General features: G+C 37.3%; 5 protein-coding genes across 10 annotated transcripts; 3 read left to right on the plus strand and 2 right to left on the minus strand.

The window, feature by feature from the left end:
• Window positions 1–15,142: 15,142 nt before the first annotated feature.
• LOC112282819 (E3 ubiquitin-protein ligase UPL3) lies at window positions 15,143–25,784 on the plus strand. Its single transcript, XM_090250530.1, has 17 exons — window positions 15,143–17,049; window positions 17,466–17,576; window positions 17,879–17,995; window positions 18,124–18,303; window positions 18,430–18,594; window positions 18,775–19,050; window positions 19,176–19,297; window positions 19,410–20,838; window positions 21,280–21,384; window positions 21,515–23,140; window positions 23,318–23,545; window positions 23,656–23,760; window positions 24,014–24,094; window positions 24,221–24,289; window positions 24,419–24,547; window positions 24,753–24,896; window positions 25,060–25,784. Exons 1-17 carry the CDS (start codon window positions 16,096–16,098, stop codon window positions 25,123–25,125), a joined length of 5,907 nt encoding a protein of 1,968 aa, XP_090106656.1. The 5' UTR covers window positions 15,143–16,095; the 3' UTR covers window positions 25,126–25,784.
• Window positions 25,785–28,712: 2,928 nt separating this feature from the next.
• Window positions 28,713–32,185, minus strand: LOC112282412 (uncharacterized). The gene is made up of 3 exons (XM_024519958.3): window positions 30,810–32,185; window positions 30,474–30,568; window positions 28,713–30,296 (listed from the first exon to the last, which is right to left on the minus strand). Exons 1-3 carry the CDS (start codon window positions 30,951–30,953, stop codon window positions 29,300–29,302), a joined length of 1,236 nt encoding a protein of 411 aa, XP_024375726.1. The 5' UTR covers window positions 30,954–32,185; the 3' UTR covers window positions 28,713–29,299.
• A 7,013-nt stretch (window positions 32,186–39,198) lies between these two features.
• LOC112282413 (serine/threonine-protein kinase SRK2A-like) lies at window positions 39,199–42,011 on the plus strand. Its single transcript, XM_024519959.3, has 9 exons — window positions 39,199–39,408; window positions 39,624–39,698; window positions 39,853–39,954; window positions 40,043–40,096; window positions 40,208–40,300; window positions 40,444–40,536; window positions 40,684–40,788; window positions 40,899–40,997; window positions 41,173–42,011. The coding sequence occupies exons 1-9, from the start codon at window positions 39,256–39,258 to the stop codon at window positions 41,443–41,445; spliced, it is 1,047 nt and encodes a 348-aa protein (XP_024375727.1). The 5' UTR covers window positions 39,199–39,255; the 3' UTR covers window positions 41,446–42,011.
• A 5,040-nt stretch (window positions 42,012–47,051) lies between these two features.
• Window positions 47,052–49,333, plus strand: LOC112282477 (uncharacterized). Of its 2 annotated transcripts, none has more exons than XM_024520090.3 (4): window positions 47,052–47,790; window positions 48,280–48,403; window positions 48,607–48,816; window positions 48,957–49,333. In XM_024520090.3, exons 1-4 carry the CDS (start codon window positions 47,373–47,375, stop codon window positions 49,180–49,182), a joined length of 978 nt encoding a protein of 325 aa, XP_024375858.1. In that variant the 5' UTR covers window positions 47,052–47,372; the 3' UTR covers window positions 49,183–49,333. The 2 variants fall into 2 exon arrangements, with proteins under 2 accessions (XP_024375858.1, XP_024375859.1); XM_024520091.3 differs by having other exon boundaries at window positions 47,059–47,790; window positions 48,938–49,121.
• On the minus strand, window positions 49,210–53,901 carry LOC112282476 (uncharacterized). Of its 5 annotated transcripts, none has more exons than XM_024520087.3 (4): window positions 50,781–53,901; window positions 50,229–50,390; window positions 49,931–50,036; window positions 49,210–49,816 (listed from the first exon to the last, which is right to left on the minus strand). In XM_024520087.3, the coding sequence occupies exon 1, from the start codon at window positions 53,405–53,407 to the stop codon at window positions 51,104–51,106; it is 2,304 nt and encodes a 767-aa protein (XP_024375855.1). In that variant the 5' UTR covers window positions 53,408–53,901; the 3' UTR covers window positions 49,210–49,816; window positions 49,931–50,036; window positions 50,229–50,390; window positions 50,781–51,103. The 5 variants fall into 5 exon arrangements, with proteins under 5 accessions (XP_024375855.1, XP_024375854.1, XP_024375849.1 ...); XM_024520086.3 differs by having other exon boundaries at window positions 49,621–49,833; XM_024520081.3 differs by having other exon boundaries at window positions 49,621–50,036.
• Between the last annotated feature and the right edge of the window lie 17,779 nt (window positions 53,902–71,680).

Raw genomic sequence — 71,680 nt, forward strand, 5'->3', positions numbered from 1 at the left:
CTAATGTCTAATAATTTTTGTATCTTGTTCTTCATAATATCTTGTTATTTGAGAGTCACTTAATAGCCAACTTGCCAAATAGGTGTAGTTGTGATAATGTCATATTTAAGCAAACAAATTTAATCAATATTAGTTGGGCCAATATTAAAGATATCCAGATTCTTATAAAGTAATTATGTAACTTAATGACATTGTTTGAGGTAAAATTGACATTAAGTTGCACATCTTGCATGATTATAATAAATCATTGGTATTTTGCTAACAAGATATATATGGGATTCTACAAGATTATGGTCGACATCAAAATGATTTCAAAACATAGTTTATTATTGTGACTAATGTTTATATGAGTAGTGAGAAAGAATTGGTTAACATTGTTGAATGGAAGTATGGCTAGTCGAGCCAACACTTTATTGACTTATGTGTGAATTGGAACCGCAAAAGAATTGGTTATTAGCGCAATAATTTTACCACAATAGTGGTGATCATGTATGCCATGCATGACCATAATTCAACATTATTTGGACAATTATTGTTAGGACTAGACTTTAACAAAAAGATTTTAGGACATATCAAAGTTGTATTAGTACAATGGATGTGCTACGAGAATATAACCACATTAGAAGCTTGTATTGTATGGACTAGAATATAATATTATGATACTAATATTAGAGGTAATATTTTTATATATGATTGAAATATATCTATAAATAGATATAATTATTGAAAAAAAAATATTAAAAATAAATCAAATTAGTATGTATAATTAGTCAAAAGAATAAGAGATGATGGCATCATAGTAACTGCTTCATGTACTAAACTTATAATTGCTAGTGAGATAATTTGTAATACAGTATCATGTGGTGACACAACTATATAGTAAAAAATAAAAATATGGATTTCATTATTGAAGAGCTTAATAGAAAGATGTAGTAGAAAAATAAAGATAAATAAAAGAAAGGTAGTAAAAGATTTAATCTTATTACTACTTTTTGTAAAAAAAACTTCTATTTATTTTATAGAGGCATAAATAAGCCAAATCAAAATAAACAAAAAAAGAAATTTATATAAGCATATTTAAGAAAAAATTAATAGTAGGTTAAAGTAAAACTTATCTCAAATTACCAAAAATTGATACTTGAAGAAGACCACTTATCAATTAAGGCTAATATCAAATCTTGAGGCACAAATTGAGTCTTTATAATGATTTCTAGATTCTTTTGTAGATTAAAAAATGGAATTTGAGAGAAAACTTAAGAAAAGATTTTTAAGCATTGATTTTATATCATTTGAATAAATATTGAGATTTTGAGGGATTTTCAAAGTTAGTGATGTTCTTGGTAGAATTAGGAGTTGAAAAATAAAAATATGTTTACAAATTTGAGGGTTTTTTGAATTATGTGGTATCTATACATGTAAAATTTGAATAATGTATTGGTATACTAGTTATAAATGAGTATGCAAATTTTGAGATCAATCAAACAATTAGATTGAAGTATATGAGGATTTTTATAAGTTAGAATTTGGAGTTTGAAGGTTAGTGAGTATTTATAAGATTTTCAATAATCTATTAATTGAATTGAAGTGAATTTTTTTATATGGATACTAGACTTAATTTTCAATGTTTGGATGAAATTTAAAAGTAATTTAATGATTCAAGAAGGAGATATTGGCTCTAGAAGTTTTGCATTTACGTTAGAGTAGGAGGCCACCCAACACCCGATTAGATTATCTTATATTTCTCTCAATTAGTAAATGCAATCATTTTCATCTTTCTTATGCTTATTTTTAACTAAGATATTAAGAAGTGTACAAATTTTGAGTTGATATCAAAAAATATATCAATGATTTGATCATTAGTTGTTAAGGTTTCAATTTGCTGTAGGATTTGTTAAGAATTTATTTAAGATGTAGAATTTGATTAGGATTTGCTTAGGATTTGATTTAAGATTTATCTAAGATTTAAGATTCATCAAGATTTTATTAGGGTTTGACCTAGGATTTAATTAAGGTTCAATTTGGCTTTTAAATAGGATTTGACTTAAGAATTGATTAAGATTTGTTAAGATTTTAGTTACAATTAAATTAAAGTTTGATTAGGATTTATTTAAGATTTTTATTTTTATTATATATTTAAGATTATTTAATATTTTTTAAAAAAAAATATTTCTAATATTTTTAAAAAATTATTGTTATTTCTTTATAGGTTTACTTTTATATTTTTTTAAAATTTCTTCTTGTTTTTCTTTGAGATTAGTTTGGGACTTCTTTATATTTCTTTTATAATTTCTTTTAAATTTACATTGAATGGGTCAAAATTTGATTAGGATTATTAAGATTTACTTAAATTTTATTTGAAATTCTATTAGACTTGGTAGGATTGTTGTTACATTTCTATTTATCTTATAAAACTAGGTGCCTAGTGCATTCTCAAGCAAGAAAACATATAATATGTTAATGGCATTAGGTGGTAGAACATCATGTGGTAGGGAGCAATATCCAATATGTAAGCAATTTAGATCATCTAATCAAGACTTAAGAAAATTTTATCTCTAAAATTTAGAATGGTATTTATAGTAGTACTAATTTCAACAATATTAATAATGAGTAATATTATACCAAGAAGGTAATAGAAGCTAATATTGGTGATGGCTACTTGAAGATTGGAAGATGTGATATATAGATTGAATAGTTTGATGATGGCAAGAAGAACCATTATTATATTTTAACTTGTGTTGATTATTAGATGTTGGTCGACACCTTATATTTGTCTTAATACAATTCAAGATCAAATTAAAATATATTTTTTGAAAGAAAAATCATAATTTAGTTGGAAAAAAGTAATAGATGTAATTATGGATGGACTTACAAATGCCTTTACATTCTTACCACTTAAAAATGTGACATTTTATTTAAATGAATTTATGATGTTTGAACCTCCAATATCCTTCTCATCTCTTCTTATCTTTTGAGCATGAACGGTTTCAATAAGTAATTCATCATATTATGCCGTAGTACTCAAAAAATGTTGCAAGGATATATTTTACATGTCAAACCTCTTAAGCCAACAATGTCTTGGGAGGTATCAAGTTTGTTCCATTGGTCTCATTACATATTAGAGTATTTCAAATAGCTCTATAATGTAAGTTATTGATTATCATTTGTGCAGCCATATACATATTGCTCATCTTGACAACAGGCATTGCTGGTATTTAGATTAGTGGCGACAACCAAAATAAGGATAATGTCGTTAGATTTTAGTTGTTTTGAAGTAGAAAATTCTAAATATTGAAGACAAATGTTTTGATATCAAAGTATGATTTTATTGGATGTAAACATGTTAACATCGACTTCTTGTATAAAAATAAGCAAAAAGGTGCCTATAAAATATTGTGACAAAATCTTATCACATAAAATCTTCTTTCTTATTAGTGGCTAGTTTGGCATAATGTGTAAATTGAGAGAAGTGTAGATCTAAATTCTCTTTATAATAGTATTTTGTATTGTTGAAATAATTCCAAGCTAAATTTTGTTGGTCTACAAAAATGAATAAGATTTTGTCTAGGTATTGCACTTGTAAATAAATAGAGTTACATTATTTAAGCAAGATTTAAAATGATTACGTGTCAAGGACATTAATCTTGAAGAAAGAGAATCCTCAATACACTCTTCTATTACTGAAGAAAATTAGAAAGTCTCTCAAAAGGTAATGTAATATTAACTAAAATGGCTATTGCCAAAAATAAAAAGACTAAAAAATCTTGAAACAAGACTAAGACTAGAAAGGCATTGACAAGAGTGAAGAAGGCTTCACTCTTGCCTCCATATATACTATCTAACTAAGAGCTACGTGGTAATATCCTATAAGACCTCCAACATGTATTGACTTTACTAGCTACATGTCTTAACTTACAAGGCAAGTTATCTATGTATATGCCATGTAATTGCCTTGTTCCACAAGCTACTACATGGAGATAACTTGTTCCATAAACTACCAATACATGGTTAACTTTTTGGCCAAGTTTCTAACCTACAAACACATCTAAAGTCAAAACTGTGTCTATAAAGCTTCTTGAAATCTTTTCTAGAAGACTTTATGAAATTATTCTATATTTATCTACTTCTACTTAATCATATAAGTAACTATTGAGGTTAATATATATGTTTGTGACATTACCCCCCCCTTCTAGGAACAAGTTCCATAAAGAGCAGTCTTCATATGTTGAGAAAGTCCAAGATGCGGCGACTTGTATTTGCTACATACTCCAATCTTTGCTATCTTTGAAGATGGTTGATATGTCCTCTCAACCATCTATAGTGTCACATACTAAGACAAGAAGACCATCCTATTATTTGGTCATTATTGAGGCCTTCATAACTTCTTTCAAATAAAACATTTGGAACATCGTCAAGAGTTGTTCCTACCTCTAATAAAATCACTAAACATCGAGAGTCTCTTCCAAGGTTGTGATACCACACACGTTGTATCTTGCCATCTATTCGAGGAAAGACATGTCATTCCTAAGGATCTTCATCTCCATTCCGTCATCTTGAAGGTTGTGACAATCACAATGTCTCATTTGATAAGTCCGCAAATGAAAGCTCTTGAGTTGAATCTGCTGGTTGTTGGTGCTCCATCTCATCACAATTACACAAAAGCTACAATGAAAGATAGAAGGTAGAATTTTATTATCCTTTGATCTTATTTTTATAACAAAGGTTTGATATTCTTCATCTTGATTTTGATGGATGTCATTGATAAAAGACTTCAACTTTTTTTGCTTCATTTACAAGATTCTTTGATGGCTCTCATGTGTGTTCACTAATATCATATCTGTGCCAATGAATAAGATATTCCAACCAATTTTGGTGCCACCTTGAGTCTAAGACCTCTTCTACCTCAAATTCTTGGTTATTATCCAATTCTATAGGAAGAGGTGGTATTTGTCTTCTTTCCAAGATATTCACTGTCTTATACGGCTTCAAAAAAGAGACACATGAAATATAGAGTGGATATTTATAGACTCCAGTGTCATGTTGTGGTTCGACTACTATATGAAAATAATATAATTATGTACTTAATATATAATTTACTAAATAATATGGTGAAAGCCATATTAATAGATTTTAGTTGGTTGAAGAATATAATTTGATTATTACCTTGAGAAGAGGTTATTTAAAAAGATTACTATAGAATTTTTATAATTTTAATTTCTTTTTGATAGTGGCTTTTAAGATTGATTTTGGTTGATAGTAACTTCTAAATATTTAGAGTCACCTTTGTTAAACATTGGTGAGATTTGAAAACTTATTTTGATTCTTTTATTTGGTATTTAGAGTATAAATTATATAAATCTTATAAGAAAAAGGATTGAAGAAGAATTTTGGTAGCAAAGGGAATAATTAGAGCATCAATATAGATGAATGGAGATAGATGATAAAAATCTCCATTCCTATTGGTCAAAAATCATGACCAATGGACTTTGAGGAGGCTGCCCAAGGCCATATTCGGGATTAGGGTTAGTTTTTCGGAGCCATTCAAGCTTTAAAGGCTAAAATCAAGAAGTTTAGGTTTTTGGCTATGGTTTTGGTGTAAATCTTGTATGATTTGGAGTTTATATAAAGAAGATATAGGTGCTCAAAGTTAAGGTATTGATTTAGGAGCTACTGTCACTCTTTTTGATAAAACATACGCATACGGATAGCAACTGAGGATAGGAGACCTTAACTAAAGAAAGCACTTTTGTGGCTACACTTTTTATGTACTGCTTGCTAGATTTCAAGTTGGAATGAAGGAGTTATTGAATTTTGAAGTCAGCGCATGCAATCTAAGAGTAGTAAGTGACCCGATTTACTAGTGGTTGTGACTTGAGCTGTATCTTGAGCAATTTGACAAGGTTTTGGCTCAAAATTTTAGAAAATGTATAATTTTATGTTAGTAAACTTTGTACATAAGTTTGACATTTGAATATTGGATTCTTGAAATACTAAGAAAATAGTGCTCATATGCTTGTAATTTAGGATTTAGAGTAACTTCTAGAATTTCTTAGATACCAAAAGATCGAGAGTGAATTTGTGGTTGATTGTTTTTGTGGTAAAAATTAAGAATGAATTCTACCTATCCTATAAATTTGAAACAAATTGAACAATTAGATCAAGAGTTATGAATTTCTAAAGTTTGAGACAAGAAAATCCTTCGCGGAAAAAATATGTTTTGAAGGAATTTTGTTATATTTTGAGTTTTTAGCAAATCCAAGGAGTTTTGCAAGCTAAGACAAGATTCATATAAAGGTTTAAGCTAAACTCTCTATAGCTAGATACCCAGTGTATTTACAGATAGCAAATCATGCCATACGACACTAGTAGATGTAATCAATAGGCAGAAGATTGATTTGTTCACAAATAGGAAAAAGTCGAAACCTACAATAATATAATTTATCAGAAGGATAATTAGTCTTGATATTATGACAAAGTAACCATACCTTGTCATCCATATTATATTGTGGTTACTCCTTACGATTGGCATCCGAGTTGATCTTTTGTCGTTCTTGAGCTTCTTTTAATTGTATCTTTATTGTTGTATATAGCTCTAACAAGCGATTTATTAAATCTTATGCCGCATGATTATCAACTTTTGAAAAGTATCAAGACGTGGATGATAACCATAATTGATAAAGAAAGGTATTTGTTGAGTGAGAGAATGTATTGAATTATTATATGCAAACTCTGCAATTGGTAAAAGAGTTGTCCAATCATCTTAATGATAGTTGATGGTACATCTCAAATACTGCTCCAAAACTTGATTTATCCATTTTGTTTGTCTATCAATTTGAGGATAAAAAGCTAAAGAAAGCTTTATATCCACCTTTAGAATCTTGAATAGAATTCTCCAAAATCTTGATACAAATTCAGTTCCCCTATCCAATATAATATCCTTTGGCAATCTATGATAGCGATAGATATTGTCAATAAAAAGCTTAATTATTTCTTTACATGTGATGGATTTTGTACATGGTACAAACTATGTCATCTTGATAAAATGATCTACTATCACGAATATAGAATTATAAGAACTTGAGATTGGAAGATCCATAATGAAATCCATAGAAATAAAAGACCATGGTTGTTCTGGAATGGGTAATGGCTGAAGAAGTCTGTAATGTCGATGACAAGGAGTTTTTGATCTTGAGCAAATATCATAAGATTATACAAAATCTTTGACTGCTTTCCACAATTGTGGTGACCAAAATCCTTCAATATTAGTTCCAAAGTTTTATTGTACCCAAAATATCTTGTTGCTAAAAAATCATGATGAGCTTAAAGAACATGTAATCGAGCTTCACCTTTTGGAACATATAGGTATTTTTAAAAATATAATAGATTATTCTTGAATTCAAACTTGGAAGTATCATGAGACTTAGAAGAAGTATCCTTGATATCTTGAACAAGAGGATCAGAAGACATACTTGATTGAATTTGCTTCACAAATATTGAATCAATAGTCAATATTGATTTTATAGCTTGAAGATGAAAATGCTCGAGCTTAAAGAGAATTGATCTTTGTTGATCAAAAGATGCATCTCTTTTTTTTGGTGCAAGATAAAAATGTCTAGAAAGAACATCCAATAGACCTTGTTGTTTTTCGGGTTGATAAGTGATCTTGAAATTGAATCTAAATAAAGACATGCTCCAACGAGCTTGACGATGATTCAAGACACTTGCTGGCATAAAGTACTCGAGGTTTTTATGGTCTGTATATATGGTAACTAGACTTAAGGTGTCTTCTAGATAATGATGCCATTTTTTAAATAAATCCACAATTGCAAGGAGCTCTTTGTCATGGATCTTGTAATTAATTTTGGCTGCTGAAAATTTTCTCGAATGGAAAGCTATTGGATGGAATTTATCATCTGTTCCCATTTGTGACAACACGGCACCTATGACAAAATCTGACGCGTTTGTTTCTATAAAAAATACCTTAGAAAAGTCAATGCAATATAAGTTTGGTGCAGAAATAAATTCCTTCTTTAAAGCATCAAATGATGCTTGTACTTCTTTATTCCAATGAAGTTTGTCTTTATAAGTCAAATGTGTAAGTGGAGCTACAATTTGAGAAAAATTCATGATGAAGATTCGATAGTAATTATCAAAGTCCAAAAAGTATTGTATATCTTGTACTGTTCTTGGAATCTTTCAAACTATCATAGTTTGAATCTTCTTGGGATCCATCATAAGGCCTTTGTTAGAAATATTGTACTCTAAAAAGTCAACTTGAATAGTGTGGAATATACTCTTTTCCAACTTGACATATAATCTTGTATCTTTAAGTTTCTGTAATATACGACGAACATGAAGTTCATCTTCTTCTATGTTCTTAGAGTAGATTAGAGTGTCATCTAAATAATAAACAATAAAATCATCTTAAAATTCACGAAAAACATCATTTATAAGATGTTGAAAAGCGGTCGGTGCATTCGTGAGTCCAAAAGGCATGAAATTATATTCAAAATGTCCATACCTAGTTTGAAAAGTAATCTTCCATTCATCTCGTTCTTTAATACAAACTAAGTTGTATGCTCCTTGTAGATCTATTTTAGTATAGATCTTTACTTGATTGAGTTGGTCAAAAAGTCTTGAAATTAAAGGAAAATGATATCTATTTTTTATGGTAATCTTATTGAGTTCTTGATAATCTACACACATCCATAGGAATCCGTCTATCTTCTTCACAAATAAGATAGGAGCTTTAATTGGAGATTTAGAATGGCGTATGAAGTACTTTGCTAAATTCTCATCAATGTACTCTTTTAATGTAGCCAACTCATTCTGCGATAAGCTATAGATTGGTCCAAATGGTAGTTGAGCTCCTTCTTGCAAATCAATTGAACAATCATAAGGTCGATGTTTGGAGAGAATATCTATATTTTTCTTTTCAAAAACATCTTTGAATTCTTGATATTGCTTAAGAAGACCACTCAACATTGTTTCACTATTAGAAATAGGTGTAGCATATATAGCAAATGATGATCCTTTTTTTGGAGCATCCATGAAAGCTTTTGTATCTACTAGTAAAGGTTTGAAAGTACTGGACTTATGTACTTCTACTTTGCTAATATGATCTTGGATTATACTATCAAAAAAGTTAAGATTACGAGAAATCTAATCTATTTGAGGATTATATTTTTTTAGCCATGATAATCCTAAAATAATCGGATTAGAGGGAGATTTTATTACATTAAATACTACTACACTATTATGATCTTTAATTGCTATATCTAAAGGAATAGTTTCATGGGTAACATTTTTCGAAGACAACAAACGACCATCTATGACTTCTACATGTACGGATTTAATTTTCTTCACTAAAGGTATTTTTTGATTTTTGGTAAAAACTTTGTCTATAAAACATGCTGAGGCTCTTGAATCTAACAAGACAAAGATTTTATAATTATTAGGTCCTAAATATACTTCTATTATAAAACAAGGTGAGGGATTTGAGGAGAGGATAGGACTTGTATTAGGTATTGTACATGATTCCAACCGCATGGTCCGTATTGTAGCTGGAGAAACTTATTTTTCAACATATTATCTTCTTTGGTAATTGTGCTCTTCATTTTGTAATTATGTTACTTCTTTGGACAATATTGAGCACTGTACTTAGCTTCTCCACAATATAAACACAATCCTTCTTGGTGACGTCGAGTCTTTTTCTGCTTTGTAAGAAGTTAAAAATGTATCATATCAATTTGCATTGGTTCTGATTTTGACAAATACGTTTCAGAAAACTTGAAAGCTGTCGCCATTACTTGACTTATTCTTCTTTAACCAAATCTTTGTTCTTGACGCCTTTCAAATAAATAATTATCGTATGCAATGGCTTGAGTAATAAATTGTTCCAAAGATTCTACTTTTGGCATTGTTAATAAGAAATCTTTGACGCTATCCTTCAATCCATATCAAAATTGGTTGATAAGTGCTTTGTCGTTCCAGTCCACGTTACAAGCAAGATTTTGGAATTTGGTAGCATATATAATGGCTGATCGTGATCCTTGCCATAAAGATAAAAGCTTGGTCTCTATTACTCATTCTCGATCATTTTCTCCGAATGTGGCCATAAACACTTCTAGGAATGAATTCAAATCATAAAGGAGTCGTGAATCTTTTTCCATTAAAGATGCAAACCAAGAGGGAGCACTTCTTGATAATAGTGCGCTTATAAATCCGACTTGGATAAATCTATCAAGATATTAGAAAGGGTGCAGCCTTAGATAGAGCTTGATTTGTTGCAAAAATCCTCAAGATTTTGATCTTGTTCCATCAAACTTCTCAGGAATACTAATCCTTGTCCCTGTCATACTTGTAGAAGCAAAACTGTCTGGGTTTGGTTGTGACGTTGATCTACTTGCTTCTTTCAATTGCATAACTTCTTATTGCAGACTCTGAACTTCTTTCATAGGCATAGGCATAGTACTTCCATAATTCACATTGAAAATACGTGAGATTTCCACTCTTAGAGTATTGACAAGCTCATGAAGATTTGCCATAGTTACAAATCTATTCTCACTTCCGTTGAGAGAAGCATCCATAATCTTTCCTTCTATTGACAACTCAAATGAATTCAAAAGTTAAATTAGAGGAGGGTAATCCACAACGTCTAAAAATAAATCTTACAAAGAGAGGTAATCCACTCTCTTTAAGGAAAAGATCAGTGTTAAAAAATAAGATTTTTTGTTTAAAGGTGGATAGTCCGCAACCTTCAAAATACAACAATTGAAGTAGGATAATCCACTCACTTCTAAAACAAGACAGAAACAATATATTAGCACTCTTGTCAAATTGTCAAGGACATGAATCTTGAAGAAAGAGAATCCTCAATATACTCTTCTATCACTGAAGAGAACTAGAAAGTCTCTTAAAAGGTGATGTAATATTAATTAGAATGGCTATTGCCAAAAATAAAAAGACTAAAAAACCTTAAAACAAGACTAAGACTAGAAAGGCGTTGACATGAGTGAAGAAGGCTTCACTCTTGCCTCCATATATACTATCTAACTAAGAGCTACGTGGCAATGTCCTATAGGACCTCCAACATGTATTGACTTTGCTAGCCACATGTCTTATCTTGCAAGGCAAGTTATCTATGTATGTGCCATGTAATTAGCTTGTTCCACAAGCTACTACACGAAGATAACTTATTCTACAAGCTACCAATACATGGTTAACTTTTTGGCCAAGTTTCTAACCTACAAATACATCTAAAGTCAAAATTGTGTCTATAAAGCTTCTAGGAAGCATATCTAGAAGACTTTATGAAATTATTCTATATTTATCTACTTCTACTTAATCATATAAATAACTATTGAGGTAAATATATATATCCGTGATATTACGTGCATTGTCTAGTAAAGAAGTACTATACTATAATATGTAATATATATTTAGAATATAGTAGGTATTGACAATTATAGTGATGTGACAAATAATTGCAAGATAGTTGTCATTTAAGAAAAATTAATCAAATGATAATGTTGGTAATTTTTTGAAGTCGATGTGAGATTAAAAAAAATAGGTTTTGTTATGGCAAGTGAAATTTGTAATATAGACGTGAGGACTTAAGATGCTTAGGGGATCAATAAGTTGTTAATTGCTACCATAATGAACTATAGTTTATGTAAGATTTGTTCTTGGAAGAGAAGTTCAGTTAGTTGTTGTGAGGTTATAAATATGAATTCTTCACATGACACCAAAAGTGGTTCAATTGAAGTAGGTAATTGTGTCTCTGGTTCTTATGGCATTGATATTGATTGAGTGGAAGAATAAATAACTTCTATAGTCATAGTTATGACAAATCCTTTGGTGGCAAAATAGACCATTAATAAAAAAAAATTATAGTATCTACAAGTATTTTGGATACTACAAGTTTTTTGACCTTAAAAGGAAATAATAACATGGTAAATAGAATGTTTATCTTATTAGAGGATTTGAAGCACTAGTTTGATTGATTGTATATTCTAATAGTTTTATGGGAATTAAATCTCTATAAGTTAGTATGTCTTCTTGAATAGTATCAAATCTCACTCTGAAAATCCTTCCTTTGTGTGTTACCATGCCATTATGTAATGTTGTAACTATTCTTTTCAAAAGAATCAAAGCACATAATATAGTTTAAATGCACTATACTTGTTGTGTCTAATGTCACAGTTATTAAAGAATAGTAAATCAGCCATATTTGGAATGACTTAAAAGTTGTTGGATCAAATGACAAAATTGCTTAAAGATATCCACTTCTTAACATGAGAGATTGCTATTCAATGCCTCTTGTAAAAAACATGGTTCTTATAAAATTTGTATAAGTCATAACACAATATAATGTTGAGTAAGTAGGGAATTGTGTTTTTCTCAAATGACTGATTTTTAGTGCCGAGCTGATAAAATATTGACATTTCAATTAAGGTGTGGATATCAATAAGAAAAAAAATCCTTGCTTTTGATTGGATGATGTTGCAAGGTATAACAAAAGTCAGCTTAGTGTTTCATATACATATGATATAGTTGAATGTAGAATCTTATATTATGCCTACTTGATTCAAAGACAATGTAGAGCTTCAACCTTCATTAATGCAATCTTTGTATTACAATGTTGATGATAAGTTGGCTACATAAAGTATCTCCACTAATTATTATTGACTGAAGTCCAATAATAGATTAGTGTGGCTCTTTGATAGTTTGATGTTGTCTCTTTGCTCACCATTTGTTGTGCTAAGCTATTAGATTTTCTATGCTAGTCTTTCATCAGATGACTAAGATTCTTTCAAAGAGTTTCAAATATATTAACTTAAGATTTTCTTAGAAGCCATCAAAGCAATGTATGTTGACATGATTTTTCTCTTCCATTTATAGACTTGAGTTTGTGTGTATTTCCATGCATGCAATTACTTGGCATCTCGACTAAAGAATTGGTTTGTCTTGATTCTTGTCTCAACTAATCAAGTATGACCAACCAAGATTGATTTAATATTATGTATAGAGTTAAGATCTCACTAAAGGTATATAGAAGCTTGAAATTACCAACCAAGATTGATCTAATATTATGTATAGAGTTAAGATCTCACTAAAGGTGGATAGAGGCTTGAGAGTGAAGTAACTGGGCCACAAAACATGGAAATATTCTAAATGAGAACATTCACAAGGAATATGCAGGTCAACACCAATAAAATACACCTCAATACCTATTGAAGCTTGTTCAATCAGTCAATTTCATATTAGAGCAAGCTTGCATAACATTCCTATTTAGTCCTACAATTATGGTTTGTCTATGTTTTCATTGGGTGGCACAAGATTTGTGTCCCCATGTTCCTTATTTCTATATTAACAACTTTCATAGTGATTTAATTGAAAGTAAAAATGGAAGGTTATTGATTCAGTCCCACTGTTGGGCAAGTGGAGTTGGCCAATCTCCACACCAAAAACAGAATGTCTTTGAAGTTCTACAGGCCTTTATTTCACCCACCCACAGGAGACCATGTCTTTGCTTTTTGCTTTACTTCGCTTTGCCTTGCCTTCAAACATTTGGGACATGTGACCACAAATTAATGTTATTGTTCTTCTTCTGCTACTTCATACTCCTCTCCTACCCGTTTCAAAACAGCCCCCATGGGAGCTGCCTCCAAGGCGGCCAAGGTTCCCCCTTTGTTTCAGAGGAGGAGGAGGAAGCAAAATCCCTTGTTTCCGTGGCTTTCTGCCCTGGCTCCATGCGAGTCCGGAATTCTGAAAGCCGGGGCAGGGAGTTCGGAAAGGGGAGAAAGGCATGGCCGCGCTCGCCCCTCCGAGGATTGTTTAGGGCAGGCGCTTTGGAGAAGAGGTTTGATTGTGGCATCTCTTCTGAGTGTCTGTCGGTGGTGCCTGGTGTGGCACTTTCCTCCCACCCTCCCTGGGCAATCGAAGAAGACGACAACGACGAAGAAGATGAAGGAGGACGAGGACGAGAACGAGGAGGCGGAGAAGAAAAGTCTACACGGGCGCATCATCCCTTTCATGGACAGCTGCCGCCCCTGACTGACTCCTTCCGACGTTGGGCTCTCCTGCTATCGCCGCTTCTCTTCCCCAAACTGCCATTCGCAGCCAAGCTACAGTTTCTTCCACGTCTCCTCCCCCTCCTTCTCACAAAGGTTTCACTTGCTCGGATCATTTGAGGAATTACGAGTGTGTCGATTTCTTTCGCTCTCCAGCGTCGCTTTTGGAATAGGGAAGAGTGTGGTTATCTTTTTGTCGTTGATTCTTGACCAATGGTTTGTAATACTGAAAGTTTCAAACGATGAAGAAGAATCCATTCTGGACTGACTGATCCAAATAATCAGTGCACAACAATCTTATGGGGGAATAGAAGTTTGTGTGGCGATTGCCAATTTTGATAAGCTGTTTCTGTTCTAGGAATCTTTTCCCCTCAATCTAAGCATGTTTATCAAGTGCACCAGCAGCTTAAATAGTTTAAATTTTTTCTTTACAACTGAGATTAAAAGTTAGGATAATATTGAATTGGGTATGCAATTCAATACACTAGAAAACATTTTAACTTGATCATGAACAAAATTAGCACTGTGTCAATATCAATGAAAAAGTCAGTTCTACAACCACTAAAACAACTTAAATTAACTCACCAAACAAATGACGTATCACAGATTTTATTCAATCTATTTATGGCTTTACTTCCTTGTCTTAGTTTTACAAAACGATCAAAATTCCTAAATTTTAAGTCTGTATAAAACATGCATCAGGATAATCTTTATTACTTTTCTACATATGTGTATTTTCACACACAAGAAACCACGTGGCTTGTGTTGTGTATAATAATTTAGAAAAAGTGGGACAAAGCTTTCAAGAGACTTAAAGCATTTACGTTATTAGGGTGAAGTGGCAAGTGCAAAAGATAGGGCAGGAAGGTAGACACCGGGGAGCGGGTATAGAAGGGTATCAATCGGGTGGAAAGGGTATGAATCTGGGGGTGGAGGTGAGTGGGGTGGGAGAAGGAAAGAGGGGAAGAGGCGTCGGAGGAGGGACCTGATTTGGGTGGAGATACATCAGAGGTGGGGGGGGGGAGGGGGGGTGGGGGGAGGAGGAGGAAAAGTAGGGGAGAGCCACAATAAGGATGATCTCTCCCATCTCAGGGCCAAATAAGAAACAATCCCAGGCACTGCACTTTGCATCGTTGCACTCTCATTCATTGCTGAGACGCGGGGGTGCTGCGAGGCGGCAGTGCCGGTGATGGTGCTACTACTGTATGCATGTGCACACCCTCCTCCTCGTCATATGATGATGATGATGATGGTGATGATGGTGCCGATGCCGATGATGATGCTGATGACGAGGATACTATAAATGATCCGTCGAGGCTTCCGCTCGTCGCAAGGGCTGGCCCATCGCATTGAGCGCACCGGGTAGAGTGGTGACCTTGTGCGGTGGTGGTGGTGTTGGTGGTTGTAGTAGCAGTAGTAGTTGTAGTCGTGGTTGTGTTAGGGGAGGAGGTGCTGGTGGTGGTGGTCAGAAGCTTCGTGCGACTGGGCCGAAACGGACCGGTCAGAAAGGTCGGAGAAGTAATTGAGAAAGTTACAGACGGGAGCCAGGGAGGGCCGGAAAAATATAGAGGCATGCACATCACATCGCATGTGGTGGTGTGTGTGGGCGCATGGTGGTGTGTGTGTAGAGAGCGGAGCAGAGGGGTTGATTGTTTCGTTTGCTGTGACGAAGGAAGGTGATCATCGTGCCGAGGAAGGGCGGTTCCCGGGGAAGGGTGTGTCTGTGAGGAGCAAGGCAGATTGGAACGAGCGGAAACCTAAGGGGTGTGCTGTGTTGGCGGTGGTGGTTTGAGTGGAGGAATGGTCGTGTGAGAGAGGTGTTAACGCGGAGAGGTGTCGCGGGTTTGGAAGAAAGGGAAGGAAGGAGAATTGTAGAATTGAGGGAGGGGATGGGGGGATTGATGAGGGGAGGAGCGATTGATGTAGGCGATGCGGTTGTTGAATTGGAGTGGGGTGTAAGAGGCGAGTAAGGAAGAAGGGGCAGGGGGGGAGGGTAGGAAAGACGGAGTTGGAGTTTTTTTTTATGGAAACGCGCAGCCGCAAGCGGGTGGAGGCCACGACGCATCGGCCATCCACTGCTACTTCTGCGCGCGCATCGAAAAGAGCACGACATTCTGCTACTGGTGCTGGTGCGGGCGCATCGTCTGCATCCGGCGCTAGTCCTAATCCTCCCCCTCGCACCCGCCCTTCCACTCGCACATCCACGGCTGCCGGTGCCGGTGCATCCACGGGTCAAATTGTAGAGAAAGGAATGGATACTGGCGCAGAAGCAGTACCATCGGGTTCTAGGAGGGATCGCGAAAAGTCATTGAGTCGAAGAGAGAGCGACAAGTCTCTTGCCGAGACACTGCATATAGGGGAAGAACAACGAGGAATTGCAGACAAAGAAAGGGAAATGGAGAAAGGAAAAGAGAAGGAGACCGATAGGGTTAAAGATCGAAGCGAAAGGGCTGAGCGAGCAGAGAGGGCGGAAAGAGATGAGGCTGCCAACACCACTGCAAGTAGTGGCGACGACGAGAACGATGGCGAGGGGGGCAGCAATGTGCACCAGAATCTTGCCTCTGCGAGTAGCGCCCTCCACGGTTTGCTCAGAAAGCTCGGTGCTGGACTTGATGAACTATTACCATCATCAGGACCATCGTCACAGCAAACCAGCAGGTTGAAAAGAATCCTGTCAGGATTGCGGGCAGAGGGAGAAGAGGAACGGCAATTGGAAGCATTGTCTCAATTGTGCGAACTTCTGTCAATTGGGACGGAAGAGTCTCTGAGTAACTTTTCCGTGGATTCATTTGTTCCTGTTCTGGTGGGGTTGCTGAATTACGAGTATAGTCCTGATATCATGTTGCTGGCGGCAAGAGCTTTGACTCATTTGTGCGACGTGCTACCATCGTCATGTGCTGCGGTGGTGCACTACGGTGCCGTGCCGTGTTTCTGCGCCCGATTGCTGACAATCGAGTACATCGACCTGGCAGAGCAGGTAGAACTGGAGCGTATAGCAGTAGTGAGAGTTGGGGGTTGCCGAAGTGGACGAGGCATGTACCCTGGGTTGTTGTCTTGTGTGAAATCATGTGACGATGGAGTGGATGGCGGAAACATGAAAGACTTTGAGTCTGGCTTTGGTTTGAGGGCGTGGCGATAATTAGTCGGATAGTTTTGATTTTGTGGCATGTGTTGGAGTTACATGTGGGTTGGCCATTTTGGATTGGCGTTGTTGAGAGGGTTGCTGCAGTCCGCTGGCGGCAGGGAATCGGCAGTGAGGGATGTTTGTTCAAATTTGGAGTGTGAGTTAAGATGTTCAAGTCGGCGCTGTAACGTGAATGCCTGCATTGCGTGGAGTGTGAGGTGTGGCATGCGGAGAGTGGGTAACAAGAATGCGTTTGGGGTTATGTGCAGTCTTTGCAGGCATTGGAGAAGATTTCTCACGAGCATCCGACCGCGTGTTTGCGTGCGGGAGCACTAATGGCGGTGTTGTCGTATTTGGATTTCTTTTCCACGGGTGTTCAGGTGAGCATTTTTGATGGGCATGCGCGGGGTGGATGGAGAGCAAGCTGCTGTGTTGTTGGATGGGTGGTCTGTAGGAGGCATGTGATGGGGGAGGGTGTGAAAGGGAGTGCTATCAGCGAAGTGAGGTTGGATGCTGGGTTGAATGGTGATCCGCATTGTGTAGAACAGGTTGACGAGAAATGGGGTTGGCTTGGACGTGGGATGTGGGGGAAGAAGCGAGTAGGGTTAAGGCTTGTGATCGTAGGGGTGAGTCTGTTCGCATAACCAGGCGTGATTGTGTTGTGGGCGTGCCATGGGTGCAGAGAGTAGCCGTTTCCACTGCTGCTAACATGTGCCGGCAGTTACCATCGGATGCAGCAGATTTCGTGACGGAAGCCGTCCCTTTGCTGACGAATCTGCTGCAGTATCAGGACTCGAAGGTACGAGTGTGGGCTTGGAAGTGGAATATTTAGATCGTTGTGGGGTGGATGGAATGTGTGAATGGGTCGAAGTTTGAGCTGAGAGGGTTTTGGGGGGTGGGGCGGGTAATGGTGTGGGTCTGGAGCAGGTGGTGGAGCACGCCTCGGTGTGTCTGAGTCGCATCGCAGAAACGTTTGGAAGTTCGTCGGAGAAGTTGGACATGCTGTGTTCACATGGGCTGATACCGCAAGTGGCACGTCTAATTTCAGTGACCAATTCATCGACGAGTCTGATTCCGCAGGCGTCTCTGAGCACGTCAACTTATACGGTATGTGGGGGAGGGCGTGGGAAGGCTGTGATATTAGAGGCGTGGAGATGTGAGCTGTGTGTGTGTGGATGCGGAACCTGTACGAGGGACGGGGTTTCTGAAAGTTGTGGAGATTTGTTTGTGCAGGGCTTGATCCGGTTGCTGTCGACGTGTGCGAGCGGTTCAGCAGGTGCAGCAGAGAGTCTGCTGACGCTTCGGATAAGCAGCATACTGAAAGACGTGCTGGCAGGATCGGGGCTGATTTCTAGCACGTCCGTCACTGCCTCGTCCGTGAACAGGCCGCCAGAACAGGTAAGTATTTCTCTATTGTTTGTTGTTTGTGAGGGCCGGTAAAAGGGAGTGAAGTGGGGGAGTGTGGTGATGTGGTTAGCGAGTGTCGGAACGGAGCAGTGGTTGAGCTGTGGAGTAGTATGGTTCAGGCAGTGGGTAGAGTCTGCATTGACGTGAGGTGTACGTGTTGTGTGGGATCAGCTATACGAAATTGTGACGTTGGTGAATGAGCTGCTCCCGCCGCTGCCGGATGGTCAGGCAGTCCCTTTGGCTGCGGGGGCAGCGCCGTCGTCGTCGTCGAGCGTGGGCGGAGGATCTCGAGGTGGACGAAAGCATTCGGGCATGACAATTGCAAGCAGGGCGGAGGAAGGTGGGGGTGGGGTAGGCGTGGAAACATCGGCTCGTGAGATACTTCTGCGAAATCAGCCGGAGCTGCTGGAACAATTCGGCAATGACTTGTTCCCGGTGCTTGTTCAGGTGAGGGAAAGTGGGGCAGGATGGTGGAGGCGGTGATGCGGCGGATACGTGTAGCGACGTGGATGGAGTGGTGTTGGGAGTTTGGGAGCATGTAAACTGAGATGGTTGGTGGGTGCGGTTGACAGGTGTATGGGTCGAGCGTGAATCCTCCGGTTCGGCACAAGTGTTTGGCGGCGATCATCAAACTGGTCCATTTTACCGCGCCGGAAATGTTGCGGTCGTTGTTGCAGGAGTCGAACATATCGAGGTATGCAGACGCAAATTGGAATTTGGGGACGTTATATGGAAGTCGATGGTGGTGAGAAGTGCATTGAGTGGAGCGGGAGGTAACGGTGGTCAGGTTGTGGGATTGGTTGCAGTTTCTTGGCGGGCGTGTTGGCATCGAAGGACATGTCGCTGCTGACGAAGGCGTTGCAAATAGCGGAAATGCTGATGCAGAAGCTGCCGGATGTATTTGCGAAGATGTTTGTAAAAGAGGGAGTGGTGCATGCACTAGACACTCTGATCACGTCGGAGCAGGTGGGAGCCTTGTCCCCCCCAGGTGGGTCTCGGTCGGCGGATTTGGCAGCGAATGCAGTGGTGACTGCCAGCGGGGGGATCCTGCCTCCACCTCGACCTCGAAGGGGAGGGGCGAGCAGGAGGAAGTCGATGGGGAGCACGGACGAGGAGGCTGGGTTGTCGACGAGCGCTCCATTGTCTACAACGATGGCGTCGCCACCTTCCGGAGGTGAGCCGTTGCGGACCATCCGGTCTGGGCTTCGGGCAAGCGCGATCGCGCGTGCGAAGAAAATACGCAACACTTACTTCCCGGGAGACGCGGGGGCGGCGGATGAGGGTGTGACAGAGAGTCTGCGGAAGCTGAAGAAGTTATGCGCGCAGCTTAACGGAGAGGCAAGTGGTGGGGAGGGGAAGGGAAAGGGTCTAGGTGGTGGGAGAGGTGCGGGATTGAGCGAGGAGCAGCTGGGTGCGGTGGTGGGCGTACTACTTGGGGAGCTGGGGGCTGGGGACGGCGTGTCGACGTTTGAATTCGTGGGGAGCGGAGTGGTTGGGGGCTTGATAAACTACTTTACGTGCGGTAACACTGCGAAGGAGAACGTGGAGGACCCAGGGTTGCGGGAGCAGGCGCTGAAGAGGATGAAACAATTCATCGAGGTGGCTCTGCCTCGGGAGACAGGCGTGAGCGGCAGCGATGCCCCTCTGACGCTGTTGGTGCGGAAGCTGCAGAATGCACTGGCTTCGTTGGAGCGGTTCCCGGTGGTGTTGAGCCACGCACCTCGGTCGAACAGCGGGACGGCGAGCATTGCGGCAGGCCTGAGTGCGCTGACGCAGCCTTTCAAGCTGCGGCTGTGCAGGGCGACGGGGGACAAGACGTTGCGGGATTATTCGAACAACATCGTGCTGATCGAGCCGCTGGCAACGCTGATCGCAGTGGAGGATTTTCTTTGGCCACGGGTTAAGCGTCATGAGCGGGCAGGGACAGCAGCGACGGGCGCAGCAAGCACGAGCGAGGCGAGTGCTCCCATACCAGTCCCAAATGCCGAGAGGCGGCCGTCGACTCGTTCTCGTAGTGCGGCGGCGGCTGCGGGGATGGGTAGCGGGAGGAGTTCGGAGAGCTGGGGTGGTGCGAGTGGGGCGAAAGGGAAGGGCAAAGCCGTGAGTCGGTCGCTGGGGGCAAGCCCAGGCGGCGACGAGTCGCGGGGACCTGAGACTCGAAATGCAGCCGCTCGACGGCGTGCAGCAGCTGCGAGCGCGTCAACCGAGAAGGCTGCATCGGAAGGCGAGAGCGAGGTATGGGTGGGTTGGCAGGGGACAGTGTGGATTGTAGGTTGTATGAGTGGGTGTGGGTGATGGTTTCACGATGCGGTGTTACTCTGGGCATGGTGATGGTGAGGGTTGCAGGGTGGTGGGTGGCTATGGTGGCAATGGGGGATGAATGTGATACATGATACGCTTTTGGGATGGACGTATGCGTGGGAGCCTGAGCAGAATGGTTACTGGATGGTCTGTATTGTGCAATTTTACCGGTAATGGTGGTAATGGGTTGCGGTGTGGAGGGGTAGTGTCTGTTGAGGAATAGCATTGACGGGATTGAAACTAGATAGAAGCGGGTGAGATATGTATGCATATATTCAGGAGGGGTCGTGTTGGTGATGGACGTCGGAGATTTCATGCATCGGAGAGGTGCGTGATGGTTGTTGAGAGGTGGGTTGTGGATGTCGGGTGGAGCAGGAGGACGTGGAGGTTTCTCCAGTGGAGTTGGAGGAAGCCGTGGCGATGGACGAAGACGATCTCTCTGAAGAGGAAGACGAGGACGAAGACGATGATCACGACGACGTGAGCAACTGTTGTTTGTTGTGCGATCATATCGTTGGTGTGCATTTGGGACTGGGAGTGGATTAATATTGGAACTATTGTATTTTTGGGGATGAGGAGGTCGTTGAAACTGTGTGATCGGATGTGTCAGGTTTTTGGGGACGATCCAGTGGCGCCCTGTAAAAGAGACCAAGTTCATGACGTGCAACTTGGCGACGCGGAGGGCGGGGCCGTGGCATCTTCGAGCGAGGCGTCGCAACCTTCGGGAGGTGCGAGCGTGGTTAGCAGGACTGGCGCGTTGACGTCGGGTGCCGAATCGAGCGGGACGAGGACGGGGGGATCTCGTGGTGCGTTGTCGTACGCGGCGGCAGCCCTGGCGAGCGCCGGCGTGAACGGCAGTCGGGGTGGCGGTCGTGAGCGCAAGTCGGTGGGAGCGGCGGCTGCTGCAGCAGCGAATTCGCCTCCGAAGCTGGTGTTTTGTCTCGGGGGAAAGCAGCTGAACCGTATGCTGACAATATTCCAGGCGATTCAGCGTCAAGCAGTGGCCGAAGAGGATGAAGAGGAGCGGTATGGGGGATCTGAGCATGGCGGTGGCAGCGGACGCAGGCTGTGGGACGAGGTGTACACGATCACGTACCAGAGGGCGGACGCGAATGGGGAGGCGACGGCGTCCGCGGTTGGAAAGTCGGCAAGCGCAAGTCCTCGGGGTAAGGGTTGCGGGTCGGCAATGGAGGGGTCGTGGCAGCAGGCGTCACTTCTGGACAGCACGCTGCAAGGAGAACTGCCTTGCGACCTGGACAGGTCGAACAATTCGTACAGTATTTTGTTGCTGCTGCGGGTGTTGGAGGGGCTGAACAAGCTGGCACCACGTCTGCGTGCTCAAGGTGCGTTGGAGGCGTTCGCCGCGGGGGAGGTGGATAGGGTGGACGAGTCTCCAGGTGCGGGGCCGCTGGTTCCGCGGGAGGACTTTTTAAGCAGCAAGTTGACTCCAAAGTTGGCGCGTCAGATGCAAGACGCGCTAGCGTTGTGTAGCGGCGGGTTGCCGTCTTGGTGCGGGCAGCTGACTCGTGCGTGTCCGTTTCTGTTTCCGTTTGAGACGCGTAGGCAGTATTTTCATTCAACAGCATTCGGGCTGTCGCGGGCGCTACAGAGGCTGCAACAGCAGCAGAGCGCGGACGGGGCAGCGGCTTCGAACGACCGGGAGCTGCGGGTGGGGAGGCTTCAGCGTCAAAAGGTGCGGGTGTCCCGACAGCGGATTCTGGAGTCAGCGGCGAAGGTGATGGAGCTGTACTCGGGGCACAAGGCGGTGTTGGAAGTGGAGTATTTTGGGGAGGTGGGGACGGGACTGGGGCCTACGCTGGAGTTCTACACGCTGCTGAGCCATGAACTGCAGAAAGAAAAGCTAGATATGTGGCGGTCGGAGACGATGATGAAGTCAGAGGCAATGGCGGGGGTTGAGTCGGCGGAGGTGGAGGCAGTGGACGCGGACGTGGAGATGGTGGAGGAGGAGGTTGCGGAGGTGGAGGCGCTGTCGATGGGAGAGGGCGATCGGGGGAGCGCTGAGGGGGGAGCAATCTCGGGAGAGTACGTGACCGCTCCGCAGGGGCTGTTCCCCCGACCTTGGCATCCGGACACGGACCCAGGGAGCAACAAAAAGTACTGGAAGGTACTCGAGCATTTCCGGCTGCTGGGGCGGGTGATGGCAAAGGCGCTTCAAGATGGGCGGTTACTGGACGTGCCGATGTCAACAGCGTTCTACAAAATCATTTTGGGGCAGGCAAGTGAAGGAGCGAATGAAAGACGGTATTGGTTCTGGAGTGCAGTTCGCATGAGTTTGTTTGGGCCGTGTGGAGTGGTGCAGAGTGGTGTAGCGGATACGTGGTTGTGGTCTAGCCGCGGCAGCAGCGTTTTGCAGGTGTGTGTGACGTGGGTTGATGTTGGAGGATGGGTGCAGGAGTTGGACTTGTACGACATACAGACGTTGGATCCGGAGCTTGGACGGACGCTGTTCGAGATGCAAGGTTTGATTAGGCGGAAGCAGCTTCTTGAGACTCATGGTGGGAAGCGGGAGGAGGTAGAGGCATTGACTTTCAGGGGATCAAGGTTGGAAGACCTTTGCCTCGATTTTACCCTTCCAGGGTACCCGGAATACGAGCTGCGGAGCAACGGGCGGGAGGTTGCGGTACGTAGCGAGGTTTGAAGAGATTGTTGAGTTGTGTTTGAGGGGAAATTTGCAATGAACTCGGTGAGGAGGGGTATGGACTGATTTAGGCGGGTTGCATGTACTCTCAGGTGGATCTCGACAACCTGGAAGAGTACGTATCGCTGGTGGTGGAGGCGACGGTGAAGGTGGGAGTTGGACCTCAGATTGAGGCGTTTCGGTCCGGGTTCAACCAGGTACAGTGGTGATAGTTAATGGGAGATGCAGAAGAGTGAGCGGCCGTTCGGGACCGATGGTTGGTGTTTGTGTCAGTGAGGTGTTCTGATGGGTTTGTAGTCGTGATTTGGATAGATGTGTATAGGTGGTGGTGAGTGGCATGTGGTTGTTGCAGCAGGAAGTGTGTGTCGGACGGGGTGTAATGTGTTTTAGGTGATAGTGAAAGGAGTTTCAAGGGTAGATGGTGACTCTGAGTTGGATGCGAGTGTGCAGGTGTTCCAGTTGTCCTCTCTGCAAATTTTCAGCGAGGACGAGCTGGATTATCTGCTGTGCGGGCGACGAGAGCTGTGGGCGGTAAGCTTGTGGTCGCTTTTACGCTTTAGTGGATTGATTGTTTTGGTGATGGGTTTGGAGAGAGTGCATGGTTGATGTTTTGGGTGAGGTGCTGATCAGGAATTTGTGGTGGTCTGTGGGATGCAGCCGGAATCTCTTCCTGATATTATGAAGTTCGACCATGGATATACTGCGTCGAGTCCTCCTATCCGAAACGTAAGTAGATGGCCTTGCCCGAGGTTGTTTCAAAATGGGGAGATGGGTTGGGGTGTACGCGTGTGATGAAAGGGTAAGCAGGGGTTGGGTTCCGGGATTTATTGACAGGGAAGTGTTGGTGTGATGCAGCTGTTGGACATAATGTGCGAATTGAGTCCGGAGGAGCAGCGAGCATTTTTGCGATTTGTGACGGGAGCGCCGCGACTTCCTCCTGGGGGACTCGCAGCGTTGAATCCGAAGCTGACGATCGTTCGAAAGGTGCGTTGGGAATTGCGGTTTGTGTATGGAGGAGGTCATGCCAAGTGTGAGGAAGGGTGGGTTGGGAGTTGTTTGGAGGTGTGGAAGGAGCAGGGACTGGAGCAGATGTGGGGATTGCATTGGGTGGTCGAAGGTGTAGACATGAATGGTGTTCTGTTAAAGCGGGAGTCTGATTACGAGGGGTGGGTGGTGGTATGGTTGGCAGCACCCGACTGGCGGTAGCGGAGTGGCACTTGGTAGCACACCACCTGGAGCTGCAGCAGGAATGGGGACGACGTTGGCGGACAGGGATCTGCCGAGTGTGATGACGTGTGCGAACTATCTGAAGCTTCCTCCGTACTCATGCAAGGTGAGGATGTTTGTGGACGCGGGACTTGGTGCGTGGTTGCGTACTTTGGGTGTGCATGTGTAGCGTAGTGAGTACCGAGTGGAGATGCAGAGATTTGGTTGCGGCGGGCTTCTTGGGATGGTTAGTAGAGTTGGTACTGACAGGGTGGTGAGTGTATGTGCAGGAGATCATGAGGGAGAGGTTGTTGTACGCGATACATGAAGGACAAGGGTCGTTCGACCTGTCTTAGATACATCTACATATATACATATATATATTTTTTGTGGGTGTGTAGCGTCTCAGATTTGAGGCGATCTGCTTCGTGGAAGAAGTTGAATGGGGTACTTCGAGCTCAGGAGGTGACGTTATAGCAATGGAACGGCACTTGGAAGCAGGGATGGTGCGTTTCCAATTTAATGTACATAGTGGACATGGATGGTGGCGTAGTTTGTGGACGGGTTGTCCTAGCGAGCTTCGAGACGGTGCTGATGATTTTATTGGCATTGTGCGAACGGCATGCAGTAGACACGATGGAAACTACCATACCTGGTAGTTGTATGGCTTTTCAAACAGAAGGGAGATGTGGAGGCATCTTGGTTTACCGAGCAGTCTGTATGGTGTCTGCCTGTTACTGATTATGCGACAACTGTACTGGGTGTGATGTGACAGCATGCTGCTCAGTTGCAAATCTACAGTTTAGTTCTCTGAAATGGATATAGCCATTTTACATAGTTTTATTTTAAACAGGTGTTTTGGATAGTGTATGCAGGCGAAGTTGTCAGCAGCAGTAGTGATTTTATTGATCTTTTCCTGCTGTTTGTTTCAGACTTTGCTACTGGGTTGTAGGCTTTTGTCGTTGTTGTGTAATATTTAGTTTTGAATATCATTTGTTGGGTTTGGGGGTATCAATCTAGTTTGTTTCGGTTCGCTCTCAGTGGAAGCGTTGGTTTTTCTCGTCTGGTTTGTCTTGCACATGCGATTTAGCCGTTGCCTTGCTTTTAGACCGGTATTCTCTGAACTCTAGTGGTTTCGTTAAGGTAAGTTACTTTCCATGGGAATTTACCGCTTCAAGTACCTCGTTATACCAACTCGGCAAGCAATTTTAAGGAGTATCACTTACTACATCCTCTATTGTATCTCTCCATGCTTAACCGTTGCTTCCGCTTGCCTCCTCCACTCACTATTTGTGCTTCCTCGGTAGCATCCCTCTTCATTACGTGAAGCGAATATAGCTTGTCATGTGATGAAGATTTCGCAGCTGTCAACGTTTCAGAATTTGTGACCTTAACGGCTGAGCCGTCCGAAGCTGAAAAACCTAAAGTTGTTGAGACGTCTTATTACGGATGTGGTGTAAGGACTGAAGGCAGAAAATGTTGCTGTGTCGACTTCTATGTGAAACTCCAAATCTTGTGCCGCCCAATGCATGCACTATCGCGTAGATTCTATTGAAATATGTGTGCTTGTGACCTGCAAAACTATTATAACCTCTTGATTTGTGAGGATCTTCTTCCGGGCGAAACTCACATATCCCACTTTTGGATGTGCGTTTGTATGAACGTCTCTAGGGGCGAGGGCTCAGGACTCTGCCCAAACTCACTACCTAGAGACTGGGTAAACTGCATACCTAGTCCACTCATATCATGTTCATAGGCTCGATAATTTAACAATCTGTACTCTTTGGTGCCTAAAAACAGCATTGATTCGGTTTACAGTAAGCAGGGTGCACAAACTAAAAGTTTCGTCCATGCAAGAGCTTGTTTTCACTAGATTCCTCTTCACATCGTCTCCTTGTCACTAGTAGTCTATTGGGCATGGCCTTCGACCATAGTAAACATCTCCTTTTCACATAGTCTCCTTGTCACAAATGCTTATGCAATGCGCATTGCATCTTCAATAGCATTGTTGAAGTAAATCTCATGGACATAGTAATTATATTTTGGCTTTCAAATTCATCGTGGAATCTCAAAGAATTGGCGCAATAAAACTATCTATTGAAATAAAGGAATTGTAGTCCATTTACTTACACTATCTAGTTTTAAATGCACCATGGTATTATCTTCTGTTATGTGATACAACTGTATATGACAACCTATTGCCTCATCCTCCCTTATACTTTATACTATATTCCAAAACCATAAATTTACCCTTTGTCTTTGTGGAAAGAAACTTGTACCATCTAATTTTGCATTCAAATATAGCAAGAAAAAAGGTTGTAATAAAAATGAATAAAAAAGATGGTCTAAAATGAAATTGGCAGTTAAATAGAAGCCCCAAAATGCACAACCAACTAACATCACTATTGTGTACTTGTATCTTGGTTGGATTCCAAAAACAAATCCTCAAAAAGAAAAGTCTACATTCTATTGGAATATGAATGTAATTGGAGAGAGAGTATTACATGCTTTAGATACCATATATACCATGTCAATTACAATTTCAACAATTTGTAAGTTACTGAAAAAATTAAATATGTTAAAATATAAAACATCAAATATTACTCACATCTTAAGCAAATTCATCCCATTTGCTTGTTTTTTTTAAATCTTTTTTGAAAAACAATAAAACATTGCATATAAATTTTATTTTTTAAAATAAAAATATATAATAATAAATAAATAAAATTCAGTGTTAAGTGTTTTTATTATGTATAAAATTCTCTAAAAATATCCAAAAATAAAATCCTTTTAGTTGTTTATCAATCTTGGCTTCTCTTTGCTTAAAGGTATATCACATTTGATAGATAAGTACTTCAAAACTTTATTTTAAGAAAACTTGGCATAATTATTTGCTGATGGACAACAAGAACATAAATTTTTCTAAATAGCAATTGATGTAAATTATGAATTAAATAAAAATAAGTACATCCACAAGCAAAGATTTTTTTTTATTTTTTTTATTTTTTTGTTTTTGTTTTATCAAACTAATTCTATTGCACACATTTCACTTAAGTTGCAAATTTATAAGATGAGAGAGCTGAGATAAGATCTTGCCAACTATTTAAATACCAACAAGTCTATTGCTAAATTATGCTTGTTAAGTAGCTAAAAAATCACACTATGAACTAGTGTAATAATAAATATATTGTAAAGTATTAATCATCCTTGTTTATAATTTCAATTTGAGATGTGTACTATCTTGCTCTCTTTTAAATCCATGTAAAGGAACTTCTATTGACCAGCTATAACTTTCTAGTAATTCCAAAATTAATGACCTAAACGTGATGTTGATAATTGTTTTTGGAAAATTGTAGATGCTACTCAGACAGACAAATGAAAAATAAATAAAAAATAAATAAAAAATAAAAAGAAAGAGGAAACAATTGCATTATCAATGTCTCATTTGGCAATCATTGAAGGTTTTGGCTAGTTTGTTAAGCTTTTTTGTTTTTGTCTGGTACTATACATCATCTCCCAAAGATTCTACTGAAAGTTTTTATATCCTCAAAAAAAGCTGTGACTAAATATGCATTCCAAAATCTGAAGGTAGTGGTCATATGGTTGTAGTTAGAATAACTATTTTAATTGCAGGCATTACAATTTAATAATTATATGTGGTGCATATAAAAATTAAAATTAAAAAAATTAAAAATTAAAAAAAAACATCCAACCTTGTTTCAAATCTTCAAATTCATCATTAAAAGAGGAATAGCTGGTGTTAGCTTTTAAAATTAGGGCTACTTAATTCTATACAAGTTCACATGCAATGCTTTAAATTTTGATTGACAAACAACTAAATAGCACTCTATACATTCAACCTTCTTGTGATACTGGACAAACCAAGTACGAAGAAAAAACAGAAAAATAAAAATATATAAAAAAATAAATAAACAAAAGAATCTTAAAATGATGCATTTTAATCAATTGAATAAATATTTAATGAAAAGCAAATGAAGAAAGAACGAGTGTCCAGTGGACTAGCATGTCGATGATCTGTTACCGACATTGCGTAGGCTTCGAACTGGTTTGCTAATCCTGCATCCAGCCAGAAAATGTCATGCCAATTGCACAAAAGAGAAGCACCGAAATACGAGGATTGTGTGCAGAAGGGCAAACGTTCTAGTGCCGAACAAATCCACAATCTCGACAATTGCTTGATTGCTCAGTCATTTTGTGGGGCACTGAAAAAGGAAGAGATCTGTGGGTGAAACTAGTGCCGGAGCACTGATGTAGTGGTAACACAATGGTCACCAACCACTGCACACACCAACCTGAGCAGAGACCAGACAAACCAAGTCTGCAATTATGCTCAGGAACGATGAAAAACGTAGCTATCGAAATGGTGTAGGATTCATGAACCACGATGGACGACGTGCAGATGGTCTCGTTTTGCTCATGCAGCTGATCATTTGAGGTTGACATAGGAGTTTTGTGGATGATTTCTCCATGCATTGCAGGACTCCCGATCATGGCTAGTAAACTTCACATCTACAGTCGTTCCCATGTTGCGCTTCTGCTCTTTTCTATCTGCTGAGAGTAGGTGTTGCGGTTTGAAGAGCCTCTGAGTAGATCGTTGGAAGCTTGGAGAGGCCTCGAAGGGTGATGTCCCGAGCAAGTGTTGCCGGACAAGACATCTGGGCAGCATTGATCCTGCAGTCCTGAAGGAAGGTGATAGCTAAAGGCAGCAGGAGCGGATTTATCTCGCAAATTTAGATGTCCACATTCCTCCTCCATAGCTAGTTGTTTTAAGCTGGAGGTGCCCATCAATGAGTTGCATTGCTGAAGCTTCAACGAGGTGCTTCGTAAGCATCTTTTCCCTGGAGTGGCGTCGCCAGAATCGTTTAGGGTCGATTCTTTGCCGCGGCTGCGTGTAAACGAGGATCTAGAACTTGCTCCAGGTGAAGCATCCCATGAGTGCCGCCCTGAACCGCTGAGTCCTGGGAAAGTGAATGCATCTGTGTTTGATGTATCAAAGGAGAAAGAATCCACGCTTTTGTCGTGTGTCGAAGGGTGCCTTTTCTCTACTGGAATGTCGGTTCCAAAGGTAAAGCTAATGTCGATACATTGTTCTAAGCCAATGTCTTCGCAGTGGTTCCCGTGGATGAACTTCAGCAGTGGAGACTCGCCTGAGCGATTCTCACCTTCAAACCGATCCGAGGAGTAGGAGCGGCTGCTCAGGATGCCAGTATTCGGGAGTGGGACTGGTCGATTGACATGAACCCAAGAAGGCGCCTTCACAGGGTTAGACGGACTTGAGGGACCATCAGAATAAATGCTCCGTAAGGCAATTTCTTGATCGTTAGGGCGCCTGTCGTGCGATTTCTCGCGTGTTTTGAGTTTGTCGACTAGAAAGACACCGCACACAGGGCAGGTAATCTGTCTGGCAAGCACCGGATCAATGCAGTGCCTGTGAAAGACGTGCTCACAATGCGGCAGCTGTCGCAGTACATCTTCATCCTCGAATTTCAGCCAGCATCTGAAGCACCTGCAATTCAAGTTTCAGATTCTCAAGTTAAATTTACTGAGTGAAGGTAAATACATCAACTGCGGTCTGTCGATCCAATTCAAGAATCTCCACCACTAACGTTTTTTTTCAACTGCACAGTACTGAGCTTTCCAAAACAAAAACAAAAAAGAAAACGGCTAGGGTATCGACACTTACTGTGATTTCAAACTGTTGCTAAAATTCAGGTCACGGCCCTTCACAATTGGAAATGAAAGCACCACGTCCTTCCTCAACCCAGTCGAATTCTCAGCCTGCAATACAACCCAACACGCAATCAGCAACGAAATCAATTGTCACGTAAACATCAAGATGACGGCACATTACTGCGCTATTGAAAGCAGCATCACGCTGCATATGCCTCAAACAATTACTATTCATTTTGTAATTATATAACAGCATATTGAGCGCTTTGCGACAAGCAATAAGCGTGATCTAAATACCCGCAAAAAATTTCGAACACAACCGAAAAATAGTTGAAGAGATTGTACTCACAGGAATTTCCTCGGCTGTCCCAGAGATTTGGCCTGTGATACGTGTGCGGTACCAAAGCTTCTTAACTCCCCAATAGAAGAAGCAACATAGTGCTAGAAGTAGAACTGATCCTACCCCAATTGCGATAGCTATGTTGATCAACATAGTAGCCGTTAGATATTCTACAACTCTATTTAGTCCTGTTGAATGAAAAAATCTCTACAATGAGATGACATGTACACGCAAAGAAGCATGCGCTTCGTTTACTTTAACATTCTAAATGCTAAATTAACTGCATTATACGAAGAATCAATTCCCACTTGCTGAACTTCAGGGTCGAATTGCGCCAACCAGTGATCATCGTGTAGTAGAAAACATTGTCTCTCTGTTACATGCTTTCGGTATTCAACGAGTCACTACTTCGAGCATTGAGTACTTGTTGTTACCTTCGTGATGTCTGTTTCTGACATTTCATGCGACCCTCCACCTCGCAAGAACTTGTATTTCAAGAACCGAAACACCATATTACATTCTTAACCACCTCCTCTATGGCTCTGACCGAAGAAAAGGGTAGGGGTAGGGGAAATCAGTTCCAGCTTTCAATGAAGATGAACCACGCCCAATTCCAGGACTCGGCTGCGTATTTGATTACAGACTAGTTCCGACAGACCGTTCTTTCCGACCAAACTACCTTCTAGATTAACTCAAAACATTCTCTAAAATTCCTCAGAACCTTGGAGTAGTTTCTAAAAAAAATGTCACCAAAGCATCGAGCAGGCGGCGTTCATCTTCCAAAATTACAACAATCCCACTTGTCGATCTTGTCACAAGAAAACCCCCTGTACCGAAATCTCTCCAACAGTTCTCGTACCAGCCTCTTCCAACGGAATCTCTGGTACGAGAAGCCATCTTAAACAGACATCCCTAAGCCACCAATCAACACAGAAACCTCAAAACATCAGTCTCTGTACAGACGGCTCGCTTCCAAGACTAGCTCCACCAGCCATCCTCCACAACTCCTCCGCTCCACTTCAGAGATCTAAGCCACGTCCATTACGCGTTAATGTACCGTAACTACGCCATAACCCAGAATATCTATCCCAAAATACTCCACCCCAACTACCTCTCCTCGATCGACAATCACGGGCACAAATCGAATCCTCCCGCCCAGTTTTGGAGACGCGACGCTCCATGACAAGAGGTACGCGTGAGCTGTGGGGATCGAGCCGCAATTGGAGGCGCAAAAAAACGTTTATGAAGTCGACATTAATAAGATACCCGCACAATAGTTGTGCAAGTTTACGGTGAGATTGCAGGGCGAGGCGATCCGCTACCGACGGGGCGTGATTCCCGGCGCGTGAAAAGAGGAGCCAGGAAGAACAAGTCAACCGCCGTTACAGGCTGGAATCAGCATCGACGACAATGGTAATGGACACGGGACCACAGCCATGCAGGATGGCAGGGACGCCACGGAGACCTCTTCCAAGCAGCTTCCGAAAATCCGGGTTGACATTTGTGCACAACCTCAATTCAACCTAAAAAACGCCTCATATTGTAAAACAGCAAAACCCAGGGCTTTTTCTGAAAAGAAAACACAGCACATCCCGCCATAGTTTTCACTTAGATTCAATTCTCCCGCACCCAACTCCGATTTTCTTACTTAAAAAACAGTTTCGTCGATTGATACTTTCCGTCAAATCTAATACCCAGTAACTGTAATGTTGTGGCCTTCTGTAACTTTGTTCTCACTTGACATACGCAGCAGTTTTCAACCTTCAGATTCCTCGACGTGATTCCATGTGGCTGGAGGGCGACATTTGAGTCAGGATAATCGATTCAGTAGAAACCAATGGGAGCCTGCCATCTTGCCAAGTCAAGAAAGGTCATGAAGACGTGAAACAAGCGGGATTGTCCGCACCGACAAAGTCCGCTGGACCGGCCGTGCTTGGAGCGACATCGCACTCTCCACGCCCTCTCAGTATTCACCGACAAAGCTACTTCGTCGAAGCCTTCGTGCCATAATTGCCTGTCTCCTTGCGATTCATGGCCAAAAACGCATTGTCTGCATGCCACCACAGCTTGAAACCTACCAGTGATGGTGGCAAATGCAGGTTTCCGTGTCCGCAGATGAATGGTGTTTGATTCGTGGTCGCAAGCATTTCAGTGCAACTACTGTTTCATGATTCTACAACAGCCAATTCTCGGGATCCACTGTTTCCTATCACCAAATTCCTGCAAATTTGTCAAGCTCACAATGGTTTTCAGTTCGATGCAAAAGCTAAATCCCCGCAACTCCGATCTCGATGAGCGATTAGGACTTAGGATTTCAATCCTAAACCCTCAGCTTAAATCTCTACCGTCTCGAGGACAGTTGGTTGTGAGATTTCCAAGCTTGGGTTTCGGAAATGGATTGAGTGCATCAAATACTTTCTGATCTAATGCTCCCACACCATAAATGTGACACGTATAAAAAAACATGGAGAATATTGGTTCTTGGCTAAGATTTTGTTGATGTTGTGCATTGGTTGGGAGGACATAGCCAATGATGAGTATGAAGAAGAATAAGAGCTTGCCAAAGAATTCAACAATAATTTTAATGATGAGGTATTTCATTGCATTTTATTGCTTCTTTTAATTTTGATATTTATTGCAATTGCAGGTTTGGTTTTGTTCCAAGGTGTAACATGACAATTTATTTTGTTGATGCATCAATGTACTTTAATTTTGAGAGCAATTGTGTATAATTATTAGATGTGAGGCTGTAAACAACACAAGTATGTGTTTTGTATATGTGTTTTGTGTATGGCTTTGGAATTATACTTCCATTGCTTCAAAATGTATTAGTTGGATTCAATTCTTTTAGAAGATTCATAAATATTGGTTTATTCCTACAAGAAGACAAATTTGATAATGAAGAAAGAGGAGAGATTCTCTTACATCAACAATTGGCCAAAGTTCCAAGAAAGAAAATGGTGAAATTCAAGAAGACAATAAGCTTTTGCAAAAGTTTATCTAAACTTCTATAAGTGTAAGACAAGTCAAAAAAGACACACAACATGCAATACAATAGGTAGTCTTGATGGTATACTACTTTGCACTATTTGAAAGTGTATCTAATAATCAATATAAAAAAGTGCATGCTTTTACATTTTCTTTGAAATAACAACTTTGCAATTTTTATTTTATGAAGTTGGTTACATGTAGTCATTAATTTCTAACAAACCAATCAAGTTTTTTGAAAGAGTTTTTTTTATATTCTTAAAGTAAAATCTTAAGTCAACTACCAATATGTATTATAAATCATTCTTCATTGAACCAAGGCAAGAACAAGCTTCCAACATCAAAAGATGGAATTAAGATATGAGACACAAATTTTGTGAAGATAAACCAAGCAACATTGTTTGATCTAATCTTGGTAAGAAATAGGATGTTGGTTTACATATGAAATGTTGATGCATAAAAGCATTGGGTTGTACAAAGTGTGGAGGGGAGAGAGAAGAAAAAGGGAAGGAGAGCAAGAAGTGAGGTGGAAGGTGACGATGAAGAGAATTTGTACTAATGGGAAAGAATGGAGTAATGAAAAAGCAACAAACTATTTGAACATCAAAAATTTGTTGTACTTGACATATCAAACTATGGTAGACATAATAAAATTAAAGACACCAAAAGAGGAAATCTTGAAGACGTTCAATATGAAGAATGACTTTATTTTGGAAGAAGAGGAAGGGCAGAAGGAGAACCAATGGATATTTGAGTGGGATATTATCGAATTCTTTTTCATTACAAGAATGTTTGTGGCTTCAACCTTTGTCAAATAATAAGTATAATTTATTTATTTATTTTATCTTCATTCATGTGTGAATATTACTAAAAATACATGTAAATAAGATTGACATAATGATGTTTTTTTTTTATATATAATGTTGTAGATGTGATTAAAAGAATGTTCCAAAAAGAGGTTGAAAATGACTTTGAATCCTCAAAAAATAGTGACCTATGTTTTGCATATTGGTATGATCAAGTCTATTTTCATTATGTTGATGAAGTTCTAAGTGGTAGTAGTTGTGTGTTGATTTGGTTGATATAAAAATTAAATATATTGACTAAGTATCATTAAAACATTTGAAATTGTTAGAACAATTACGTAGTTTGGTGTTTTTGAAAATTAAATTTTTATAGCTTTTTTGTGGCTAACAATATGGATTATATATATATATATATATATATATATATATATATATATAATATCTAATATATGAATTTTTAAAGTAAATTGGATTAATTAGAATCATTAAAAGTATTTTTTTCAACATTAAGATTTAACTTATGATTTAAAAGTAATCAAGGAACATAATATAAATAATAATATAAGTAAATTTTGTCAATAAAAATCTTAAAAAAAATAATTTAAAAAACTATATCATGAATTTATAATTAATAATATAATTTCTTTTAACAAATATAAATAAGACAAATGTAAAAGAAACTTAAAATTGAAATTTGAATTTTTGGAAAATTAATTTTTAATTTTTTTGTGTTTATAAATGTCCTCTATGTCTATTCATATAGTTTTCTTTCCACTAATTAATATCATTTTTTGTAATATATATATATATATATATATATATATTAATTGTTAAAATAATTATAAAATTTTAATTGATCAATTTTAACTTACGATTTAATTAAGTAATTAAATTTTAGTAAAAGAGTACCTATCAATTAGTTTTTGGAAAAAAATTATAAAAAGACAACCACACTTTATATAAAAAAGCATCAACTAAGTAATTTATTCTTCTACTCATTTAATTCTCTTATCCTCTCTGTCTTTTTTCTTTCTCTATCCCTCTCATCAAATATGTACATTTATATATGTACTTGGATTGTGTAAGTAATTTCCTTTTTCATTATTAAAAATCAATAAAATAATTTTATCATTAGATATTAAATTTTATTAATTATGCACAATAGAATAGAATTTGTTCTTAGCATTTTCATTAACTATTAGAGATTATTAGTTTTTGGAGGATTTATAATTGGAGGGGGAGGTAATTGTGTGTGTGTGTGTATGTATATATATATATATATATATATGCACAAACACACACACACACACACACTAATTGTAAATTAAAATATATTAAATATATATAAAATGCATCAAATAAAGCAAAAACGGCATCTACAAAATCATTAAAAGTTTGAAAAAAAAAAAACAAATAAACAAACAAAGTTGTATGAATTTGATTTGCGCGTATTCTAAAAGTTGTTGCAATCTTATTGCCACTATATTTCATTAAGCTAAACATCTCTTCTTCTTCAATTTTTCATATTGATTGTTTCTACAATGTCTTTTTTGTTATGAATACAAAAAAAATATAAATAAACATAAATAAAAACTTTCTTCAAATCTTATTCTTATTGGTTTTTAAATCTAAAGAAGAGAAAAGTGGCCAAGATATTCTTTATATCATAAATTTAGTTATTAATTATTAACTATATTCTTTAAAAAATAATTTTGAATAATTTGATTTTTGAAACTCATTAGTTACAATCAAATATTTTGTTATCAACTGTAATATAATAAGTATATGCCAAATATGAAATTTTATCAAAACTAATCATCCCATTTACAAAATCACTGTTATAATATTTACTTCAATAAATTTAAATCTGAACATATTTGTAAGCCACGTTCTCATATTTTTTAAAATTTTGAAGTTATTAGTTTGATTTAGTAGCAATGCTAGAGACTTATAGTTGGAATTTTGATTCCTAAAAAATCACGTTGTAAATAAAGAACTACCATAATTAACCAACAATAAAAATTTAAAGATATTTTCGATTTTAACAAATTAAAAATAAGGATTGACATATATCAGAATATATAAAGATCTTTAAAAAATGACTAATCATTTAATATTGAATTCATAAGTTCTAAAAAAGTAAGGACTAAGTATTAAAAAACGACTTTTTAATAAAAATCAAGCCATTTTCAGTAAATAAATTTCAATTTCTAATTAAATATTTCTTGTAAAATTTTTCACCCCAATATACTGAAATCATATTTTACCGTAAATATAAAACATAATTGTAATATATTACCCTGATCTAAAACTTCTTGAATAAAACGAAATGTAATGTACTAAAAACGTAGTTGAACCCAAAATGGACCACTTCCAAGAATTGTATTAAATTTTGATTTTTAGTAATTTATAACAGATGTGTAGTTTCAAAAACACAATTAGATAATATAAATGTAGAAAGAAAAAATGAATGAAACACGTTTTAACAAAATTTGTGAATTGTAGATTGATTTAACTAAATTCATAAATATATACTATTTAAGTATCTAATCTGATAGAATAACTTATGGTAGACTTTAAACCCAATCATTTTGTTAATAATTTTTTTGCATTTATGTCAAGATTTAATGAAACGTTCACTCAATTACTATTAAAAATGACATAATAGAAAAATAAATATAACACTATTAAAAAGGAAAATAAGAAAGAAAAGGACAAAAAATAACATTAATTACAATAACTATTCAACATGTATTCTTCCAAATCTCGATTTTTTTTTTTTTTTTTTTTTTTTTTTTTTTTTTTATCTTGATTATTTTAACATATACCATTACCCATTCTAAAATTCTTCATTGTAGTTATAAATTTTGGTTAGTTAAAAAGATATTTATATTATTCACATCTTAATCCCGATACAATTTCTACACATATAAAATAAGTGCAAAGTCAACTTAAATAAATATCTTCATTTTTTAACAAATACTTTAAACTATATAAAGAATAATGTGTTTTTAGTACAAACAATTAGTTTTATTGGACCTACATACTCAGCACTACAAATGTCTAAGTTTCAGTGTAATATCATCACATCTTACAATCTAATTATAATTGAATGTACCATCATTCAACATATAATTACATTTAAAAAGAATTGAATTTTAAATTATTAGTCTAAAGTCAAATTTTATGTCAATAAAATAATATGTTTATATCCTTATCATAATAATATTTGATGTTTATTAAATACAAGGTACTGCTATGTAAATATGGTTATGCTATTGACCCAAAAATTTAAAAATGTCAGCAATAAAGACATTCTAATATTAGCCACACATACATTATTCTATTTTTTAAAAAGATAAACAGAACTACGTTATTATTGTAAGATTCCATGCACAACGATAATTATATGTAGTATCTACTACATTTTGTTTTGACAATTTCATTGCACATGAACTCTTTATAAAATATTACTCAGTATAATATTAACAACAACAACAACAACAATCATAATAATAATAATAATAATAAGAATAAGAAGAAAAAAATTCACTTGTATTGTTAAAGGTATATACTTTTAACATACACCCCAACACACATACGCTCTTGAAACTCTTGTTATATATATATATATATATATATATATGTGTGTATAATGAATGTGTATGAGTGTTACCAGGGAGGAACAGAAAAGGAAAAGACAAACAAACAAAGAAGACAATACATTCTTGCAAGAGGAAGATTTCAACATGAATATCCTAGATCAGACAGGAAAAAATATAAAAAAAAAAAAATCCTACAGACTAATCTATATCATGGCCCCATCTATTCACAGATCGCATAAAACGAACACAAATTCCATGTCATTGAAACAGTCGCTCAATAATGATTTTTCTAGGGACACATTCAACAAAGAAACCCAATCACAACTGCCACAAAATCTAATGCATGGGCATGGGGGATACAAGGGCAGATGCAGCAGGGGCCACGGCGGCCATACGAAGCCTGCCACACATTCATCAGCTGGGGCCATGGCCGACGAAGCGGGGGAGCTCGCCACGCGCTGCGACGCTGAGTGGTGGGGACTCGCAGCGGCCTTGGCCCTCCACGCGGCGGCGCTGCCACTCCCGTCGCAGCAGCAGCCTTACTTGCGATGCCTTCCGTCCTTCCTGCCACCCACCCACCCACCCACCCACCCAGCGTGCGAGCGAGGAAGGGAGCGAGTGAGGGATCACACCTCCAACTTCCACGAATTCTTCTGCTGGTTTCCTCCCCACCTGCATATCATTCCCTTCCTCACTCGCTGCTTGCGTACCTGCTTCCTGCGTTGCTTTCCTTCCGCCCCCATTTCCGTGCCACCCTACCACCAGAGGACGTCCCTACGTGCACTCGCGGGCTGCCTGGCTCTCTCTTTCCTCTCCTTTTCTCACCCACTTGGACTGGAAGTTACTACTCATAGTTGGCTACTAGTGTGTGAGATTCGGATCGTCGTGTTTGCTGTGGTAGGTTGGGTTGGTTGAGTGATAATCGGGGGCTTTCGTCGTGTGTTGGAGCACCTGAGATTTTATAGCTGTGTGTGTTGCCTGTCTGGTGTTGTGGGGGTTTGTGGTGGGGGCGTCAGTCGGCGTTGACGTTCGGATTGAGGTAGACGGGGGCTAGCAATGGACCAACTGGACATTCCGAGCATGCACGATCACGACTGGTACGAGCTCGTGAAGGACATTGGGTCGGGTAATTTCGGGGTCGCCAGGCTCATGCGCGACAAGAGGACGCGGGAGTTGGTTGCGGTGAAGTACATCGAGCGTGGGGAGAAGGTGCATGGGTTAGTTTTGTGTTTTTGTTTGGGGATGTTTCTGTTTATCACAGGTGTCGTGTGTCGTGTACACGGGGTGGGAAGCCTCGTGTGCGTGGTATGTAGGTAGGTGGTATTGAGGTCTAATCTGAGGGCTTGACTTGGACATGGTAAGTGGTGTGAGAATTTGAATTTTGCAAAGGGTGCTGATGTGGAATGGTGCGATTATTTTTGCAGATTGACGAAAATGTCCAGCGGGAGATCATCAACCATCGATCGTTGCGGCATCCCAACATAGTGCGATTTCAGGAGGTGATCATTCTAGACTTTTTGATTTTTTATTATTATTAATTTTTTTTTCCCTGAACTTGTAGACCCTGGGTGTGTGGATGAACTTTCTGGATTGACATTACTGGAAGATATTGGACATTTAGGAGTACTAAAGCTTGTACTTGAACTATTTCAGATCATGTTGACTCCAACCCACTTGGCCATTGTGATGGAATATGCTGCTGGTGGAGAGCTGTTTGAGCGAATTTGTAAAGCAGTCCGGTTCAGTGAAGATGAGGTATTGGAATCATCATTTTGTTGACTCTGCCTGAATTCTTGGTTCTCTTTGTGCAAGGTATAACACTTGCTTACCTTTTGTGTTGCAGGCCAGATACTTCTTCCAGCAGCTTATTTCTGGAGTCAGCTACTGTCACTCCATGGTAATTGTTCTGAACCCTGACGCGCGTGGTTTTCCTATCAGCATTGAAGTTTTCTGGATTTGTACAGTGCTTCCTTATGACCTGACTACAATTTTTCTGGTAACATTTTAGCAAATTTGTCACCGTGATTTGAAATTGGAGAACACATTGCTGGATGGAAGTCCTGCACCTAGACTGAAAATCTGTGATTTTGGATATTCAAAGGTAAGCTTCTCGTCTGTTTGTTTGTTTGTTTTTTGATTGTTCCGCTGAGATAGCTCAATGAAGTAGTCAACTTTCACAACTGATGAGAGCACATCACAGGTTGTACGAATTTTCTATCTTTGATGGTTTTCTGTTTATTGCAGTCGTCTTTGTTGCACTCGCAACCGAAGTCGACTGTGGGAACACCTGCCTACATTGCTCCAGAGGTCCTGCAAAAGAAAGAGTACGATGGCAAGGTACGTGGTTTGCACAAGGGTTTTTGACCGCAAGGATTGGGGTTTCGCTTCATGATGTCTTTCTACTGAATCAAGTGTGTTAGTGTTTACTAAAGTTCAAGGCACCTTATCGGGGAACTGAAGGAACCCACTTGCTTCGAGATGCAGATTGCGGATGTGTGGTCGTGCGGTGTGACCTTGTACGTCATGTTGGTGGGAGCATACCCATTCGAGGATCCCTATGACCCAAGGAATTTCAGGAAAACCATTGGAGTGAGTTCGCATAAGTTTTGATGGTAACATTTGGTGTTTCGTGGTTTAACCGATTCATTCATTCACAGCAACTCACGGATTGTTGAAACTGTGTTTGGCTTGGTTTGCAGCGTATCTTGAGCGTGCAGTACTCTGTCCCCGATTACGTTCACATTTCCCCGGAGTGCAAGCATTTGCTCTCTAGGATTTTCGTTTCTAACCCAGCCAAGGTACAACTAGACAGCAGTGATGCTAGTGGGTTGTGTATTTCGAGCCTTCCATTTAATTGTCAACTTCATTTTGGATCATCTTCTCCATTTTCTTGCTCTATTTGAATTTCGGAATTGAAGAGCACAAGAATCTCTCCACGGAGAAGAGGGCTGATTTATGTTTGTCTGTTCCCAGAGAATCAACATTCAAGAAATCAAGAATCACGAATGGTTTTTGAAAAATTTACCAACGGATCTGGTCGACCTTGCTGACAGGAGTTACGGTTTTGAGGACCCAAACCATCCCACACAAAGCATCGAAGAGATCATGCAAATTATTAGCGAGGCTAGGGAGCCAGAAGCAAGTACAGGAGGAAATTATTTTGGTGATGTAATGGATGACATGGACGTGGAGAATGACTTGGACCCTGATTACGACAGCAGTGGAGAGTTTGTGTGTGCAATGTAGAATGGTAGGTAGGATGAGGTAATAGGTTGTCATGCACAATTGTATCAGACAATAGGAGGTGAAACGGTAGTGTATGTAAAATTGGATGGTGTAGTTAAAATGGAATGGTTTCACTTCATTTCTGTAGATAGTTTTGCTGCACCAGCTCTTTGAGTTTCCAGGAAGTGAATCAGAGAACCAAGCGATGGCTACTGTGCGTATCGGGTCGACTTCAACAATGTTATTGGAGATGCATTACGCAATGCACAATCATCTGTTCGAAGGTGATTGACTTGCATGACGAAGATGTTTGGATGTTGTGGAGCTTGGGGATATTGGAGAAGTCGTGGCTCCATTGTAGTAATGGAGGATCTAGTGAACCTGAAGGGTGGAAGGGTGATGTTGTCAGATGCAGCTAAGGACTCTATGCTTGTATAGGATCTTTTGGATTTGGGCTACCTTGTGCACTTTGTATTCGACTTATAACCTTTGAGGTAGTAGTGTAGGTGGAACCTGGTGTTTTTTTTGTGAGCCCAATGTAGTAAAGATTATTGGCTCAGATGAACTGAGCTTACATTCTAGCTGTATATTTGTTGTATTGGGTGGGAGTCACAGGTTATGGGAGTTGGAACTGTTTTAAGGAACGCTGGAGGAGTTTGTGTTATGGAAAAATAATAGAGTTATTTGCAAGTGAAAGTTGTCCGTGACATGGTCCATGAATGGGGTCTGTTGGGAAGTTGAAATAGGTGGGCCCTGGCCGGACCGGTAAGGTTCATTCTCCAAGGAAATGGAGATGAAAAGTCAGAACAGCAGTTGCCTGCATCGTCATGCGGCACAAGATGCAGCTATCCAGGACCAAGTAGATCAAGTTTGTTCACCTCAGTTTGGAGGAAGAATGAGGTGCCAATCTCGTTGAGTTGGGACTCATTCGTGTTGTAGAGCTACGTGATCGAGTCAGATTTTGCGCTGTTCAAGCCTTTTGATGTTTTGATGGAGGGCTTGAAATCTTCTGTAATTTCTACTGGCTCTCGGATGTCAAGTTCAAATTTTAGACCACAGAGAGTGCAGAGTTTCGGTGCTGCTGCAAGTGGTGTCGTGAAGGGCTCGCTGCAGCAGTGGTTATTGCTCTGTCCACATTAGGCCAATGATTTCTTACTAAATTCATTATTAAATATCTGCTTTACAATAGACAATGCTTCCTCCCAAGGTTGCAGAATTCGGTAACTATTAGCTGGAAGTTATCAATTGGTATTCAATCGCTGCAACCCAGTGGTTGTCTCATTCCATGAATATTTATACTTGGTCTCAAATCCAAAATAATTCCTGTATTTCCCTTCATAATTGTTTTGCATGATCAAGATGAACTTTCCAAAAGTTAAGGGACTTAAATCCAGTAGCCCTATGGTTTGTGAAACATCGCACTTCAATGTGGCATATTTTTAGAAATATCTATATATATATATATATATATATATATTAATGCAATACCTTGATGCTCTATGTCAAACAGATTATATTTTTAGTTCTCATTTACATGCATTATCACAAAAATGAATAAAAAAATTAAAAAAGTAATGAATAGGATTTCTTTTTCTATTCCTTTTTCTTTTCTTCTTATCATATGTTCATTTTAACAGAATTTTACATGTCAAATGTATTGAAAGGCAACAAGGAAATATTTAAATTTATAATTAAGTAAAAATCCATGTATGAAGATGTCTTGGAAAATTTAGAGTCAGAAACAAAATAAAATGTGCCAAGTTCCAATTAATACCTATAATTTAAAGTTGGGATATATCTTTCAGAGAACTTTTATTAATGGTTGTAAGTTTGCATCTTAGATTTAAAATAAATGATTCTCTTAACTTGAAATAAAAAAATAAAAGGTTTAAAAGAAAAAAACAAAAATCTTTTTTTTAGGTACATATTACATAATTATAATTTTTTTCTAAAAAAATGAATAAAAATAAATGCTACATTTTTTTTAAATGGATGTATATATATATATATATATATATATATATACACATATATATTCTTTAGTAAATTAAGACATATCTATTTATATATTATCATCCATTTAAATAACTATATATCCATCCATGTATCTAAATATAAATTGTTTTTAAATATATAATTTAAGAAATAGAACTAACTAAATGATGCTTGTAATATTGGTTGTACTACAATGCTTTATTAGAAGAACCATAGAGATAATAATAGAGAAGATGGCTTCTAAAAGTCCAACATTTGCATTACTTGGCATTGAAAAAATGAAAAGATTAATTCCATTTTTTATTATAAGCAACATGAATTCAAAATTGGAAGTGCTATTGAAGAATTTTATATTCACTTTTCACTATCATATGGAAAAAAATATGCATAAATTAATAAATATATATATATATATATATTAATAAATAAATAAAAATCATAAATTTATCTCTCTCACCATCCAATGTATCTAAAAATGATGTATTCTTCATGTAATAGAATTCTTATGATCATTAAATCAAATACTAATCCCTACATTGTATTATTAATTTTCTAACAATCTACTATCAATTTTGTAATCTCTTCATTATTTCTACCTTAATCTTTTGTTATCTAGCAACTATTCTAATACCTTTGCTATCTTCCAAACCAATATGTAAGAGTTGGAATTTGACCTCCAATCTAGTACTCTAATAGAAGTTACTTGCAAATTATAATCTTTATTTCCTTCAAGCTCTAATTGTATGTAACATCATTTGCCAATTTCTAAGCTTATGGTCTATAATATTAAAATGAAATTTTGACAATTGGCTTTTTATTTAGTGATTGCATCATTACATTTACATAAAAATCTAATTTATTATATCAATTACTATATGTTTTATTCACATCTTTTATATTAGCTCAAATTTCTAGCAATTTATAGTACAACTTTTGGTAAATAGATTAAAATATTATCAAGTGCAATGACAAAAAAATAAAATTTCTCAAAAAAATTGAAATATATTATAAATGTTGTATTTCATAATTTTTACTATTTTTAATTTAGCAAAGGAGAATAAAAAATAATCCTATTGTAATCTGCAATGGGGCTTCTAATCTAAATGCAACAACCATACTTACAATAGAAAACACAACTATGCAAAGATATTTGTCAAAATCTTGATAGGCCTTATATTGCTTCTATCTTATTAAAGATATAGATAAAGTTGACAATTGTGTTCTAAAATACAATAGAAATATCCACCAAATGATAGTCACATCCATCTTTGTTCTTGCACTATTGTAGGGACTCTTCTTACATCTATCTCCACAACTTTTTATTCATAGTAAACCTGGGCTTCCACAACTGGTTAATATTAATAGAATTTTTTTGTATTATTTACTAAAATCAAGAATTTTTTTATGATTATGTTCATCTATCAAAGAATCAGGAAAGAGTTATGTAGATATAATTTTTTCAAATTAAAATTAAACTTAATGTTATTTTATGCTTAAATTTTTTTAATTCTATTAAATTTTTAGAATTAGATATTAATAATCTAAATATTTTACACAAATTTATATGTATTTTAGGATTACTTTACACCAAAAATTCCACTTCAAAAGGCCATAGCTCACAAGTCTTAGTAAGGTCCTTCACTTGATAAAGAAAAACCCTCTTTTGAAAACCTTCTCCTTTGAATATAATATAATGTGATAATAGGCCACGAAATGAATCAATTTTTTTAATATTATAAACTTATATATATTAGCTTATATCTTAATTCAAAAAATTATAAGAACAAAAATAAAAATAAAAATAAAAATAATTTTTTTAATAGTTATTATATATATTATTTGACATAACTTCTCATTTTTTTCTAAAAAAGTGCGCTCCATCTCAATTTTTCTTCTTAAGGCCTTTGAATTTATTTTTCTAAATATACAACCAACTTAAGGAGGCTATTTTATTTTAACCAAGCAAAATATTTAAAAGTTAAAACCTCTCACATTGTCTCCTAAGTATAAAGTGCCCCTTACATCAACAAGTATTGTAATTATTTATTTGTTCGAATATGTTTATGTATATATATATATATATATCATGAAAAAAATCTATTAATTTGGATTTAAGATTTGGATGTATTTTGATCGAAAGATTACTTTGCAATTATTGAACCAAAATCTAATGCCTTTTATCGGATTTTTTAAAAATAAAGTAAGTAAATCAAATAATTAAAAATCAATTATCATCTTAAAAGAAAAACAGCGCACCACCACTTTCTACTGTAATTTATTTTTAATTTATTTTTATGTTACTGTTTGTGACTTCAAATTTGTATAATTTAATAACAGCTTGTTTCTTTTAAAAAAAAAAATCAAAGCACAAGACAGTGGACCCAAGAAAATAGAAACATATCATGTCTTTGAGTTAGTTTGCACTAAATTCTTTGTTTATTTGAAAGAAATTAAATGTTGCTTCTAAATTGGAAGTTGACACCCATTTAAACCATAAGAATTTACAGTTTTATAACTTATTCTTATTTTCAATGAACAAAATCATAATTAATCTTAAGAATTATAGAAACAGAAGAGTCAAAATTTCATTAATATAGTTAATATTGAGTATTCTCAAGTTCATCATGTGTTTTTGTCAAACCTCATTCCTAAATTTTATCAGAATTTTAAAAGAACAATAAATTTAATTTGCAATACTTCTATTCTTCAGAATATAAATATAGTTGTCTATTTTAATTTCTTTGAATTCTTCTTGGTCATAGTAAAGGGTCGTGGCAAAATGTATATAGATTTATCAAAAATTCAGGCTACTAGTTCTGATGAATTTTTCAATTTTTAAAATGAAATACAAGATAATAAAAATCAATGCCAATTTTTTCATGAGGTTGGAACCAATTACTCTTTTTTTTTTTTCTTTTTTTTTTCTTTTTTTTTTCCAGAAACCAAATAATTTGAGTTATGTGAAACCTTTTTTTTTATTTTTATTTTTATTTTATGTACATGTCACAAAAAGAAGAAAAGGAAAAGAAAAAGAGAGTGTTTAATTTGTTCTATCTTTCAACACCCTAATACCCTTCAATTCACAACGTTTTGGCCTTATCTATGTCTATCTCTCTTTATATACATATATATATATATATACATATACAATTAGACCCATGCTTTTACTAAATAGACCCACCTTTGATGAAGAATATAATAACCATGATGAATGTGGTTGGTTTTTGTTGGTTGCATATCCAACAGTTGGGCAATGAATCTAGATATCATTATATTTTTTCACAATGGTTAAGATGGGTGGATCAATTTAGTACAAACTTGGGTCTATTTAACATTCCCCTATCTATCTATCTATCTATCTATATATATATATATATATATATATCCTTCTATATGAAAGAAAAGAAAATAGAGAGCTTACACAAAAGTCATGGCACATGGGAAAAGTCGAAGCACAAGTGGTTTGGGAAGGAGGTAGAGAATGGGAAAACCCGCTTTTCACATTCAGCCTGATATCTTCGTGGAGGCGACGGGAAAGGGTCCCACTACCCGTGCAACCCGTGCCACCCGTGCCGCAGTGCACCCCTTCGCAATCGCATCAGGGATCCAGGCTCCCGCATCGTCACTCGCACTGTCAGGCAATCCCCCTTTTTCAACATTGTTTTGTTTCCACCGTTGCCGGATCATTGGAATCCTTCATAGGGGCGCATTATTCACCACGGACTAGTATTTAGCTTAACAATCATCGCTGGGAACTCGCTTCTCTGGTTTACCTTAGGTAGTGGGTTCGTTTTCGTGGACGATGACGACGATTTGAGTGTGCTGTGAGCTCCTTTTGTGAAGATTGTGTGGCAGTTTTGGGGCATTGGAGGTACTGGATGTGTTTGATTTTGAGCTGTGAGAAAGGCGGGATGACGCTGGGTTTGTGATCGTGGGAGCGGGAGAATGGTGGTATGGGGAAGAGCGAGAGTAGGGTGTTGAAGGTGGCGCAGGGGGATACGCTGTGGGGGCTCGGGGAGCGTCACGGAGTGCCCTGGGAGCATATTCAGGTGTTTAACAAGCTGCGCGACCACACGGTTTACGCTGGGGAGGAACTGAAGTTGCCCCCTCAGCGGACCAAGGCATGGGTGGTGGAGTCGGGTGACAGTGCCTGGGAGATTGCGGAGCGGTTCGGGCTAACCTTGGAGGAGGTTCAGGATGTGAACGGTGGGATTCCGGAAGTTTTGTACCCGGGGGATGTGTTGTTAGTGCCCGAGGACGCCGTGCTGCGACCACGCCAGCTGATAAGTTTGAGAGCCGTTAAAGCGCGATTGAAAGGGATTGCTGTTCATGCTAATGCCAAATTTTTCGATGTCTTCCCGTACCCTCAAGGTAATGAACAACGCCCTCCGGTCCGGGAAGGCATTCCTATTTTATGCTAATTTGGTAGAAATCTTTCGAGTCGAGTTTTCAGTCCTGCTACAGGCCAGGATTTTCATATTAGAATTATTGTGGTTTATGTATAGCTTTAGTATTGAATTTTTTGAGTAATAATCCGCTTTTTTTTATTGCTTATTTTATGTCTAAACCAAATAATTAATTTTGTTCGAAGAAAAGTTATAGCTATGTTATCAGCCAGGTACTCCAGGGTCCATCTGTTCACGTTGATAGTTCTATCGCTTTCATTTACAGCAACTCATCACAATTTTTTTGATCTGTCTATGTTAAGTCTTATTTTCAAGTAGACTTAGTTTGAATTGGAAGATTTGCAGGAGCCAGTTCGTGACTAGAGACGAGTTTTTAAGTAGCGTGAAATTACATTTATGGATGTTCAAGCAGCAGTATCAATATGACACTACCATGATTTCATTTCCATTGTAGATATTGACAATTACAGGGAGAAACACCGGCTGCTATTGAATGCGCTACGGCATGTGGAGAGCAGCTTCATCATGCCTGCACCAATTGGAGACAATGGCCTTAGCATTGGGCCCCTTCAAATTAGGTTTCTCTTGAACTTTTGAAGTGATTTAATGTTTTTATAACCTATAGTTTGTAGTTCGTTCTTTAAAGTGACATTGTGCAGACACCTAAGTTGGAATGGCATTCTTATTGAATTAAGCTCGCGTGGGGACTCAGTCTAGACTGTACTAATATGTGATTGATCATTTTTCACGCCTAAGGCATATCTGTATTGAACGGTTGCAGCACTGAGTATCACCAAGATGCATGGTGGCAAGCGAGCAGTACTGTGAAATACGAGCATTGCGAGGAAGTTGATTATGCCGAGCGCACAGTTATCAATTATTGGCTGCGTTATTGCCCTTGGGCACTTGAGTTTGGAGACTGGGAGACTCTGGCACGTACTCACAATGGAGGCCCATGCTATTGGCACCATTTCTCCACCACCCGTTATTGGTGAGCATGTGACCCTATGTGCTTTATCTGTCAATCTTCTGCTCTCTGTAGTGACTAATGAGATAATGTGCTTGGGACTTGTGCTACGATTCGGCGTTCCATTTTCGCTTCTTGTCTGAAGGGATAGATTTGGATCGCAGGAGAAGAGTTAAGAATGCATTGCGAAGTAGAGGATACATACAAGGAATCCCAGAGTTTTCGTCTTCGGCTCGTGATAACAGCTCGATACAGCTATTTAACACTCACATTCCATTTGTTGTTCCAATTCTTGAGAGCAAAGTGAAGGATAATCCCGACAAGGGCGCTTCGCAATTACAGACCACATCAGCTGTTATGGAAGCAGCGACCGTTGGAGTCCCCTACTAAATGAGATTTCTTGATGGAGCTTGGATATAGATGAAGCAGATAATCCCACGATTATTTTTTTGTATAGATTGAGATCCTAAAGAGGGGAGATCTCTTTAAAATGTGCACGATATTTCTATCTTTAAAATGTGCACGATATTTCTATCTTCAACTGTGCACACACACACACTACAGAATAACGTGTTCACCATCATTTGTGCTACATCTGGTGATGGTACCGCTTCTATATTTATTATTAGAGGTACTGGATTGTTCCACAATCCTTGAGAATTTATAAATAAGCTGCTACGCTAACATGTAGAAGGAAAAGATTTGCCGATGGAAAATTTCATGGGTGCGATCTGTATTTTCGCATTGTTGCACTTGCGCGGCTCTAAAAATGAACAAACCATACATGTTATTGAAATGACTTAAGATCTGTTGCTCGACTACAAAATAGGATTTCAGCGTCGGGATCTTACGTATTCAATTGATTTTAAATGGAGACAAAAGATAATTCCATCTCAAAAATCTAAAGTCACACCCAGTCTTTTTCTGCACATTCAAACAGGAATCGATTCTCTGTCTGGATGCAATTTTTTTAAATAAACGTAGAATTCTCCGTGCTAGATAAACTCCAGCCGCAAGCCGAAAGCTGTCAGCCGCCAATTTCTGAAAGAGTATTAGATTGATGCGGAGTACTAGAGAAATGGACAACGGACCTTAACGAGACCAGCTACCAAACCGATGAGCATCGTCTCTAAGGTACCTGGTAAAGTGAACATGCTACGATTGAGAATTTTCACTTGAGCAGTCCATTGTATCACAGATTTACGACCATGCCAATTTAGTCTGTGGTACTACCAAAGCTCTACCTGCATCATGGCATAAGTGATTTGTTCAAGTCCCAGAATACGGAGATAAAAGGGATGTGCTACCTTCGCACACGCACATATGAATACCCCACCTGAGTGAATTGGACTTTCTGATGAACCTAGTCCAATGCAGTCCTAGCTTAGGCGATTTCAAAGTTAAAGCTATATTAGCAGCTTAGTTAAAAAAATTACCAGTTCTCCCGTGGTCCTGTAATCTGTGAACTTGTGAAAGAGTTGAGAATTCCCATTTTGTGAAAATAAGAGTTACCGCAAGTCTTCATTACAGGTGTGAGGTTTTCTACCTCAACACCAACAACTCGGTAACATCTCTTAATGTCTCATGTACCGCGCAGCCTGAAAGGATGATAGGATATTAGCGACTAATTACTGTCCAACACATGCTTGATGTTCTCTTCTAAATACTCCAAATAATTGTTTTGTGGAACAACAGAATGAAACAAAACACGACTTGCCAACGCAAAACAAAATTCAACTAATAGCCGTTGTCCAATTCCAGAATATGACATGTCCACCACATACCCAACACGCGAAGCAGAGACATGACCTCATACCCCACCACTGTAGAAGGTTGAAAAAGACTAAAATAAGAGGTGGACAATATGTCTGCAACGAGCAGATTACAAAATATACAAGTCTTTTATTGGAAGTTTAAAAACAAAACCCTAAAAGAAATTTGTTTCAAGAGCACGTGCTATACGCACATGAAGGGTCTGAGAGACGGACCTGGTGATTCAATGTCGTAAAATCAGCAAATTTCAGGGGACGCCCTCCTGACTGAATAGTGTGATAGACACAATTCTTTCCAAAAGATTATAACCAAATCCATGAAGGGTGAAAAAAGAGATTCATTGTAAGCGTCATATCATGTCTACTAAGTGGCAAACGTCCAGCGACATATGAAACCGGTATCCATATTCTTCTGCGCCTCCACTGTCAAATGATACCCTCAGAACACCTCTATACTGGACTTGAGATCTGGTTGCTTTCACCACCAAGGGCCTGTGAATATATCAGCCTGTTGTCATCGAGTTTCAGAGGTAAGTCAATTATGTAGCAAGATCACTTTCCGAAATTGGTGATAAAAGCACTTTTTTGGCCCACCAGTCTTCTCCCAACGCATCATCGATATTTTCCAGGTCTATACTAGTGCCTGTCTCTTCTTTAAATATATCTTCATTGCAAACGTTAACGTCAGAAGCATCCTTGCATTCTGCCACGCTAGGTACATCCAGGCTTTCTTGGCATTCTCCGGGAGTCTCGAACAATCCCTCCCCTTTGCATGTGTGTTGAAGAGTAGATATCATCTCCGATAGTCTATCCTGGACAGGTTGGCAATCTCCGGTTAACAGATTATCATTCTGCTGTGCTCCATTCTCCTGCGGAAGACATTTGTCTACAGCAGTACAAAGTCGCTCACCCGGTGAAGTTGCAGCGTCACCATGGCTTAAACTAGTCACTTTCTTCTTGGATTCTTTAACCTGACGTTGCCGTTTCTCCCTCTCCTCCTCGAATGTTCCATCATCTTTCTCTTTCTTAGACTCTCTTTTACGCTTCGGAAATGTTTGCCCTGTTTGTCCAGACCCATCACGACCCTCCAACGCCTCCTGCAAAGCTATGAGTTTATCCTCCATGTTTCTACGATTCTTTTCCTCCTTCTGAAACATCTTAATGATGGACTTTAATAACTTAGTAGCCGCGTTGGGACAAGGCTTATCATATAACTGGAGCATTCCTTCAGGAGAAATGTCATCAGCCTGGACAATTAAATTGTTACAATTCCCATTACGTGCCATAGACCCAGATGCAGTTGTAGCTTGACTTTCAGTGACACCAGTGCTATTTTTACTTCGTAGGGCAGCATTCAGGGGACAACCATCCATCGCCTGATTGGAACCCGCAACATTGAGGTCCTCTTGAGCTTTCCTTACTACAGGGCGCTTGTTGGTAAGCCCTTTCGACGCATCCAAGACCTTATGAGGCCGTGCTTCAACTTGCTTCTGCAAAGAACTGGTCCTAGCACCTGATGGAGTAATATATAAAGAAGGCACAGGTTTTTTAGCAGAGTCCAATGGAGCAGGAATACGCGCAGCAGGACTCAAAATAGAATCAACCCCCATAATAATTGCAACTGGGCCTTTCTTGCAGGACGTAGACACAAGCTGCTTGGGAGGAACATTTGACGTGCATTCTTCCCTACTTGCTGATTCCGGAGGACCTATTCTGGGGCTTTTAACCCCAGCACGAACCTGTGGTATAGACGTCTGTGACTTCAAACCTCCATCAGGAATTTGGCTCCTACTCAGAATCATTCCCCCCCGGGGAGGAAAGGTAGCACTAGAAGACACCAGATTGTTTCGAGACTTCTCTGTGGAGGCAACTAGCACGCTAAGCATATCTGCTTCGCCAGAACCAACTATGCTTTGCGAGCTCTTCTGTGTCTCAGTTTGACATTTTTTAGGTACAATCCCTTGAGGAGCTGAGTTACTAGGAGAAACAGCGTCAGTAGTAACTTTGTCCTTGAGAACAGCCAAAGAGGCATTTGTTTCCCCAGAGTCTGGGCTATTCATGGGAGTACCTGGACCTCTAAGTTGCGATTCTTGTAGCAATGAAGCCTCAAGCGCATGCAGGTTAGAGGCCTGCTTCTGCAACGTAGCGACCTGTGAAGATACCAATTGTACCTCCTTCTGCACAGCTTTGGCCAAAGACTGGGCTGCCAGAGCCGCAGCCTGTGCTCTGGACGTAGTGGCTTGCCCACTCTGAGCAATAGCCAAAGATTTCGAAGAGGATTGAACGGCTCCATTGATCTTGGCGTGAATGCTCCGCTCCAAAGAATGATACAAACTCTTTGTCGCTTCAACAGCTTGCAAAGCAGAGCTAATGGCACCTACAGTCTCCTTCACCTCCAAACGAATCCTATCAAATTCACTCCGGTCTGCCTTGTAGCTACTTTCCAAAAAATCTAGCCTTTGCAAAACACCAATAAACTGCTCCTTGATTGTCAAATTCTCCTCCTCAACTTTCTCTCGCAACAATTTCTCATTTTCTGCCTTCTTCCTTTCGGTATCGAAATTCAACCGCTCCCTCTCCACCTGCTGACGAAGGACCTCATTAACCTCTAAAGCCTGAGAAGTGGCATCCAATTTTTCCTTGAGCAATGCAATCGCAAGCCGCAATTTCTTCCTACCAGCCTCACTCCTCTCGAGCTTCTCCGCCAACTGCCGTTCGTTCAACCCATTCCCAACATCCGATTTGTCCAAAACTACATTTCCTCCAAGCTGCCCCCCATGGTTGTTAGTTACTTCTACGTTGTCAACCATCGACGGCATATCTCCCTCCATTACCACAACCATATATACATCCCGTATCACCTCCAAAACCCTAAAGAGGATCCACTGCACGATCACTAGTCCCTGCACCTAAAATCATCATTCCCTACTTGATGCACCCCTAACTTCAAAAACAACAGGAGGAAGAGAGGAAAAAGAACAGGGACCAGAAAAAAAACAACTAATTCATTCATTCATTTCAAAATAATAAAGAAATAAATACTCTTCTGCAATCTGCAACAGTCTGCGCAATCTACATTCTAGCGAAATCTTTCAAGTTAAGGTCGAAAAATGAAAACAAGCAAACAAACAAATGAGAAGAATTACGCCGTGTGACGCACGCGGCTCGAACCGTTTTTTCAGACCATTCACTCTGCATGCTCCCTTGCAAGCTCAATTTCAATCTAATCTTCCCACAAACCCTGCCCGGGGCAATTTAAACAGGATTCCAGTGACCTAATGGGCGATCCACAAACGATTCAAACGTCTCCCGGGGCGGAGACGTTGAATCGATGCATCGACACTCACTCCAACACACTTTAGGGTTTGGAGGGTTTAGGGGTTTTAGTTTCTCGTTCCGAGCGCCAGTCGGAGCTTCATTCATCCAACAGCCGAGTTTCGAGCCACCTCATTAGAAGCTGATTCAATGACTGCCGTGTGGACAATCATTCACTCCATTTACCAACACAGCTTTCTATAAATGGCACTCTTCGGTGTTGGAAATTGCTCTTAAATGCTCTTTTGTAGTGAATACCAGAAGAATTCAAAACATTGAGGAATTTGGAATTATTCTATTTCTTATACTCATCGTTGATTTTTTAAGATAAGAATAAGTTTGTGGTTGACATGACCTACAAATAAATAAATAAATAAATAAATGAATTGTAGCAATAATTATAAACAAGATTTTTTCTTAAATAATATTGATATAAAAATATATATGCTCAAAAATAGGAAGTGATTGAGAAGGAAGCAAGTGATAAAAAAAACAATTTAAACACTTCCATGTTTAGTGAAGTTTTTGTAGTAGATGTTTGCTATCTGGTATAAAAAGAAATTACATTACTTTAATTCATGCTTTGTGTATTGACAATCAATCGACTATGATTATATGAGAATACCTAAAGAAAATTTGAAAAATTTGAGATTGATATAATCACATTTTAAATTTATCTGTTATTGTTTAAAGAAGTGATGAAATATTAAAAATGAATAACAAAAAACCGTCCTGGCCTTTCTTTTCTTTTGTTTTTCTGTTCTGTTTTTTTAATATCTTAGTATTCTACATTTTTATTTTTATTGAATTCTATTTTACTTGACAAATGGACTATGTATATGAAATAAATCATTTTCACTTCTTTTGTCTACAATATTATTAAAAATATTATTGAAAGGGAGAATATTTTATATCAGAAGGAATCCATTATTTAGTCCATATACATAATTGCATAATTGACGTGATTTTAAATATTATTTTATAATATAAAATTAAAATATTTTTAAAATAATTTACATACACTTTGTTGTATAAATAAAGATGGTTATATACAACAAATCAAGTGTCAAAAATCATCATCAAATATACAATCAAAACCAAATAAGAATGCAAAATAAACACATTCTTAGGAAAAGATGAAAAATCTAAAGACAACCTAGTTAAGCTATCATTTATGCCATAAATAGAAAATTTAAGAGTATAATTATATAAAAAAAATTATAAATTTTATTCAATATTTAAATCACAATAGTCAAGAAAAATCTTATAATTATGTGCTTTCTTTCTTAAAATACTCACAAGACTTAATTTAATAAGAATGCCAAGTCAAGGAGGCTTTTCTACCTAATCTTCAAATTCTAGTTGACACTATTAAGGTCAAGTAACATAAAACACTAAGTAGATAACATCCAAGTAATATGATTTGAAATCCAATGCTACATCACATGACATTTTTTGTATAAATAAAAATCATCATATATAATAGATTAATTACTAAAAATCATTGTCGAATATGCAATTAAAACCAAATAAGAATATATAACAAATACACTTTGAAGTGCCCCTTCTAGTTTCTTAGGAGCTCTATGAATCATCTAAGATAACAACTTGCACATAATCAAAGATGAATGTCATAATAATATCAATAAAAAATCATATATAACTAAGTTAATACCATAACAACTAGACCACCAAAACATGTAACAAATATAGAAGTATGAATATTCAATCCATCTCAATTAATGAGACATGGATGAAAGTCTTCCTACCATAAAAACAAATTTAATTTCATCGAAGAAGAATAAAAAGAGATGGTATCAAATATGCCATATGCCACTTGTATTAGTACTAGTCCTATAATAGCATGGTAGTAGCTCTTTTCTTCTTACTACATACAAAAAAATTGATGTCATTTGACACATATATCAATTCAAGATGTATAGAATCATCAATAGGAAAATGACAAAGAACATAATTCTTTAAATGATCTAAACACTTCTATCTATCTTTGCCTTCAAGTAACAAAATATCAATAGGTCTCACATCCTTGATATAAAGAATTGTGCATCTTGCATTGTCATCAAATATTGTAGATACATCACATTACAAATACACATAATATTCTTTGGATAATCTTTGCAACTAACATCAATAAGTTCACATATAGATGCAAGCATATTATAAAGTATCACAATATTGAGCAATAGATAAATTTTCTATAGATACAGATATAGCCTCCTTAAATATTCATTACAAAGATATTGAATCTAAATGTTAGGATTATATAACTCGACAACTAGAGCCAATTTTTTATATATTAAGTTTGATAGAGTTGGCTTCTTTCCATACAATAATTGACAAGGACTATAAGATGCCAAAAATACCTATCTACTAAAGTGATAAACTATTATGATCCATGATAATATGAAGTTCAAATCATGATGATCTATATAAAGCAATCCATATTTTTGTAAACCAAGCTTGATATTCTAAATAATCTTTTTAATCAAGTCTTTTTCTTAAGATAATTTATAGAGGTGGTGCAATTATCTATGAAAGCTTTAATATATAAAGCATCAAAAGCTCAAAAAAACCTTCTTCTTTGATTTTTCAAGACTTTAATAAGTACTCTAAAATATACCTATATACGATCAAGAAAAGCTATAGCTTACAATTGTAAAAGGTTTTGTGGCAAAGCCACAAGTTTAGTTCACTTGTTAAAATATTCTACTACCACCAATATGTATTTAGCTATAAGTGGGGTTGGAACAAGCAGCTTAATAGAGTCAAAAGACTAATGATAGCTCAAATTGATGATAAATAAAAGCTTCAAGTATGGTGATAAAGTGTTAAAATATGACTTGAGTCAATTATACACTTTGCACCAAGAAACATATGTGGTGACTTATTGATATATATTAATCTACCAATATTGATTGCACAATATATAATGTATCTTTTACATCTTAAAATATTTAAGTTCTTTATATATTTGCCATACCAAATAAGCTCTCTAATTTGGCCTTCGAACTATATACAAAGCTCCATTAGACCATATACAAAATAACAAATTCTTCTTTTAATAATACCTTGCTATCAAATAATTAATTCTATCTTGTTCTATTAAAAAATTAAACTAAAAAAGTATCAAGGACATGAATCTCGAAGAAAGAAAATCTTCAATACACTCTTGTATCACTAAAGAGAATTATAAAGTCACTCAAAAGATGATGTAATATTAAACTAGAATGGCTATTGCTAAAAACAAGAAGACTAGAAAGTCTTGAAACAAGACTAAAGACTAAAAATGCTTTGACAAGAGTAAAGAAGACTTCACTCTTGCCTCCATATATACTCTCTAACTAAAAGCTATGTGGTGATATTCTATAGGACCTTCAACATATATTGACTTTGCTAGTCACATGTTTTAAGTTATAAGGCAAATTATCTATGTATGCACTACATAATTAGTTTATTCCACAAGCTATTATATGGAATTAACTTATTCTATAAGCTACTAACATGTGGTTAACTTATTAGCTAAGTTTCCAACCTACAAATACATCTAAAGTCAAAACCGCGTCTATGAAGCTTTTAGGAAGCTTCTCCAAAAGACTTTATGAAATTATTTTATATTTACCTACTTCTATCTAATCATATAAGTAACTATTGAGATAAATGTATATGTCAATGACATTACTCCTCCTTCTAGAAACAAGTTCTACAAGAAGCGGACATCATCTTTCATGGATCTTTGCAATTCTTCATCTTAATTTTGATGGATATTATTAATGAAAGGCTTCAATTTTCTTTGCTGTATTTGTAAGATTCTTTGATGGCTCCCATGTGCATTAACTAATATTGTATTCATACCAATGAATAAAATATTCCAACCTATTTTGATGCTACCTTGAGTCAAAGACTTCTTCTATCTAAAATTCTTGATTAATATCTAGTTCTATAAGAGGAGGTGACATTTGTCTTCTTTCTAAGATATTCACTATCTTATATGGCTCAAGAAGACACACATAAAATGTAAGGTGGATCTTCATAAACTCTAGTAGATATAATAGATAAGCAACACAATTGATTTATTCATAAATAGAAAAAGGTTCTAGCCTACAATAGTCCAACTTATCACAAGGATGAGTAGTCTTAATATTGCAATGAAGTAATCATATCTTAATATTTATGTTGAATTATGGTTGCTTGTTGTGATAGGCATCTTAGTTGGATTTTTTTTTTTTCTTCAGCTTTATTTAATTGTGTCTTCATTGTTGCATATAGCTTTGACAAATGATTTGCTAAATCTTCCACAATGGGATTATCAACTTTTCAAATGTTAAAGGTATTAAGTCATGGATGATAATCATAATTGGCAAAAAAGATGTTTATTGAGTAGAATAATATACTCAATTATTGTATACAAACTTTGCTAATGGTAAAAGAATTGTCCAATCATCTTCATGATAGTTGAAGGTACACCTTAAATATTGCTATAGAACTTAAATCACCTATTTTGTTTATCCATCAATTTGAAGATGAAAAGCCAAAGAGAGCTTTATATCCACCTTTTAAATCTTGAATAGGATTTTTAAAAATCTTCATAAAAATTGAGTCCTTTTATCCAATATAATATCCTTTCGTAATCTATAATAGCAATAGATATTGTCAATGATGAGCTTCGCTATTTTTTTACCTAAAATATATTTTATACATAGTATAAAATATGCCATTTTGGTGAACCAATCTACGATTACAAATATAGAGTCATATAAACTTGAACTTGAAAGATCTTAATAAAATCCATAGAAATAGAAGACTATGGTTATTCAAGTATAGGTGTCAAGGATAAGAACTCGATGAAAAAACAATTCAGACAAGTGAGCCTTCACTCAAAGAGAGGTAACAAAATATATATAAACAAGTATATATATTGAAAGAGAAACTGGAATGGCTATTGCCAAAAGACAAGAAAACTAGAGACCCTTGAAACTAGACTAGAAGCAAGAAAGGAATTGACAAGAGTGAAGAAGCCTTCACTCTTGTCTCTATATATACTATCTAACTAGGGGCTACGTGGCGACGTTCTATAGGACCTTTAATTTGTGTTGACTTTGTAGGACACATGCCTTGACTTACAAGGTAAGTTTTTCTACGTGTGGGCCACATAGTTAGCTTGATCTTCAAGCTAACAACATGTGTGGCACATGGCCAACTTGTTGACCAAGTTTTTAATCTAAAAAATCAATTAAAGACACCTATGAAGTCAAAGCAATATCTAGAAAGCTTCTAAGAAGCTTCCATATTAAATATTATAGAATTAACTTACTTTTATCTACTTTTACTTACTTCTACCTATTTCTATATGTAATTATTAGCTTACATGATTATAACCGTGACATTACCCCCCCTTCAAGGGACGAGTTCCACGAGGAGCAGTCATCATATGTTGAGGAAATCTATGATGCGACGAATTATATTCGCCACATACTCTAATCTCTATTCTCTTCGAAGATGATTGATAGGGCCTCTCAACCATCGGTAGTGTCCCATACCAGGGCGGGAAGACCACCAAATTATTTGATCATTGTTGAGGCCTTCGTAACTTCCTTCGAATAGCATATTTGGAACACCATCAGGAGTTGTTCCTACCTCTAGCAAAATTACCAAACATCGGGAGTCCCTTCCCAAATCGTGATACCAAACGCATTGTATCTCACCATCTATTTGAGGAAGAACATGTCGTTCTTGAAGATCTTCATCTCGATTGCGTCGTCTTGAAGGTTGTGACAATCGTAATGTCTCGTCCGGCAGGTCAGCAAATGAAGGCTCTTGAGTTGAATCCACTAGTTGTTGGTTCTCCATCTCTTGAGCGCCACTACTACAACGAAGCTATGAACAAGAATTGAAAGTAGAATGTTATCTTGCCTAGATGTTGTTTCTTTTATAAAGAAAGTTTTCATCTTGATTTTGATGGATGTCGTCGATGAAAAGCCTCCACCGTCTTTGCTGCATTTGCAAGATTCTTTATTGGCTCCCATGTGCGTTCACTAATACCATATCCGCGCCAATGGACAAGATATTCTAATTTATTTCGGCGCCGCCTTGAATCTAAGACTTCTTCTACTTCAAACTCTTCATTATTGTCCACTTCTATAGGAGGAGGTGGAGCTTTTCGTCTTCTTGGTATGTCCACTGTCTTGTATGGTTCAAGAAGAGACACATGGAATACTGGATGGATTTTCATTGACTCCGGTAGATGTAAACGATATGCAACTGGATTGATTTGTGCAGAAATAAAAAATGGTCCTAGCCTTCGATAGTCCAACTTGTCACAAGGACGAGTGGTCTTGATATTGCGACGAAGTAGCCATACCTTATCACCCAAGACAAATGATGGTTGTTTTTTTCGATAGACATGTGCATTGGCCTTTTGTTGTTGTTCAGCCTCTTTTAACTGCCCCTTCATCGTTGCATGTAGCTCTGATAAATGAATTGCCAAATCTTTCACAGCAGGATTATCAACTTTTGAAAAGTCATAAGTATCAAGTCGTGGATGATAACCATAATTAGCAAAGAAAGGTGTTTGTTTTGTAGAAGAGTGTACCGTGTTATTGTAAGCAAACTCTGCTAATGGCAAAAGAGTTGTCCAATCATCTTGTTGGTAATTAATGGTATATCTTAAATATTGCTCCAAAACTTGATTAAAATGCTCCGTTTGTCCATCAGTTTGAGGATGGAATGCCGAAGATAGTTTTATATCCACTTTAAGAATCTTGAAAAGAGTTCGCCAAAATTTTGATACAAATTGAGTTCCCCTATCTGATATAATATCCTTCTGTAATCCATGATAGCGATAGATATTGTCAAGAAAGAGCTTAGCTGTTTCTTCACCTGTGATAGATTTTGTACATGGTACAAAATGTGCCATCTTGGTAAAATGATCTACTATCACGAATATAGAGTCATAAGAACCTGAGATTGGAAGATCCGTGATGAAGTCCATAGAAACGGAAGACCATGGTTGTTCTGGAATGGGTAATGGCTGAAGAAGTCCAAAAGGTCGATGACGAGGAGTTTTCGATCTTGAGCAAACTTCACATGATTGTACAAAATCTTTAACTGCCTTCTACATTTGAGGCCACCAAAAATCCCTAGATATCAGCTCCAAAGTCTTATTATATCCAAAATGTCCTGCTAATGGAAAGTCGTGACGAGCTTGAAGAACACGTAAACGAGCTTCTCCTTCTGGAACATATAGGCATCCTTCGAAATAGAGTAAGTTGTTCTTGAATTCAAATTTAGATGGATCATGAGATTTAGAAGAATTGTTCTTCATATCATGAACAAGAGGGTCTGAAGACATACTTAACTGGACTTGCTTAAGGAAAGTTAAATCAACAGTCAATGTTGATTTTATTGCTCGAAGATGAAATTATTTCGGCTTCAAGAGAACCGTTCTTTGTTGCTCAAAAGCTGCATCTCCTTCTTTTGGTGCAAGATAAGAACGTCTAGATAAGGCATCGGATAAACCTTCTTGTTTTCCTGGCAGATAAGTGATGATGAACTCGAATCTTGATAAAGACATGCTTCAACGAGCTTGGCGACGATTTAATACGCGTGCTGACATAAAATATTCGAGGTTCTTGTGATCCGTATACACGATGACTGGACTAGAAGCGCCTTCTAGATAATGATGCCATTCTTGAAAAGAATCCACAATTGCAAGAAGTTCTTTATCGTGGATCTCATAATTGATTTCTGCTGCTGAGAATTTTCTTAAATGAAAGGCTATTGGATGAAGTTTGTCATCTGTTTCCATTTGTGATAAAACCGCACCCGGAGCAAAGTCCGATGCATCTGTTTCCATAAAGAATGCTTTGAAAAAATCAACACGATACAAGATTGGTGCAGAAACAAACGTTGTCTTCAAAGATTCAAAAGCAACTTCTGCTTCTTGATTCCATTGGAGTTTGTCTTTACAAGTCAAACGTGTAAGTGGAGCTGCAACTCGAGAGAAGTCTTTGATGAAGATCCGATAGTAGTTGGCAAATCTCAAAAAATATTGGACATCTCTTACCGTTTTTGGGATCTTCCAGTCTATAATAGTTTGAATTTTCTTAGGATCCATCATAAGTCCATCATTTGAAATGATGTAACTTAAGAAATCAACTTGAGTAGTGTAGAATACATACTTTTCTATCTTGGCATAGAGTCCTGCGTCTCTTAATTTTTGTAACACATGACGAACATGAAGTTCATGTTCTTTTGGATTCTTAGAATAGATCAAGATGTCGTCTAGATAATATACCACAAAGTCGTCCAAAAACTCTCGAAAAATATCATTCATTAGATGTTGAAAAGCTGCTAGTGCATTTGAAAGTCCAAAAGGCATAACGTTGTATTCAAAATATCCATACCTAGTTCGAAACGCAGTCTTCCATTCATCTCCTTCTTTGATGCGTACTAGATTGTATGCTCCTCGAAGATCTATTTTTGTATAGATCTTAGCTTGATTCAGTTGATCAAGAAGTCCGGATATTAAAGGTAGTGGATACCTGTTTTTGATGGTAATCTTGTTGAGACCTCGATAATCAACACACATCCGCAATGATCCATCTTTTTTCTTCACAAATAGAATTGGAGCTCCTACCGGAGATTTAAAATGGCGTATGAAATTCTTGGCTAGATTTTCTTCAATATACTCCTTGAGTTCAGCCAATTCATTTTGTGATAAACTATAGATTGGTCCGAATGGCGGTTGTGCTCCTTCTTGAAGGTCAATTGAGCAATCATAGGAATAATGTTCCGAGAGTGTATCTGCATTCTTTTTTTTGAATACATCTTGAAATTCTTGATATTAACTTGGAATGCCACTTGAAGTCTTTTCACCAGTAGAAATGGGTGTAGCATAAATAATGTATGGTGATTCTTTCATAGCAGCATGCAAGAAAGCTTTTGTACCTATAAATATAGGTTTAATTGAACTGGACTTATGACTCTCTACTTGCTTAACTACACTATTAGTTATACTTTCAGAGAAAGTGAGAGTTCGGGAAATCCAGTCTATTTGAGGGTTGTATTTTTCTAACCACGATAAACCTAAAATGACTGGATTAGAGGGAGATCTAATGATATTAAATACTACAAAACTATTATGACCATTGATTATTACTTCTATAGGAAGGGTTTCATGAGTAATATCTCCAGAAGACAATGGACGACCATCTATGACTTCTACATGAACAGCTTTAGTTTTCTTTACTAAAGATATGCTATGTCTTTTAGTAAATTCTTCATCTAAAAAACATGCTGAGGCTCCTGAATCTAACAAGGCAAAGACTTTGTAATGTTTAGGTCCTAAAATAATATTTAATGTAAAACAAGGAGAGGGCTCTGAGGAGAGAATAGGACCTTTACTAGAAGTTGTGCAAGGTTCCAGCCGCACTGTCCCTATTGTAGCTGGACAAACTCGTTTTCCGACATATTATCTTCTTTCATAGCCATACTCCTCATTTTGTGATTGGGTCGTTTATTTGGATAATGCTGAGCAGTGTGCTTTGGTTCTCCACAATATAAATATAATCCTTCTTGACGACGATGAGTCTTTTCTTGCTCAGTAAGAGGTTTGAAACGTACTGCATCAATTTGCATATCCTCTACTTCTGAATGTATGTGTTGAAGAGATGTTGGTATTGCCATTGAATTATAGTAACGTTGAGGTCCACTTGTATAGTTCTCAGATCGAAATTCAAAAAGGCGATCATCATACTTCACTGCAAAGTCAATTGCTTGACTCAATGTTTGAGGATCAGGTAAGTTGAGCATTAATTTTTTTACCTCATATTGTAATCCGCAGAGAAATTGGCTAATAAGTGCAGCATCATCCCACTTGATATCAGTTGCAAGTTGTCAAAATTGTGAAGCATATAACGTTAGTGATCGATTGCCTTGTCGTAAAATACGGATCTTATTGATTGCAATATGAATTGCATCATGTTCTCCATACATGGATCGAAATTCTGCCAAAAAAGCCTCTAGATTATCCAATATTGGATTTCGTCGTTCAATAAAAGATGAAAACCACGATAGTGCCGAACCTGAAAGAAGCGTACCAATGAATCTAACTTGTGATCCTGGAGTTGGATAGCTTTGGGGTTGAAGTTCAATCATAAGTTGCACTTGATTGATAAATCCTCGAAACTTGGATCTGGTGCCATCAAACTTCTCGGGTAGGATAATTCTTGGTTCTCTAACATTTGAAAGGCGTTCCACCATAGGAAAAAGGACATGGTTTGGTGTAGATGTTGAAGCAGCTCCAACCATTTCTACATCTTCACTTCCTGCCAATCTTGTTGCTCCTTGTGGTGGTAAATTGAGTTGATGCATCGCAAGCATTAACTCCCTCAATTGCTCTTGTATTTGTGCCATTGCACTCTTCATTTCAAGAAGTTCTGCCATGATAACACTTAGAAGAGAGAAGATGTCTAATATCGCTCAAGATAAATAGAAGAGAGGACTTGCGGACAAAGAAAATACTAAGGAAAATATCAGTTTAGAAGAGGGTAATCCACAACTTCTAATACGCTTATATCTTATCAAGAAAAAGGGGTAATCCATTCTTAATCAAGATTAGACAAAGCTCTGATATTGTAGATGTACTCTTGTCAATCTGTCAAGGACAAGAACTCGATGAAAAAACAATTCAGACAAGTGAGCCTTCACTCAAAGAGAGGTAACAAAATATATATAAACAAGTATATATATTGAAAGAGAAACTGGAATGGCTATTGCCAAAAGACAAGAAAACTAGAGATCCTTGAAACTAGACTAGAAGCAAGAAAGGAGTTGACAAGAGTGAAGAAGCCTTCACTCTTGTCTCTATATATACTATCTAACTAGGGGCTACGTGGTGACGTTTTATAGGACCTCCAATATGTGTTGACTTTGTAGGATACATGCCTTGACTTACAAGGCAAGTTTTTCTACATATGGGTCACATAGTTAGCTTGATCTTCAAGCTAACAACATGTGTGGCACATGGCTAACTTGTTGACCACGTTTCTAATCTAAAAAGTCAATTAAAGACACCTATGAAGTCAAAGCAGCATCTAAGAAGCTTCTAAGAAGCTTCCATATTAAATATTATAGAATTAACTTACTTTTATCTACTTTTACTTACTTCTACCTATTTCTATATGTAATTATTAGCTTACATGATTATAGCCATGACAATAGGCAATGGTTGAAAAAGTCTATAAGAATAATGATGAGGAGTTTTTAATCTTGAACAAACATCACATGATTGGACAAAGTCTTTTACCGCCTTTTACATTTGCGACTACCAAAAATATTTAAATATAAACTCTAAAGTATTGTTGTATCCAAAATGTCTTGTTTCTAGAAAGTCATGATATGCTTGAAGAACACATAAATGTACTTTTTCTTCTTGAACATATAGGCGTCTTTTGAAATAGAGTAGGTTGTTATTGAACTCGAATTTTAAATATAATGATAAGAACCTTAAATATTAGACTTGAAGTACCTTCTAAATAATGACACTATTCTTAAAATGAATCTACAATTGCAAGAAGTTATTTGTGGTGGATCTCATAATTAATCTAAGCTACTGAAAGTTTCTTAGAATGAAAAGCTATTGGATGGAGTTTGTCATCTATTCCCATTTATGATAATATTGCACCCATAGCAAATTCTAATGCATCTATTTCCATAAAGAATATTGTCAGCTCTCAATTATATTCTAAAATATAAATTTTTATTATTTTCCTATTTTACGATAATTAAACATATTAAATTAGGATTTATATAAGTAGAATTTATTTTTATAGAATTTTTAGGATTACAACCCCTCATGATATAAATCATAGCCTAACTCCTTGAATTAGGTTAATTAGGACTAAAGTGACAAGAGTTAGAAAATTAGAATAGCAACTTAATTAGTTTAATAATTTAGAGGTTGTTAGTCATTACTATAAATGTTGAATAAAAGCCAATGAGTACATCTATAATCATTCACATGATTTAGGGGTTGGAATTATAATTCTCTAAAAGATTTAGGGAAGTTAGCAATGGTAATTTTGGATTTTTCCTCCAAATTCGGCAAATTTAAGCAGCATAGTGGTTCTTCTACTTAATGGGAGTCTCTTTAATGCAATGGTGGCACCAGATTTACCTTGTGGAGTGAAGAAAACAAGATCAGAAACCTCTCCTTCAAAATACAAGAGAAGCAATGAAATTCTCATTTTGAAGAATTTCACAAAAAAAATTGCCAAGATCCTTGTAAGTAAAAACTTCCATGGAAATTATAATTGAGCATGGATTGGGGTATGTGAGTAGTCGATCTTAGCTTAAAAAGGTGTTTTAAACACAATAGTGAAGTTATATTTACAAAAAAAAATCCTTCTTGACCACTTACAAGGGCCATCAGCCTTGATAACGAGATTGGCTCTTGGATGAATGAAGGCCGTAGATCTAGATTAGGGATCTGAAAAATCAAGGGTGGAGATGTAGTCACCCTTCTACGAGTCTCCACTCAATTGTATAAGAGAGGCTTGGTTTTCCAAGCCCTCTCTCTCTCCTCTTTTGGTGAAGGGCGAAGCCATGCTAAAATTTGGCCAAAAACCCTAATTTTAATTTCATTTAGATTTTAAATCTCATTGTGAATTTTGTGGGTGGGTGTGCATGGATTTCAAGTTGTGAATGATGGTCATTGGGTCTTAAAACACGTTTCATTGTGGTGAATAGCTCCCTTGGCCTCCCAATTACTCCAAGGGTTTCAAGAGCCTCAGATTTCCCTCCATCAGTCATTCAATTGTTTTAGTTCCAATGTGATTTTTTTTGTGGTTGTAGCTTTTGTTGTTATCTTTCCAACAAGGTAAGGCTCGCTTCATTTGGAGTTGAACTGAATATTTGGTGAAATTTTGAGTGTGAGGGGGTCGACTGCCTTTGCAGTTTGGATTAATCGAGTTTGGGAAGGCATTTCTCAGTGCTTGATAACTGGATTCGTTTGAAATTTTGGAAGCATCAAAATTTGTAAGCTAAGCTTTGAAGGGCAAAAGTTTCGCTGGATTTGAAGACAATTTGAATTTTTAGCAAATTTCTAAGTGAAGGGGGTTGGTCTCCGCGGCAGTTTGGATTATTCAACTTCAAAGGAGCAATTCTCACGACTGAATCACTAGATTGCAATGAGATTTGTTGGGGCAGGAGCGTCTTTAAGTTAATCTTGCAACAACCTACAAATCATTCAATTTGGAGCTAATTAAAATTTTTGGCAAATTTTGGAGTAGAAGGGGATCGCTGCCTTCAATCCCTCGCGTTGTCAAGGTACCTTCGCTTTTACCCCTCTTATTTTATTTTTACTTTTATCTTTACAGTAACTCGTAATCTCCACATTTCAACTTTTGACTAATAAATTTTAACTTTTAACTTTTAACCTTTAATATTCTCACTTAAATTTTTAAACTTTGAACTTTAACTTTTGAATTTAATATTTAACTTTAATATTTAACTTTTAACTTTTAACTTTTTATTTAAACTTAATTTTTTATTCTTATTGTGAATTAATAAGAAAAACTTAATTAATTACTTTTATCCTTTTTTGGTGTGATAAATTTTATTTTATATTTTAATTTAATATTAGTAATCATTGCTTGAAAGGCATTAATTTTAATTGAATTACAAACACCCATATTTTAATTAACCAAAAAGTTTCACAATTGGGAGTTCTTCCATTCTACCTCTTGAGCTTGTTGTATAGTACTAAATCCATAGAGTGGTGGATTTTAGGCTCACAAATGCCTAGGAAAAGTCGATGCGATATAAAATTGGTATAAAAGTAATTTTTTTCTTTAAAGCAATAAATGATGCTTTGACTTCTTTATTCCACTCAAGTTTGTCTTTACAAGTCAAACAAGTAAGTAGAGCTACAACTTGAAAAAAGTTTTTGATAAAGATTTGGTAATAATTAGAAAAGCTCAAAAAGCATTGGACATCTTTTATTGTTCTTGGGATCTTTCAATCTATAACAGTTTGGACCTTCTTTGGATCCATTATAAGGCCTTCATTAGAAATGATATATCTCAAAAAGTCAACTTGAGTAGTGTGGAATATGTACTTTTCTATCTTCATGTATAATCCTGCATTTCTTAGTTTTTATAACACATGACAAACATGAACTTCATGCTCTTTTGTTTTCTTAGAATACGTTAAAATGTCATCCAAATAACATATAACAAAATCATCAAGAAACTTACAAAAGACATCATTTATTAGATGTTGAAAAATAGCTAGTATATTTGTGAGTCGAAAAGGCATGATATTATATTCAAAATGTTCATACCTAGTTTGAAAAGCAATCTTCCATTCATCTTTTTTTTTTTTATTGATATAGAGTAGGTTATATGCTCTTTGTAGATTTATTTTTGTATAGAACTTTACTTGATTTAGTTGATAAAAAATTCTTAAAATTAAAAGCAAAGGATATCTATTTGTCACAGATATACTCAAGTAATTCAGTAATTACATATATAAATAGGTAGAAGTAAGTAAAAGTAGATAAAAATAAGTTAATTCTATAGTATTTAGTGTGGAAGCTTCTTAGAAGCTTCATAGATACTACTTTGATTTTATAGGTATCTTTAATTGATTTTTTGGATTAGAAACGTGGTCAACAAGTTGGCCATGTGCCACACATGTTGTTAGCTTGAAGACCAAGCTAACAATGCGGTCCACACGTAGAAAAACTTGTCTTATAAGTTAAGGCATGTGTCCTACAAAGTCAACACATATTGGAGGTCCTATAGAACGTTGTCACGTAGCTCCCAGTTAGATAGTATAAATAGAAACAAGAATGAAGCCTTCTTCACTCTTATCAACTCTTTTCTTGTTTCCACTCTAGTTTCAAGAGTCTTCATGTTTTCTAGTCTTTGGCAATAGCCATTCTAGTTCCTCTTTCAATATACATACTTGTTTATTTATATTTTGTTACTTTTCTTTGAGTGAAGGCTCACTTGTTTGAATTGCTTTTTCATCGAGTTCTTATCCTTGACACTATTCTTCATGGTGATTTCATTAAGTTCTCAATAATCTATACACATCTGCAAAGATGATCTTTTTTCTTCACAAATAAGATAGGAGTGTTAGTTGGAGATTTAGAATGGCGTATAAAATTCTATCTTAATTTTTTATTAATGTATTCTTTGAGTATACCCAATTCATTTTATAATAGGCTATAGATTTGTCCAAATGGTAGTTGAATTCCTTCTTGAAGATCTATGGTATAATCATAAGAATAATGCTTCAAAAGAATATTTGTATTTTTTTTTTCAAAAACATCTTGAAAATCTTGATACTGGCTTGGAATACCACTTAATATCTTTTCACTATCAACAATGGACATGGAATATAGAGAAAAAGATGACCCTTCATTTGTAGCTTGGATGAAAGCATTTGCACCTACCAATAAGAGTTTGGATATACTAGACTTATTGATTTCTACTTGCTTAGTAAGATCTTGGAATAAACTATAGAAAAAATGAAGATAGCAAGAAATCCAATCTATCTGAGGATTATATCTTTTTAACCATAATAATCCTAGAATGATTAAATTAGAATGAGATTTAGTGACATTAAATATTATTAAACTATTATGACTACTAGTTGCTACTTTTATAAGAATAGTTTCATGTGTAACATTCCTAAAAGATAATGAACATTCATCTATTACTTCTACATGCATAAGTTTGATTTTCTTAAATAAAGATATATCTTGTTTTTTGACAAAGTCTTCATCTATAAAAGAAGCTGAGGCTCTTGAATCCAACAATACTAAGACTTTGTGATTTTTTGATCCTAAATAGACTTCTATTATAAAACAAGGTAAAGAATCAGAAGAGAGAATATGACCTTTGTTAAATGCTACATATGATTCCAATTGAATAGTTCTTATTGTAACTAAAGTAACTTATTTTTTGATACATTGTCTTCTTTGGCAATCGTGCTTTTCATTTTATAATTGTATTGTTTCTTTGAAAAATGTTGAGCAATATGTTTAGCTTCTCTACAATATAAGGATAAGTCATCTTGACATTGTTGATTCTTTTCCTTCTTTGTGAAGGATTTAAAACATGTCGTATCAATTTGCATTAGTTCTAACTTTGATAAATAAGTTTTTGAAAACTTAAGAGCTGCCATCATTATTTGATTTGTTCCTCTCCAGCCATATCTTTATTTTTGATGTCTTTCAAATAATTGATTGTCACATGCAATGGCTTGAGCAATACATTGTTCAAAAGATTCTATCTTTGGCTTTATCAATAACAAGTCTTTGACATTATCCTTCAATCCATATCAAAATTGATTGATAAGAGCTTTGTCATTTTAGTCCTTATCATAAGCAACATATATAGTGGCTGATCGTGATCTTTGCTATAAAAATGAGAGCTTGGTCTTTTCTACTCTTTCTCAATCACTTTCTTTGAATGTGGCAGTAAATACTTCTAGGAATGAATTCAAATCATAAAAGAATTATGAATCTTTTTTCATTAAAGATGCAAATTAAAAGAAAACACTTCCTAAAAGAAGTGCACCTATGAATCTGACTTGATTAAATCCATTGAGGTATTGGAAAGAATGTAACTTTAGATAGAGCTTGACTTGTTATAAAAATGCTCAAAATTTTGATCTTGTTCCATCAAACTTCTTAGGCATACTAAGCCTTGTCCCCGACATGCTTATAAAAGTAAAACTCCCTAGATTTGGTTGTAAGGTTGATCTACTTGCTTCCTTCAACTACACAACTTCTTGCCTTAGACTCTGAATTTCTTTAATAGGTATAAGCATAGTACCTCTATGATTCACATTAGAAATTGTAAAATTTCCATTCTTAGAGTACTGACAAGCTCATGAAGATTTGCAATAGTTACAAATTTATTCTGACTTTTGTTAAGAGTAGCATCTATAATCTTTCTTTCTATAAGCAACTCAAACAAATTTAAAAAGTTAAATTAGAGGAGGATAACCCTTAACCTCTATTAAAAAATTTTATAAAGAAGGATAATTCACTCTCTTTAAGGAAAAGATCAATATTAGAAAACAAGATTTTTTATTTAAAGGTGGATGGTTTGCAACCTTCAAAATATAATAATAGAAGTAGAGTAATCCACTCACTTCTAAAAAAAGATAAAAATAATATGTTAGCACTCTTGTCAAATTATCAAAGTCATGAATCTTGAAGAAAGAAAATCTTCAATTTATTCTTGTATCAGTGAAGAGAATTAGAAAGTCATTCAAAAAATAATGTAATATTTAACTAGAATGGCTATTGCCAAAAACAAGAAGACTTGAAAGTCTTGAAAGAAGACTAAGGACTAGAAATATGTTGAGAAGAGTGAAGAAGGCTTTACTCTTACTTCTATATATACTCTCTAAGTAAGAGCTACATGACAATAATCTATAGGACCTTCAACATGTATTGACTTTATTAGCCACATGTCTTAACTTGCAAGGCAAATTATCTATGTATGTACCACATAGTTAGCTTGTTTGACAAGCTATTACATGGAATTAATTTGTTCTACAAGCTACCAATACATGGTTAATTTCTTGGCTAAGTTTTCAACCTATAAATACATCTAAAGTCAAAATTGTGTCTATGAAGCTTTTACGAAGCTTTTCTAGAAAACTTTATAAAATTAATCTATATTTACGTACTTCTATCTAATCATATAAGTAACTATTGAGATAAATATATATATTTGTGACAAATAGTGTTTCTTGTT

Source organism: Physcomitrium patens, chromosome 5 (genome assembly GCF_059467195.1).
Source record: "Physcomitrium patens ecotype Gransden chromosome 5, ASM5946719v1, whole genome shotgun sequence".
Taxonomy (NCBI): domain Eukaryota; kingdom Viridiplantae; phylum Streptophyta; class Bryopsida; order Funariales; family Funariaceae; genus Physcomitrium; species Physcomitrium patens.

Coding starts and splice junctions, on each gene's coding strand:
- LOC112282412 (XM_024519958.3), bottom strand. CDS start 30,953: ATGTTGATCAACATAGCTATCGCAATTGGGGTAGGATCAGTTCTACTT. Junction 30,569..30,809: donor GGACAGCCGAGGAAATTCCT/GTGAGTACAATC, acceptor GTTGTATTGCAG/GCTGAGAATTCGACTGGGTT. Junction 30,297..30,473: donor AGCAACAGTTTGAAATCACA/GTAAGTGTCGAT, acceptor CTTGAATTGCAG/GTGCTTCAGATGCTGGCTGA.
- LOC112282413 (XM_024519959.3), top strand. CDS start 39,256: ATGGACCAACTGGACATTCCGAGCATGCACGATCACGACTGGTACGAG. Junction 39,699..39,852: donor ACATAGTGCGATTTCAGGAG/GTGATCATTCTA, acceptor GAACTATTTCAG/ATCATGTTGACTCCAACCCA. Junction 40,789..40,898: donor ATTTCAGGAAAACCATTGGA/GTGAGTTCGCAT, acceptor CTTGGTTTGCAG/CGTATCTTGAGCGTGCAGTA.
- LOC112282477 (XM_024520090.3), top strand. CDS start 47,373: ATGGGGAAGAGCGAGAGTAGGGTGTTGAAGGTGGCGCAGGGGGATACG. Junction 47,791..48,279: donor TGTCTTCCCGTACCCTCAAG/GTAATGAACAAC, acceptor TTTCCATTGTAG/ATATTGACAATTACAGGGAG. Junction 48,817..48,956: donor TTCTCCACCACCCGTTATTG/GTGAGCATGTGA, acceptor TTTGGATCGCAG/GAGAAGAGTTAAGAATGCAT.
- LOC112282476 (XM_024520087.3), bottom strand. CDS start 53,407: ATGGTTGTGGTAATGGAGGGAGATATGCCGTCGATGGTTGACAACGTA.
- LOC112282819 (XM_090250530.1), top strand. CDS start 16,096: ATGGAAACGCGCAGCCGCAAGCGGGTGGAGGCCACGACGCATCGGCCA. Junction 18,595..18,774: donor TGAACAGGCCGCCAGAACAG/GTAAGTATTTCT, acceptor GTGTGGGATCAG/CTATACGAAATTGTGACGTT. Junction 21,385..21,514: donor AAGACGATGATCACGACGAC/GTGAGCAACTGT, acceptor CGGATGTGTCAG/GTTTTTGGGGACGATCCAGT.